The sequence below is a fragment of the Sorex fumeus genome, unplaced genomic scaffold (genome assembly GCF_029834395.1).
Source record: "Sorex fumeus unplaced genomic scaffold, SorFum_2.1 ptg000095l, whole genome shotgun sequence".
NCBI classification, from domain to species: Eukaryota; Metazoa; Chordata; class Mammalia; order Eulipotyphla; family Soricidae; genus Sorex; species Sorex fumeus.
In genome coordinates, this window is record NW_026606152.1 from 13,558,708 (window position 1) to 13,630,796 (window position 72,089).

A 72,089-nucleotide genomic window follows, 5' to 3' on the forward strand; every position below is an offset into this window, starting at 1 on the left:
ATGGAACCCAGGTCAGCTGCATGCAAGGCCAAGCACTCTCCCTGCTGTACTATCTCTCCAGCCCAGCTTTTGGGTGGGACACCTTCTTGGGGTGTCCATTCATGCCTTAGGGGTACTACTTGAGGGCTGTGACTGATAGCTTCTTTTTGATTTGGGGCCATAACCAGCAATGCTCAGGGCTTACTCCTGGCAGTGCTCAGGGATCAGTAAATATGGAAAGAAAATATGAGAAGAAACTATGGGAAAAAGCAAGATAACAGATAAAAACAATAAAATGGAAAAACATATATTTTAATAACTTTATTAAATATTAATGGTCTGGATCGATTATAAGGTATTAAGTGGCAAAACAGATCAATAGCTGCCAAGCAAAAGGTTGGAAAATAACCCAACAAAGTAAAAGGTAACTTTAAAAAGGCAGGTGCATCTGTACTTATCTTAGACAACATGGACTTCCAGCTGAAAAAACTAATGAGGGGACCAGAGAGAAAGCTCATCAAGTTGGAATGCATGTTTTGCATGCAGGAGGTCTGCGTTCAATCTCTGGCACCATAAATAATCCCCTGAGCAACATCAGGAGTAACCACTGAGAACTACCGAGTATGAACCAAAAACCAAAATTAAAAAGAAAAAAGTAATGAAATGGAGCAGACATTATATAATGATTAAGGGCAAACAAAATTTAACACTTAGGTGAACCAAATGAAGAAGCAGTGACGTACATTAAGCAATTATTAGAAGAATGATATTGACTATAATGTAGAAATGGGAGGGGTGTTTAACACCCACTTAAACAACATATAGGTCATGTAAACATAGTATAAGAAAAGAACCACCTAAAATAATCAACTAGAACAAAAGGCTTAATTGACAAAATATTTAATCCCAAAATAGCTAAACTGACTTCTTCAGGTACACATGGAACTTTCTTTTTTTTCTTTTCTTTTCTTTTTGGGTCACACCCAGAAATGCTCAGGGATTACTCCTGGCTCTGCACTCAGGAATTACTCTTGGCAGTGCTGGGGGTACCATATGGAATGCTGGGGATTAAACCTGGGTCAGCTACATGCAAGGCAAACACCCACCTATTGCTCTGGCCCACATGGAACTTAAGACAGAGCAAATGCTGGGACACAAAGAAAGTGTCAATGAACTTATGAAGACTGAAATCATACTTAATATTTTTCTAATCAGAATGTGATATAATTAGAACTACAAAAAGGAAATTTAAAAAAAAACACAAACATACAGAAACTGAAAAATATGAATAAAACCTAAAACTGTATATCTAGGTTTTTAAAGAAAAAAATTAAAACCGTAAAAGAATCAGAAATGAAAAAGGAAAAACTGTAAGATATTACAGAAATACAAATAAGAGACTATTTTATATTAACAAATAAGAGGCTACCATAAACAACTATTATATAACAAATTCAATAACCCAGAAAAAATTACAATTTTAAAGACAACATACAAAGAGTGAAACAAGAATAGAAAACCTAAATCAACCAATCTCAAGTACAGAAATTGAAATATTAATGAAAACCTTTTCCCCAAACAAGTCTTAGACCAGATGGCTCTACCAGCTTTTCACCAAATTTTACCAAACTTTTGAAGACCTTTTAAGCCCATTTCCCTCATAAACTTCTAAAAATCAAAAAAGGAACACTTCCAAATACATTTTATGAAGCCAATATTTTTCTGATACTAAATTCAGGCAAAGTCATCATTTAAAAAAAGAAAACTATGGACCATTATCTCTGCTAAACATAGACACAAAATTCTCAGTAAGAAACTATCAAGGCAAATTCAACAATGCAACAAAAGGACTGTGCATAATAACCACCATGAGGGGATTCTCCTGGACACACAAGGCTGGTTAACACAGGTCAATAATACACTAGCTAAAAAAGACAAAACCATCAGCATGCTGTGTCCAACAAACATCACCACTGAGAATGTGGGCACCAGTGTGTGAGATCTCAAGAGCAATGATGTGGTAAAAGATATGAAAACAGGTCCTACATTTTATTAATCAAGAAATTAATGCCTACCGAACTTAAACGGAGACAACAAAAGAGCTAAACTTGGCTGGTAATAGTGGAAGTCACAGATAAAGAACACAAAGCTTTAAAGGCTTTGCAAATGGCTGACCTTTCAGCAACCTGAGAATGCCAACTAGAAATTTTTCAGTATTCTATCTTGACCCTCTGCCGTCCACCACCAAAAAGAAAAAAGAAAGAAAGAAAGAAAATTAGTTGCACACCTATAATAGCTTTCAAAATCCAAACCCTAGTAAGGATGTGAAGCAGCAGGAACCCTCTCTCACCACTGCTTCTAAGACAGTCTGGCAGTTTCTCAGAAAATTTAGGATATTCCCACCCTACAACCCAGCAATCTTCATGCTTCCTGTTATTTACTTAAGGGAGCTAACAACTGATTTACCCAGAAACCTGGGCATGAATGTTTGTGACGGTCATTACTTGCATGCCACCTAGATATACTTTATAAGATGGAGGGTGGGCCAAGCGACAGCACAGGAATCAGAAGCACATAAGCACATACTTTGTACATGCAAGACCCCAGTTAGATCCCTGGCAAAGTATAGCTTCTTGAGCACCACCAGATGTAGTCCTGATGACCCCCTCTAGGACCTCCAGATGAGGCCTTGGTAGTCCCCAAACTGCCAAGCCTTAGCTAAGCAGCACCGCATCCCTAAATCCTAGAACTGAATTGTCTTGGCCCAGTTCGCCAAGTAGACTAAGTTCGCAAGTATCTCAGGAAGCGGCCCCAGGACCATCTAAGCACTGTTTTGTTAGAGACACTGCCCGCCAACAAAGGACAAACTGTGGTCCACCTAGAGAACAGAACATCATTCACTACTAAAATGAAATGAAAGATAACAAAATGTCCAAAGGCAACAAAAATGAAGTACACGAGAAGCCGTCTTCAGTAAGGAGCTTGGCACTTGTGGAGTTAGGGAGGGGATAGGATAGGGCAAAGAATGCCGCGACAATGGTGGAGGGAAGTGATCACAGGAGCAGGGAAGTCCTGAAAACTGATGTGTTAAGCACCAACCCCTTTCAGTAACAGTACTACAAGCCACAGTTTCTAAAATATGTGCCTGTTACAGAGGCAGGCTGTGGGGTGTGAGGGGAACTGAGGACATTGGTGGAGGGACATAAACACTAGTGAACAGATTAGCGCTAGAACATTGCCTGAAACACAACCATGAACCCTGGTTCAATCCCAGCACTGCACACGGCACCCCAAGCATCATCTGAGCACAGAATCAGAAGCACAGACCTAGAGCACTGCAGCTGTAGCCCAGAGAGTCCAATACCCAGACCACCAAAGTTGGAGGGTGGGGTGAGAATGAGCTGTCCTTCTATGGAAAAGAACATAGAAGAACCTTAAATGCATATTTCTAAGTGAAAGAAGTCAACTGAAAAACTTTATGCTGTATTTAACACCAACTGTATGACATTCAGATGATCCAGAGATCATCACACTCAGCTCCTGGGAGAGAACAAGACAGAGTCTCCTACCCTATGCCTGACTGTCTCCACCAGGGCCCAACAGCTGAAGACCACCGAGGCCCAGCCAAGGCCATGCTGGGAGCACTCTCCACACACTTGGATGAGCCTCACGCATAAAAGAACTGACAGAGGAACCCAGGTGTGTGGGACCGGGGCTGAGATCTCCAAGCCTGTACAGTTTGGGACTGGACCTGCCAGTAACTAGACAGTTACACCCACCAACTGCCGTGTAACTCCAACAACGGCCAGGATCCAGAGATTATCACACTCAGCTCCCGGAAGCGCGCGGCCGCATTCGCGGCCTCGCGATATCTTATCATCTCATTCCTAATTCGGTCAAACTGGCAGGCTACCAAATGTAACATGCCCACACGGCAGAGTCTGGCAAACTCCCCGTGGTATACCCAATATGCCAAATACCAGTAACAATGATGGGTCTCATTCTCCTAACCCTGAAAAAGCCTTGAATATGGCACTTTAAAAAAAAAAATCTCAGGGCTAGGACGAAGAAGACATTACTGGCACCTGCTCGAGGCAATCGACGAACAACAGGGTGGTCGTGATCGTGATCGTGATCGTATGACATTCTGGAGATGGCCAACTGCACAGAGAGCACAACGACCAGTGGTTGACAGGGGGTGGGGAAAAGGAGGAAGTGGAAGGTATAAATAGGAAGAGAAGGGAACAATAAAAAAAAAAAGCATGAAAACACTCTATACTAAAGAAAAGTCATATGTCCACACCACTAAATATGCAAACCACCAATGGTCCACCCTAAGACCAACAATGTACTCTAGTGAATATAATGTGTCAGTACAGGTTTGCTCTTCAAGCCTGTGTTGTCCCTTAAGTACAAATCTCACTTGTTTGTCTCTATGTCTCTTCGCTTGCTTTCTCTTTCACGTTCCTGTTCTCTAGAACCCAGGTTCCTTTTCTCCCACTAGACCCCCCTCCACACCCACCTCCCTTCTTCTTGTGACTGTCCTTCCCCTCCTCCCCTGGGCCATCTTTCTAAGTAAATTTTGGAACTGGAGTGACAGAACAGCAGGTAGGGCATTTGTTTGCACACAGCTTTCCCAGCTTTGATCCCCACATCCCATAGGGTCCCCTGAGCACCACCAGGAGTAACTCCTAACAGCAGAGCCAGGAGGAACCCCTGCACACTGCTGGGTGTGGCCCCAAAACCAAAATAAAACAAAATGACTATCTTGCATCACACACACACACACACACACACACACACATACACAGTCAATACAAGTTCATCGAATGCAACAAATGTATCACTCTAGTAGAGTATGTTGATAATGGGGAATGGGGGATAAGGGGGGGAAATTCCAGAACTTCTTCTTAATTTTACGGTGAACCTAAAACTACTCTTCTAAAAGTCCTTTTGAAAGAAGTTACTCTGGCAATGCCCACCCTACCCTGTTTCCCTATCAAATAAAAAGAATTTATGCTCTCTGGTTTGTCTTGATTTGAGGGCCACACCTGGTGGTGCTCAGAGGCTACACTATACTATGCTCTGGGGTTGCTCCAAGAGTGCTCAGGGAATAATGCAGTATCAAAGATTGGGGCCTACAGAACACAAACAATGCATTATAACTCTTTGGGCCCCAAGAATTTACAACACAGTCTTCCTACCATCCTCTGATCTACCTCTAAACTAACCAATCTGTTCAGAAATCTCCCAAAGAGAAAAATTATACTCTTTACTGCCAATGATTTTCCTCCTCATATTTATATCCATATTTATATCCAAAATGTCTTTGGAAACACATTTTCCCTTAAATCCAGATACTCATGAGACCCTGCCTTCCATCAACAAGTTGGTGAGGAAGAATAAAATAATTATCATAAACACAGTGACACGAATGAGAGGAAAGTTTAACATTATCAACTCTATCTGCTAAAACTAGAAACTCTCTAGGCCTATTCTATAATTTTGGAAACAGTTTTTGTCTATCAGTTATCAACTCCATCTTTTGGACGTTGCATTGCATAGTATACCTTATATTATAAGGAGTATTGTGCAGTACTATTTGCCTCGGTAAGGGGAAAAAAACTCACAACTTTATAGTTTTTTTTTAAAAAAAGATTCAACATAGAACATGAACATTTAATTACTTTAAGTGATATATGAAATAATTTACATGCTATACATTCCCAAACACACCAAATGTAAATCCAATTTTACAAGACATATACACAATGGTTTTTTTTGTTTTGTTTTCTGCCAACATACACCCTGTAGGTCACTTAGTATGTTAACTATTCTCAGTCCAAGTGGGTGCATCCAAGCATACAAATTGATGCGCAAATATATGCTGCAGATGGAAGAGTAATAAAGCGAATGGTGGAATTTAAGTCATCTGCCATTGGAGATTATGAAACCACAATCAGTATCTGCATCAAGTAACAAGGCACAAAAGTTTTCCTTGTGATCACAAAGACTGCTTCCTGTCCCAGTTCCTAAATATGGGAAAAGACTTGGTTAAATTACAAACTATATTTTATATTGCATTTCTGGTACTGTCTGTAAAGGAGTAATTTTCTTATTATATTATGTATTAGTGAAAAACATGGGAAAAATGAAAAGGATTATACAGGCTCTCATACAATAGTTTTTCTCCATTTGAAAGATATTTATCTTCAAAACTAATACAACAGATGTAGGTTAAATAAAGAGAAGCAAGAAGGGAACCTATTATAGATTCCTTAATATTCTTGAGTTGTAACTCAGGCGACCTATGTAACTGAAGTTTTCTGTTTTAAAAGTGACACTGTTACCTCTGTCTCTTGCTTTTTTTTGGTTTGTTTGTAATTTAAAGATATGAACTGGTACAAAGAATAAAAAGTTTCAGTAATGTGGTAAAAATGAAACTCTTTCCAGCATTTAAATTGCTTTCACTAAACAATAACTTTGAAATTACAATATTCATAATTTTCCTTTTTTGTTGTTCCTGTATTAACAAAGAAGAAATTTACCATATAGAAATGACTGCTTTAAAATTCATGCAACCAAGTGAAATCTAAACAATCTGTACTTCCCCCTTCTTTCAACCCCAAAAATGTTGGGTAAACAAAGATATTCTAGGAATAGCAACTCACTGAGAGACAAAGCAGTTTTAAAAATACCTATGTACATACTGTTCATTGTTTCCGACACCAGATTCAGTATTAACTCTTTAAATTTACCAGTTACCAAAGAAAGTGAACCACAAAGAATCAATGGAATGCAGTAATCCATACATAAAAAACTCAACTGTGCTTACACATATTCAAGAAAGCAACCATGTAAGTAAATAATAACCAAATATAGCACTAATGGTAATCAGAATAAAACTTCAACAATTTTGAATTTAAAAACTGGGATTGGCAGAATAAGAGCTTAACAAGAATGCTTCTGTGACTGTTATGTAAGAATATTAAAGCATGCAACTTCTATATAATGAGAATGCTTCATGAATCAAACAAAGCTGAACAAAAGAAAATAACATTTAAAATTCGTACTCCAGGCTATAAAACTTAAGAGTAAACAAGAAACTGGGATTTTAAGGCTTTCTTAAAAATGTATTTTATAGCACTTGAACATTAAACATCACTCACTGAAAAGTAAAATATGTAAAGTAGTTATAGCTACAAACTCAAAAGTACATACCATGTCAGTCTCTTAGGAACAACTTTGTGTAGTTTGTTTTCTGAAAATTACTTTGCTCCTAAGAAAGGCAATTCCTGTTTTGCTGTAATAAACATATAAATCAGACCAACTTCAATTCACTATGTACAGTGAAATCTGTTATGGGTACACTCACCAACATCACTTACTTCTTATAGAACTGGAAGTCATTTTTTGACTTATTTCTTTCACAAGTACAGGTGTTATCTGTTCTTCAATTATCTAACCTACTGTAACTCTAAGGTCACTGTTAGATGAATTCCTTTTGGTCATGCACACAGATCAGATCACCCTCATAATCCATTTATTGCATTACAATCAGTTCAGAAAATACGAATCTAACAAGTCATTCTCGCCACACCATACTCTAAGCTGACCACAGCAGGTTCTGATTTGGAAAATTCTTCTGCATATTCGCTATAACGGTTATCTGCAGGACTGCTGCCCTCTATAGTTCGGAGAGCATCACTCACAGGCAGCAGGGTTTGCTCCTTAAAACACAGGGATGTTTTGAGGGTAGGTGATTCAGGACGAACTGAACTCAACAATTCCTTGGTAAGAACTTCATCTGTTCGCTTATTTTTATGTTGTTTGATTTTCTAGGACAAATCAAAATTTGAGAAAAATTACTAATCGCACATACTAGGTAAGTTCAAGTATATTAGATAAAAAAAATAATAATATGCTTTGGTGATGTTCTCTTTATGAACAATGGAAATTTAATCTTAAAAAAAAACCAACAAACTCCTAGCACAAACTGAATGTGTTCAAGAATCTTAATTGTTTACAACTTTGCAAGGAAAACTGGTTATGTTTTTATACTTAAGTACAGCCTATCAGTAAAGACTACCTGGAAAAGATAAATCTTAGAATGAAAGAAATGCTATGAGCCATTAGCCCTGAAATAACATTTTTTAAAAAATGTTTTATTACTGAATCACCGTGAGGTACAGTTACAGACTTAGAAACTTTTGTGCTTGTGTATCAGTCATACAATGATCAAGTACCATCCCTCCACCAGTGCCAATTTTCCACCACCAATGGTCCCAGCATCCCTCCCACCACCCCCACCCCGTCCCCTCCACCCCACCCTGCCTCTGTGGCAGGGCATTCCCTTTTGCTCTCTCTCTCCTTTTGGGTGTTGTGGTTTGCAATAAAGGTATTAAGTGGCCATCATGATCAGTCTATAGTCTGCTTCCTGAAATAACTTTTGAACGTAACAAATACACACTTCACTAAAGGTTTTAATCCGTAAGACACTTTCTTACAGGATTTCCCTACAAAGGTTCATTACGTAAACATCAGATAAGTTTTTTTGTTCTATAAAGATGATTTTCAAGTGTTCTGTGGCAAATTATCAGTGTTCTCCAAAGCCTTGCACAGATGCCCCTTCTTCTACCACCTACATCCTGAGTTCGCCTCTCTTCAGACAGATCCCCTGCCCTACACTCCAGTCATCACGGCTTCCTTGAGAGATGACAAAGAAGCACACTTGCCTAAGAGACTGACTAAGTAGCCTTACTCTGTAACATTTGTAGAGGAGTTTTAAAATATAGTACTTAATTATCTGTCTTGCTTATATATGAAGGCAAAGAAAAATTATAGGATGGTCTTTTGGTGGAGAGAAATTTCTTAAACAAGACAGCCAAAAAGGCAAAAACCACAAAGGGGGTCTAGTATAGCGGGTAGGACATTTGCCTTGAAAAAACCACAAAGGTTGATCAGTTTGGCTATACTGACATTCAGTCATATAGAAATAACTATCATAAAGTGGATACATCAAGAATAGTCTACAATGGCCACTTGTGATACAGATATAATTAACAAAGAACTAGTGTCTGGTATATAAAGAACTCTTAAAAATTGATATGAAGTGTGCTCGCTTCGGCAGCACATATACTAAAATTGGAACGATACAGAGAAGATTAGCATGGCCCCTGCGCAAGGATGACACGCAAATTCGTGAAGCGTTCCATATTTTTAGAAGATCGTGATGAAGCCAAGAGGGGTAACATAAGAATTATTGGAGTCCCAGAGGTACAGGATGAAAACCTTGATGAAGAAGAAACTGTCAAAGACATCATTGCTACAACGTTTCCAGAGCTGAAGAAAACTTGTGACCACATTCAGGAGGCCCAAAGGGTACCAGCTAGAAGAAATCCGAATAAAAATATCCCAAGACACATTCTGATCAAAATGACCAAAACCTTAGACAGAGACAAAATTCTGAAAGCAGCAAGATCGAAGAAAGAAATCTCTTACAAAGGAGCATCCTTAAAATTCACAGCTGATTTTTCTGATGAAACCCTCATGGCCCGAAAACAGTGGTGGGACATAGTGAAAAAACTCAATGAAATAAATGCCTCTCCAAAAATACTTTACCCAGCGAGACTCTCATTCATAATAGAAGGAACAACACACAGTTTCACAGACAAACAACAGCTCAGGAACTTCATAGACTCAAAACCATGGTTACAAGAACAACTAAATGGCTACTTTAAGGCAAGAAAGGCCCCTCAAATACACCAAATTTTAACAGAACAATGGGACAAAATCCCATAACAATAATCTCTCTCAATGTCAATGGGCTAAACGCACCAATTAAAAGACATAGAGTGGCAGGATGGATTAGAAAATTGAACCCAACATTCTGCTGCCTGCAAGAAACGCATCTCAATAGTCAAAGCAAACACAGACTCAGAGTCAAAGGCTGGAAAACAATCCTACAGGCAAACAGCTCCCATAAAAAAGCTGGGGTAGCCATCCTTATATCAGACCACATCGATTTCAGAGTGAGGAAGGTCATAAGAGACAGTGAAGGCCATTTCTTATTGATCAAAGGATCTGTACAACAGGAAGAACTTACAATAATAAATGTATATGCACCTAATGAGAGACCAGCAAAGTACTTAAAACAACTACTCATAGATTTGGAAAAAGACATCAATAGCAACACAATACTAGTGGGAGACTTCAACACTGCTTTGTCACCTCTTGATAGATCAACCAGACTCAAGCTTAGCAAGGACATACTTCATTTGAGGGAAACAATGGAAGAAAGGGACTTAGTAGATATATATAGGACACTTCATCCACAAAAAGCTGAATACACATTCTTCTCAAGCGTACATGGAACATTCTCCAAGATAGACCACATGCTGAGCCACAAAACATGCCTCCATAAAATTAAGAAGATAGAGATTGTATCAACAATCTTCTCAGACCATGATGCGCTGAAATTAGAAGTAAATCACACACAAAAACAGAAAACTAAATCAAACACCTGGAAATTAAACAGTGCACTATTGAACAACGAGTGGATTAGACAGGAAATCAAAGAGGAAATCAAAAGATTCCTAGAAACGAATGAAAATGAGAACACGAGTTACCAAAACTTATGGGACACAGCAAAGGCTGTGTTAAGAGAAAAGTTTATAGCTCTACAAGCATTCCTCAGGAAGGAGGAGCGAGCACACATAAGTAACCTAACCTCACAGCTTAAGAGCTTGGAGAAGGACCAAAAAAAGGAGCACAACCCGAACAGGAGAAAGGAAATAATAAAACTCAGAGCAGAGATTAACGAGATGGAAACCCAAAAAACAATCCGAAAGATCAATGAAACCAAAAGCTGGTTCTTTGAGAAAATTAACAAGATCGATAAGCCTCTAGCAAAACTCACAAAGAAAGGGAGAGAGAAAACCCTAATAAACCGAATCAGAAATGAAAAGGGGGTCATTACAACAGAAACCACAGAAATTCAGAGGATCCTCAGGGAGTACTTTGAGAAGCTTTATGCCACGGAACATCAAAACCTCGGGGAAATGGATAAATTCCTAGACTCCTACAGACTCCCAAGGCTGAACCAAGAAGACCTGGAATACCTGAACAGACCTATCACCATCAAGGAAATTGAAATGGTAATAAAAAGTCTCCCCAAGCACAAAAGTCCTGGCCCGGATGGATTCACTAGTGAATTCTTCCAAATCTTTAAAGAGGACTTACTCCCAATGCTCTTTAAGCTTTTCCACGAAATTGAAATATCAAAAACACTTCCAAACAGTTTCTACGAAGCAAATATCACACTGATACCAAAAGCAGACAGAGATACCACAAAGAAAGAGAATTACAGGCCGATATCCCTAATGAACACAGATGCAAAGATTCTCAACAAACTACTAGCAAATAGAATCCAACTACTCATCAAAAAGATCAGACACCATGACCAAGTAGGATTCATCCCAGGGATGCAAGGATGGTTTAACATTCGAAAATCAATCAACATAATCCATCATATCAACAAAAGAAAAGATAAAAAGCATATGATTATATCAATAGATGCAGAGAAAGCATTTGACAAGATCCAGCACCCCTTTATGATGAAAACCCTAGCCAAAATGGGTATAGAGGGGACCTTACTCAACATAATTAAAGCCATCTACCACAAGCCTACAGCAAGCAACATCCTCAATGGGGAAAAACTGAGAGCCTTCCCTCTAAGATCAGGGACGAGACAGGGATGCCCACCCTCTCCACTTCTGTTCAATATAGTACTGGAAGTACTTGCAATAGCGATTAGGCAAGAAAAAGATATTAAGGGCATTCAGGTAGGAAAGGAAGAAATCAAGCTCTCACTATTCGCAGATGATATGATACTCTACTTAGAGAACCCAATAACCTCCACCAAAAAACTCTTAGAAACAATAGACTCGTATAGTAAAGTTGCAGGTTATAAAATCAATACCCAAAAGTCCATGGCTTTCCTATACGCAAACAGTGAGAGAGAAGAAAGCAACATGAAAAAAACAATCCCGTTCACAATTGTGCCCCAGAAAATCAAGTACCTAGGAATCAGCTTAACTAAGGAAGTAAAGGACCTGTACAAAGAAAACTACAAAACGCTACTTCAGGAAATAAAAGAGGACATGAGGAAATGGAAAGATATCCCCTGCTCATGGGTCGGGAGACTTAACATTGTCAAAATGGCAATACTACCAAAAGCACTGTACAAATTCAATGCAATCCCTATAAGGATACCCATGACATTCTTCAAAGAAATGGAGCAAACACTCCTGAAATTTATATGGAACAATAAGCCCCCACGAATAGCTAAAGCAATTCTTGGGAAAAAGAAAATGGGAGGAATCAACCTCCCTAACTTCAAACTGTACTACAAAGCAGTAATAATTAAAATAGCATGGTACTGGAACAAAGGCAGAACTGCAGACCAATGGAACAGGGTTGAATACACTGACATCTCCCCTCAATCATATGATCATCTAATCTTTGATAAAGGTGCAAGTAATGTGAAGTGGAGTAAGGAAAGCCTCTTTAATAAATTGTGTTGGCATAATTGGACGGCTACATGCAAAAAAATAGGCTCAGAACTCTGCCTAACACCATGTACAAAAGTAAGATCAAAATGGATTAAAGACCTCAACGTCAGACCAGAAACCATAAGGTACATTGAAGATAAAGTTGGCAAAACCCTCCATGATATTGAAGCTAACGGTATCTTCAAAGATGCCACGCCACTGGCCAAGCAAGTGAAAACAGAGATAGATAAATGGGACTATCTTAAACTAAGAAGCTTCTGCACCTCCAAAGAAACAGTGACCAAAATACAGAGACAGTCTACAGAATGGGAAAGGATATTCGCCGAATACACATCTGACAAGGGGTTGATATCCAGGATATACAAAATACTGGTTAAACTCCACAAGAAGAAAACATCCAACCCCATCCAAAAATGGGGCAATGAAATGAACAGAAACTTTCTCAAAGAAGAAATCCGAATGGCAAAAAAGCACATGAAAAAATGCTCTACATCATTAATCATCAGGGAGATGCAGATCAAAACCACAATGAGATACCATCTCACACCTCAGAGACTGGCCCACATTCAAAAGAACAAAAGCAACCGATGCTGGCGTGGATGTGGCGAGAAAGGGACACTCCTTCACTGTTGGTGGGAATGTCCACTGGTTCAGCCCTTCTGGAAAACAGTATGGACGATTCTCAAAAAATTAGAAATTGAGCTCCCATTTGACCCAGCAATACCACTCCTGGGAATATATCCCAGAGAGGCAAAAATGTATAGTCGAAGTGACATCTGCACTTGTTTGTTCATTGCAGCACTCTTTACAATAGCCAGAAACTGGAAGAAACCTGAATGCCCAAGAACAGATGACTGGTTAAAGAAACTTTGGTACATCTACACAATGGAGTACTATGTAGCTCTTAGAAAAGATGAAGTCATGAAATTTACATACAAGTGGTACAATATGGAAAGTATCATGCTAAGCAAAATGAGTCAGAAAGAGAGGGATAGACATAGAAAGATTGCATTCATCTGGGGGATATAAAGTAACAAAGTATGAGATTAATACCCAAGAATAGCTGAGATCAGCACCAGGAGGATTACTCCATAACTTAGAGGCCAGCCGGGTATCCTAGAGGAAAGGGCAGCTCAGATAGAGAAGGGAGCACCAAATAAAGGATGTTTGGAGGATCCTCCCAGGAGGGGAGATGCTTGTCGAAAGTAGACTATGGACTGAACATGTTTGCCACTCAATGCCTCTTTTGCAGACCACAACACCAAAACGGAGAGAGAGAACACAGGGGATTGCCCTGCCACAGAGGCAGGGGGGTTGGGGGGATGGGGGTGGGAGGGATATTATCCATGGTGGTGAAAAACGGGCACTGGTGGAGGGATGGGTATCTGATCATTGTTTAATTGAAACCCAAGCACAAAAAATTGTAAATCTACAACTGTAAAAAAATAAATAAATAAATAAATTAAAAAAAAAATTGATACGAAGTAAGCAAATACAGCAACAGAAAATGTGCAGAGGTTTAAACAAGTTATTCACAAGCCAGAGAATAGTACAGGAATTAAAGCACTTTCCTTGCACAGAGCTGACCACGGTTTCACCCCAAGCACCATCTATGGTGTGCTGAGCTCCACCAGGAGTGACCGAGGAGCATAAACTCAGGAGTAAATCCTAAGCATGAGTGTGTGTGGTCTCAAAGCCAAACAAAAACAAAAACTAAAAACAGAAAAACAAAAAACAGGTCAGGGCCAGAGCAATAGTACAGCCTGTAAGGCACTGGATTGCACACGGCTGACCCAGATTTGATCTCTGGCATCCCATATGATCCCGAGCAACACTGAGAGTGATTCCTAAGTGTGGAGCCAGGAATAACTCCTGTGCACCACTGGTATGGCCCCAAACCAAAAAATCAAAAAACAAAAAACCCAGATCATTCACAGAAAAATCAAAACTAAATGGCAAAAATACTTACGAACACTGGGCTGGAGCGATAGCACAGTGGAAGGGCATTTGCCTTGCAAGCGGCCAACATGGCAGACCCGAGTTCAATTCCTCCACCCCTCTCGGAGAGCCTGGCAAGCTACCGAGAGTATCTTGCCCGCACGGCAAAGCCTGGCAAGCTACCCATGAGATATTCGATATGCCAAACACAGTAACAACAAGTCTCACAATGGAGACGTTACTGGGCCCGCTCGAGCAAACTGATGAACAATGGGAGGACCGTGACAGTGACTTACGATCAGTAAAAAGTAACTTCAATTTTTATGATGGAAATCCAAAACTGGAAAATTCAAATTTTCAGCAGCAACTGAAGGGCCAGAGAGGGAGTACAGCAGTTACAGTGCTTGCTTTGCATGTGGCCAACCTGAGTTCAATCCCCAGCATCCCATATGATCCCCTGAAAACCGCCAGGAATGATCCTTGAGTGCAGAGACAGGAATAAGCCCTAAGCTGAGCTCAGGATTTCTATGAAACTTCTCTAGATTTGATTTACACTGACAACACAAGGAAATAAACTGACCTGATATTATAAACATATTACATTAGATACTATAGAATACTTACAGTTTCTAAGTCTTCAATATCTTTCTCAAACTCTTTATTTTGCTCATTCATGTCCATAATGATATTAAATACAGACTGCCTAGGGTGCAATGTTCGATCAAATTGGTGGTACATATTTCTCCAAAACCTTTATGACAAAAACAAGTTTCAATAAATTGTGTTTAAAAAAATACAATATAAATCAAGTTCTTCGGGGCTATAGCAATAGCACAGCGAGCAGGGTGTTTGCCTTGCACACGGCCAACCCAGGTTCGATTCCCAGCATCCCATACGGTCCCCCGAGTAACACCAGGAGTAATTCCTGAGTGCATGAGCCAGGAGTTAACCCCTGTGCAATGCCGGGTGTGACCCAAAAAGCCAATAATAATAATAATAATAATAATAATAATAATTCAAGTTCTTTAAACAATGCCAACTTACTTAAAGTTGAAAGATACTGTATTTGGCTCCAACACTGCAAATTTCTGCGATTTAGAATTGTAAAGGGGATTTATGTACTTCCTTTGGTCAGTCAAAAGAAATGGCCACAAAGAATAAGTCTTCTCCTTTAACCTGAACATAATGAAAAATCATAAAGTTCTTTCTCTGGTGTTAAATACCATTCTACTATAACAAGTTTAACAAGGACACTGAAATTTCAGTTTTTTTCTTCTATTCAGTCTAACCTCACCTTGTTGCTGACAATGTACTATATTAGATTTTCTTTTTCTCATTCATAATCACGGAACCAAAAAAACCATGTCTCTTGAACACAACACAGGCATACAATTTTCTCATCATCATACAATTTAAGAGGTAACTTTTGGGACCGGGAGAGAGTACAGTGAGCAGGATGTTTGCCTCACATGTGGCCAACGCAAGTTCAAACCCCGGCATCCCAAATGGTCTCGGGAACCGACCAGGAGTTGATTCCTGAGTGCAGAGCCAGGAGTTGGCCCTGAGCAACTCCAGGAGTGCCCGCACTCCGCTGTCCCCACAAAATGACTGTTTTACCTAACACAGTTTCATAAATTTGGTCTCCATGACATAACCACACACAAGTATATAGAATAAGTTACTAATGTGTCTCTGTTAGTTCTTATTCTGTTGGCCCTACCCCCAGCAATGGTGGTAGGTATAAGATATATGAACAAATTCAAGTATTAATGGTGAAAAAAAGAATTATCAAAAATCAGGACATTATTCAAGAGTGAAAAATGTCCATTACATTGCAACTCTAAGAATAAAGGGTAGAATGGTTTTTTTGATAGTTTATCTAACAAATAAAATTAAAAGGACAGGCTATATAAGGAGGAAGATGGAGAATTTGTTCATATCCCCATGGAAATTCCCCCAAAATTGCTTATATGTATGTTCCTAGAAGAAAAAAAAATAGGAATTATCTGTTTTTATTATCACATTCCTATTTTTAAGAATGTTTAGCCTTGAGAAGAATGTTTAGCTCTGAGAAGAATATTTATTCCTAAAATAGCTCCAAATCATATGACAAACTACAAATTACTATAGCACAGAACTAGAATTCTAATTTTTTTTTGGTTTGTTCATCTCTGTTCCATTATATTATTCACTTGCTAGTTATTCCCTTCACACAGCTTTCGATTTTTCACATGCTTTCAGTTTTGTCCCAAAAATACAAGCATGTGGCTGTTCAAATCACACCAGATTTAGCTGCTCTTAATAAGTAAATCTGGATCGTCAAGAATCTACAACTCTTCTTCATTGATTACCACAAAAAATCTGAACTCAGAAGTCCAACCTGGAAAGGAGGAAAAAAAATTATACACACACACACAAGAATTCCAGATCTCCTACATGTCAAAATTAAATTAAAAAAAAACAAAACAAAACAAAACAATTCCAGGCTTTAAAGTCTGGTTAGACAACAACTCTACAGTGCCCAGAGGTGGAGACACATGGCAGTGGCACAGGAAGATTTCATCTCTCCAAAGAATTGTCTGTTCAGAACCATGAGAGGGAGGGGGGCTGCATTTTACTTTGAAGTTTGCAATCCTGTATCTTTTACCATGCTCTCAAACTTAATGACCACTATTTCCTAGAAAACTAGAGACAACTGCTCTGTTCTAAATACATATGTTCAGAAGGGCATGGGGTGGAGAGGGGGTTTCTAGCTTTCTGGTAATGTTTCTCTTTCTGCTGACTGGTTACAAAGTTTTGGTTAAGCTTTAAGATTCATTGAGCTTCAACTTAAATGTACTTTTCTGTAGGTATGCTCTATTTCAAAATTTTAAATGCAATGTTATGATTAATCATAATATGAGAGGGATCTTCTGAGGGCATTTAGCTTCAGAAATACTAATATAAAGTTTAGTTCTATTTCATATCATCAGGATGCTCTATTCAGCTAACTTGATTTTTGTTAGACCATGGCTGAACAAAAGCTAAAAAAAAAGAAAAAGAACCCATTTTAATGAAACCATCTTACTTGAGTTCTTCTCTTTCCTTCTGACAATTTCCAAGAAAGTTTCCAAATTGGCAAGAATGAATATGTTCATGGATCTGAAGAAGAAATGCCTCGTTGAATTCAAAGGCTTGTGGAAACTGTTCAGTCAAATGCCACACACATTCCAAGAACTGAGTAAACACTGGTGAGATTTCCTTTGGGTCACCATCCAACTGGCCACACCTAACCCCCCAGAAAATATAAGCTTTTAAAACTGCCACTGAAAGAAATTCATTGTGCAGGTACTGACAAATTTAAACACATATACCATCTCTCCCCATCCCCTCAGATAAAACCTAATTATCCAAAAAAACTAAACAATTTATACAAATAAATTTTTCAGAGTCTATATAAATTTTATAGGGTCTAAGTATAAATTTTGAAAGGTCTTTATAATTAGCAAAATCCAGATAGAAATGAAGGTGGCAAATAGCAGAGAAATTAACAGAGGTTTAAGAACTGAAAGAAGTTACAAAACATTTTGGTTGGGGGGGGCTGGGGCGATAGTACAGAGGGTAAGGCATTTCCCTTGAAATTGGCCGACCTGGATTTGATACCCATCCTCCCATATGGTCCCCTGAGCACCACCAGGGGTAATTTCTGAGTGCATGAGCCAGGAGTAACTCCTGTGTGACCCAGAAAGAAAAAAAATTTTTTTGTTTTTTTCTGTTTTCATCAGTCACCATACAAAAATGGTTAACATTCTCATGAGCCATCAGAAAATGAACTTTACCAACCTTATAAAAAATATGAAGATATTGTTACTCACCTCTCTGAAAATTTGTGTCCAAAAGAGATCCAATCCTTTTCTATTAAAACCTTAAAAAGAAAAAGTATAAAATAATTATACAACTTACAATCTTTTTATAAAGGATTAAATCCTATTATCTTAAAAATGATATTTATACTTCAGATTTAAGGCTGCAGATTAAACAAAACATTTCTTTTAATTATAACCCAAAGACAAGACCCTGGATTAGAGGTGAGTTTAAAGAAGTGAAAATGGGGACAGGGGACTCACAGGTCTATCCCTGGCACCACATGCTCCCTGAGCATAGTCACAGGAGTCCAGGAGACCCCCAAATGTCTCCAGGATGGCTCTGGTGAGCCTGGCACCCTAGTTCCCAAGAAGCACTGCATAGCTGACCTAGAACTGAATGCCAGGCCTGGCTGGCCATTCCATTGGAAGCAGCTCCCTGGACTTCTGAGTCCTATTTGGGAGGCCTCCAAATAGGACCAAAGGACAAAATGGGTGGGAAACCCCAAGAGATGGTGTAACAGGCACAGTAACCTGGGTTCGATCCCCGACACCACATATGGTCCTCTGAGCACTGCCAGGAATGATCCCTCAGCACAGAGGCAGGAGTAAGCCCAGAACTGACCCAGATGCAGCCCCAAAAAACAATAGAAGAAAGAGGGAAAGCGTGAAAGTGATACATAAAAGAAAATAACAGGGCCAGGGAGATGGCTCACAGGGCTAGAGCACATGCTTTGCAAGTGGGCGGCTTGGGTTTGGTCCCTGACACTGCAACTTGCCTGGAACAACCATGAGCCATGAGTAAGGTGCAGAGTCCAGGTGGGGCTCGACAAAAATGTTTTTAAGTTTTTCTTAAGGGACTACAGCTATGACAAATGGTTGTATTTATTACAATTTAACTTTTAAAAAAAGAAGCTATAAAGTACTAATTTGTATTTCTTAAGTATAATGATAATCTAAATATATAAAAAGGGCTAGACAGGGGCCAGGGTGACAATACAGTGGATAGGATACTTGCCTTGCATGTGATTGATTGGGGTTTTAATCCCTGGAGCCCCATATAGTCCCAGGTGCCCTTCCAGGAGTAATCCTTGACTGCAGAGCCAAGAGTAAGCTGTGGGCACCACTGGGTATTGGCCCGAAAGCGGCAGGAAGGAAGAAAGGAAGGGAGAAAAGGAGAGAGGGAGGGAGGGAAGGAGGGAGGGAGGCAGACAGGCAGGCAGGCAGGCAGGCAGACAGGCAAAGCTATGGACAAAGTGGGGAGGGGAAGGGAGGGGAAAGAAACAGACTAGAGAAATGAAAAACAAAATGCTTCCAACTGATAACTCTAGTATGGCTATTTCAATCTTTTGGGTTATTTGGAGTTTTTGTTTGGGTTTTTGTCACACACAGCAAAGAGCATGGCTTACTTCTGGCTTGGTGTTCAAGGATCACTCTTAGCAGGGCTTGGAGGGACCATATGTGGTGCTAGGGTCAAACCCGGGTTGGCTGCATGCAAGGCAACCTTATCCACTATATCATTATTCTGGCCTTCTTCTGGCTTATTTACTACACATTAAATAATTTAAAAAGGACCTATTCAAACTTTATATTCAAATGTTAATAACTAACTTCTTATAGAAACTGTCTAAACATATTTTAATATTTATAAATTTCATCAAATACCAAATACATTCTTCTCAAAGCGAAATTACTACTTTTCTTTCTCTGACTTGGGAAGTGGGAAGGGCACTTGCCTTGTATACAGCCAACTGGGGTTCAATCCCCAACACTCAATATGGTATCCCGATTCCCACTGAGTGATCTCTGAGCTCAAAACCAAGAGTAAGCCTTGAGCACTGCTCAGGGTGTTCAGCGTGTTCCACCCTCCCTCCCCCACCCAAAAAAACCTGACTTGGTCCTAAATTATATCTATGATTCTCTAGCAGAACATACAATATGATGCCCAAGAATGCAGCTTCTGAATCAATCACATGGCTTCCACATCTAGATGACTTCTGGACAAGTGATTTTCTGGCTGGAGCTTCCCAATTTATTTTGGGTCCTCTGCCACTCTTTGCATGCCCAGATCTAAAATTTAATTTATCTTTCACATAATTAAACTTATTCATGTGCTCATCTCAGTGAGAAGCAGAAAAGTATCATCCATCCCAGTGACTCAGGCTGGAGCCTGGAATGCTCAGACAGGACACTAGAGGAGAACTTCCTTTTACGCCACACCCAATCTGTGTACATTTTTCAGATGTCAGCTTTATAACTTCCTATAGCTGAAAAGATCAAAATTATCTCTTAAATCAACAAATGGGCCCTGGAAGATGATAATGTCTCTTATTTGGAACCATTTGTCTCATCAAATAAATCCTTACCATGAATCCTTTGATTGTCCTGTAGTAGGAATCCAGTAAGAGAGACCCAAGGGAACAAACCTGGGAAGTCCTATCCCAACCATCAGAACAATGTACCAACACGCTTGCATTTTCAACCATTATTGCCTAAAAAGAAAGATCATATTACTTACAATATAGGATACATTTTAAGTCAATCAAAAAATTCTACTGGTGTCCAAAAAAACGGCTTAAGCACAAAGCTAAGACCTCAGACCCAGGCGGTGGTTCTAAGGCTATCCGCTTAATCACCTATGCTGCTGCACACACCAAAGTGGTCCTGACAGGCCCATGGTCTGGGAGGCTGGCATGGGGAGATTAATTTTTAAATTAAAACAAATTAACTTCTACTTGAGCCAGAAAGATAGCTCCATGGTTTGAGTATAAGGCTTTACATGCAGGGGACCCCACTTCTATCCCCAGCATTGCACAGGCCCTGTACAAATAAAAATAAAGTTCTACTTACTCAAAAACCATCATCCTACTAAGGATATTACATAACAAAGAGGAATGAGTGCAATGGCAATGTGTCAGAAGGCATTTTCAAAAAAGAAAAAGGAAAAAGACCACGCCAATATAAAACTAAGAGAATGAGAAAGAAAGCTTATTTGAAATTTGAAAATTTCTTTTACTATCCCTAAACTAAGTCTCTTCCTTCCCACCCATTATAAGCCCTAAACCAACTCCAGCAAGAATTACTTTGGCTAAGAAGATTGCAGCATCCATAACAGCTTTGATATGACGAAGCCATCCTGAGTTCTCCAAACCAGAGTAGAAATCATTGACAGAAAGTCCCTTGGTACCATTGACTAGAAAATGAAGGGGGAGAGAAATCGTTTAGTTAGAATGGGGCTAGTTTCACTTTTGTACAAGGGCAAATGAACTGGGGAGAGAAAAGGACAACAGGCAAGATTTCTTATACATAAGAATATGCTGTTAAAAATTCAGTAAGAGATATTTGGATACATTTTCCATCACATTTGGATACATTTTTTCCTTTGTTTCTATTAAAAAATGCCCGAAGGGCTGAGAGGACTCTAGGACTCAGAATGTACATATTTTGCATGCAGAAGATTTGGGTCTGATGCTGGGAGCTACACAGTCCACCCCTACATCCCTGTCCCAGCACCTTCAGAGCAACCCAAACTCCAACCACTAAGCCATTAAGCCAAGTGTAGCCTTCAAATCCTGCTGGGTGTGACCCCATTTTCCCCACACCCCGCCCCCAAATGCAGCACAAATATTTTTAAGGAAAATCTTCAGTGCAAGTGTTTAGTTCAAAATGGTCGTTCAGGGCTAGAGAGATGACCAATGGCTTGGAGCACATGCACTTCATGCTGAAGACCTCATTCAATCAGCCCCCAAGTACTGAGCCACCAACAGCTCTGAGCACTGTTGAATGAACCCTAAATAACCACCTTAACACCAAAAAAAAAAAAAAAGAAAGAAAGAAAATTGACATTTTCAGTGCCAATAAACAAAATCTTAGTTGTAATTTAAAATTTTATATTTAGCATTATATTTCTAGTGGGCAAAGATGTCTACTAGACTAAGCAATAATCATACCTTCCAACAATTTCTGAAGGCTGGACCTCATGACATGAATATTTTCAATTCCAACAAACTGAAATCTAATATTGGAATAGTTATCTTCATTTTCATAGCCTTTACCAGCAGCTCTGTTGGCCATTGCATTCAGCTAAAATGTAATTTTAGAAATTTAGTGACAAATTACTTTTAGCTTAAAGAATATCAAAATGCCATGAAAACACTAAAGTATATTTTAGCCATAAGAGAGTTCAACACTAAATATGCTGAATTTTTGAAGTAAAAATGTTATTATAAGTCGTATATCATAATAATAAAATAATAAAGTTTATCATAAAATGACAAAATGATTTTACTACATGAAAGACAAAAGTTCCCACAAATAACTCAGAAAACAAAATTCAATTGTTTTAATCATTCCAAGTCAGTATTTCAAAATGAACAGCTTTGTAACTGCATCTAAGTGACTTGATTAAAAAAAATTATACACACACACACACACACACACACACACGTATATATGCCTCTAGAGAGAAAACAGACTGCTCAATTAACTCATAGTCTGGTTTTCATATGAAATGGTATCAGATGTTCACTGAGAATTTGGCATGCTTAATCACTTAATCACTTAATCCCCGTTATTCATCGATTTATTCGAGCGGGTGCCAGTAATGTCTCCATTCATCCCGGTTGCGTGCTAGCGTAGCCCAATGGTATCTGTTCGTTTTAGGAACATGTAGAGCCTCAAACCGATCATTTAGGGTCTTGACGAAGAAGTCTGGCCATCTTATAGGTGGGCGTCCACGTGATCTTTTGATGTCTCGTGGAATCCAATCAGTAATGGCTCTAGTCCAGCGGTTGTCTGTAAACCTCATTACATGTCCAGCCCATCTGATTTTTGATGTCTTGGCAAATGAGACAGCGTCCCTGATTCTTGAGCGTTGACGAAGATCAGAACTCCGGATTCTATCTCTCATTTGAGTGAATCGTGATATTCCAAGCATAGTTCTTTCGATTCCTCTTTGAGAGACCCAAATGGTGTTCTCATCCTGTTTTCGTAGGGTCCAGGTCTCTGAGGCATATGTTAATGCGGGAAGAATAGTGGAATCAAAGAGATGTGCTCGTAGCTGGAGGTTCTTTGTCCTTTTAGTTATTTCTTCAATGCTCTTGAAGGCATTCCAAGCCGCTCTCTTCCTCCTGCGTAACTCAGGTGCCAGGTCATTCATCATGTTGATTTCTCCACCTAAGTATATATAACTGTTGCATTCGGAGATGGTGGTTCCGTTGAGAGCGAATGGAGCGTCAGGAACAAGGCTGTTTCTCATAAACATTGTCTTCTTAAGATTCAGCTGTAGTCCGACCTTTCCACACTCACGGTCAAAGTCCGCAAGCATTTGTGCCGCTTGGCTGATGTTTGGTGTTATTAGAACGATGTCATCAGCAAAGCGGAGGTGGTGTAGTTGCCGACCATCTATCTTCACTCCCATGTTTTCCCATTCTAGTCGTCGCATGATGTTCTCGAGGGTGGCACTGAAGAGTTTTGGTGAAATGGTATCACCCTGCCGAACCCCTCTCTTGATATGGATGATTACTTCTTTGTAGAATGGTGAGATCTTGGTAGTGAATCCGCAATAGAGCTCACGAAGGATCCTGATGTATTGAGTTTGTACGCCCTGATTGGCTAGGGCTTCCATGACCGCTTCCGTCTCAACAGAATCAAAGGCCTTCTTTAAATCAATGAACGTTAGACAGAGCGGCATCTGGAACTCCCGAGATACCTCAATGAGCTTGGTTATTGTGTGGATATGGTCAATGGTACTGAATCCTTTTCGGAATCCAGCTTGTTCACATGGTTGTCCTTCATCTAGTGTTCTGCTAATCCTATTCAGGATGACTCGAGTGAATAGTTTGTAGATGACAGACAATAGGCAGATTGGGCGATAGTTGCCAATGTCGTGGATGTCTCCTTTCTTGTATGGTAGTACAGTCTTGCTGGTTTTCCATTGGGATGGAACCTTGCATTCAGACAGGTAGCGTGTGAAGAGTCGAGCTAATGTATTGATGAGTACTGATGGTAAGTTCTTCAGGTGTTCAGGTCTGATCTTGTCTGGGCCAGGTGCTTTTTGTTTCTTTACCGACGAGATGGCATGTTGGATTTCGGAAGGGAGAACATTGGGAACGACATATCCATCATGTGGTATGTGGTATGTGGGCAAGTGGATGTGGCTATTACAGAGATCTGAGTAGAAGTCATGAATAATCTTCTCCATTGCCCTTCTGGAAGATGTGATAGATCCATCATGATGTCGGAGGGCAGTCATCTTGGTTTTGTAGTTGGTGAAGGACAGGCGGGCATTACGAATGTTTTTCCCGGCTTCCGCTGCATCTACCAGTACTGCTGCTCTCCTGTTTTTGAGGTCATCCTTGATGGCTTTTCTGCACTGTTTTGCCAGTTCGGACGTTTGCTTGTGGTTGCCTGAGGCACGTGCCATGCCACGTTGGCGAATAAGTTCAAGAGTGTTCGAAGAAAGACGGTTTTTTGTGGTTATCTCTCTCTTGGCATTCCTTGCACAATCATGGAGGTGCTGAATCATTCAATCGTATTCCTCATCAATGTTGCCAATGACGGCATCTTCCCATGTTGCTGCAACAGAGCCAAAGAGTTCCCAGTTGGTGGTTGTTCTGGGAGTCTTCTTCTTAAACCTTGCATTCTTTTCTCCTCGTTCTGCGAGGTAGAATTTTGCACGAAGAAGACGGTGGTCTGATCCCGTTTGGAATTTTGGGACAACAGCAACATCGGTTAGGCAAAACCGTCGATTGAATATGATGTGGTCTATTTCATTGTGGAACCGTCCATCGGGAGACTCCCATGTCCAACGTTTAGATTCAGCCTTTTGGAATTGTGAGTTACCATGGAAGGTTTTGGTTGACATGATGAACTCAGACAGTCTGTCACCCTGTTCGTTCCATTCCAGGCCATGGGTTCCGATGTGGAGTTCATCAACTGATCTTCTTGGTCCTATCTTGGCATTAAAATCACCGACAATGATCTTGTAGAAAGTGTGATCTTCTTTATAGAATTTCTCCAGCTCCATGTAGAATTTCTCAGTTTCTTTTTCACCATAACTGGATGTTGGTGCATAGACAACAAAGATAGAAACTGCCGGTAGTGAGCCACATTTATTCAAGTGTAATCGTCCGATTCGGGTTGTTAGGCATTCAAATGAATCAATGCTTGTGACTAAGTTTGTGTTGACAAGGATACCGACACCACCGACGCCTCTTTTATCACATGTTCCAAGGAACAGTTCTTCTCCAGTGTCGAAAACAGCATGATGGGATTGATGTCTTCTCGTTTCGGTCAGACCAATGATGTCGTACTTGATCTTTCGTGCTTGTACCATAAGGTCTTCAATGGATGCAGCAGATGCCAGCGTACGAGCATTAAAAGTACAGACAATCATTTTTGTTTTTCTGTGTTTTGGCAGCCCATGTCTGCCTTGGTGTTTTATCAGCTTCTCCTTCCATATCCTTCTCGACTCTGCATAATCAGGGTTAGGGAAATGAGATCCATTTATTACTGGATTTGGCATATCAATTTGGTCTATTTGGCATAGACCACGGATAGCTTGCCAGGCTCTGCCGTGTGGGTTGGATATTTAAGGATATTTAAGGTATCCTGAAAATTTAGAGAAAATTAAATAAATCGTCGCGCGGCCGCAAATGCGGCCGCACGCTCCCGGAAGCTTGTTGTGATAATCTTTGGATCCTGGCCTTTGTTGGGGTTACACGGCAGTTGGAGGGTGTAACTGTCTAGCTACTGACAGGTCCAGTCCCAAACCGTGCAGGCTTAGAGATCTCAGTCCCGGGTCCCACACACCTGGGTTCCTCTGCCAGTTCGGTTATGTCTGAGGCTTATCCAAGTGTGTGGAGAGTGGCTCCAGTAAGGCCTTGGTTGGGGCCTGGAAGTCTTCAGCTGTTGGGCCCTGGCAAGGATAGTCAGACACAGGGTAGGAGACTCTGCCTTGTGCTCTCCCGGGAGCTTGTTGTGATAATCTTTGGATAATCTTTAGCATGCTTAATTCTTTCAAATTAAGATTTCAGATAGTACGGGCAGAAGTGATAGCACAGCAGGTAGGGCATTTGCCTTGCATGCGGCCAACCCAGGTTCGATTCCTCCCTCTCTTTGGAGAACCCAGCAAGCTACCGAGAGTATCCTGCCAGCATAGCAGAGCCTGGCAAGCTCCCCTGGGGCATACTCGATATGCCAAAAACAGTAACAACAAGTCTCACAATGGAGACGTTACTGGTGCCCGCTCGAGCAAATCAATGAACAACAGGAGGACAGTGCTACAGTGCTACAATATTATAATACTCTTCTGAATTTGGAAGAAGGAGCACCTAATTTGAAATGGCAGCTTTCTATTGGTTGAGAACCAGATTCATAAGTGCAATGAACTTCTCTTTACTGATCACTGGTTTTATTCAGTACCTATGATGACTAAAAAAGGTTAGATATTTAAAATATTCCTAAAATAATTCTATGTGAGCTGATGTTTAATTTGTAATCGACAAAAGATACACTTCCTGTCAATTACACAAATAAAAGATATTATGTCCAGAGAAACAAATCATCCTCAAATCTCTTGTATTACCTCTCAGAAAGCCTTGTATCACAGCAGCTTATTATAATAGGTATATTATCTAATATTACCTGAAATTATTTCTAACCAAAACACTCATTCATATAAGTAAATTTTTTCTTACAAGAGATATTATCAGAACTCCTGACTTATAAGTATTTTTTAACAAAATATATTACTAATCTATTAATTTCTAAATTTAATACTTAATTTAGTCAAACTAATCTGGTTTTCTACATCTTTTGTGAAACTGTATAGATAAGAACTACTTTTAAAACAGCTATTGTTCCTTGCAATAAAGCTGCCTAAAATTGTGTTCAATATTGCTCACTCGCTTTTCCTCATTGCTTTCTCTTATTTTCTCCTCATTCCAGATTTTTGAAGAAATCCTCACTATAATTCTGCCAAAGTCCTTTTGTGTAGCCCACCAGCTCTGCATGCGATGCTATAATAAAAATTAAAAGTAATATCAGCTTTAATAACTTTGAGGATTTAATTACTTTAGTTTTAGGATCCTATATGATCTGATTGTTTACATGTGTAATAGAGAGCTAAAAGGGATTCTGACATTTGTCTCAATGATAAAATTTGTATCATCTTATATCAGTTGCGTATTATGTTAATTATATTATAAATGTCTAACAGGACAACTCTTTCCTTTAATTATCAATATTAATGCTTCCTAAGTTAACTGTTTTTCTCTTTTTTTGTAATCAAATTATGGTCTTAACAAAAAGCATTTTGCCAATAAAAAATTCTATCAACGACTGTATAAATCTATCACTTTTCAAAATACTAGTATTTTCCCACAATTAACCAAAAACTTACCTGTTAACCAATATAAAATTCAGCTTTCTTAAATTTATATCTGTATATATTTCAAAAGACATAAAAAACATTATACATCACTATATAAATTACTGGCAAATTGGTATTCTAATTTGGTATGCCTGATTAAAAAAAAAAATCAGGGAAATGCTGGGAGTCCTGGGGCTACCCCACTTTTAAAGATGCTCAGAACTCAGTGACCACCAGGGCCACTTCTGGGGGGGGGAGGCGGGGTGAAATGAGGCATCAAATACTGGAGATCATGTGAACTCAGAGCCTTGAACATGCTAGGCATATGCTCTTACCTCTTGAGCTATCTCCCCAGTCCTAAATTCATACATATCTTTTAAATTATTTCCTTAGCATTATTAGCCTCAGTTAATTTAAAACACGGATTTAACATATTTTAAATACAAACTGATCAATTCTAAACAACTAAAGAAAGAAGATAAGCAACAAACCCAACCGTCTTCGAGACACATACTTTGGGCCTGGTATCCACAACATACATGTAACGATTGACCGGATTGGCTTTACTAATGGCTTGAAGCAAATGTTCGTCCTCCAGGCACCTGGCACTGAATCCTGACAGTGGCTGACTACATCGACAAATGGCAGCCTAAAGAGATGAAACACAGATAATCCAAAAATATCTAAAACATGTCTCAATAAAGATTTAAATTGAAAGAAAAAAACTTAAGGTCAGATCTCCAATTTGTTCACTAGTGGCTGAAAAATGAGGAGGCATAAACTTCAAAATCCCATTTGAATTAAATACTATCTCAGTATCTTCATGCTATTAAATCTAAGTGTCTCCTTATTTTAGGTAAGGAAAGGTTGTAGGCCCTAAAAAACAATTCCAGTTAATGAGGAAATATACTGGAGTAAAGGAAGATGCCTGGATCACCCTTGACCCCAGTGTTCAGAGAGGAGAAAGACAGAGAAGGAAAAAAAAACACGAAGGGGAGAAGAGAACAGGAAGGAATGGATGAACAGGGGTTAGGGCTTCAGTTATCCTGGTGATGCAGGTGAGTGGTATGGCCATATAGCTAAAACACAGACTCAACAACACTGAAAACATGAGACCTCAACTGCAACCACTGGAACTTTGTAATGTGCCTGGAGGTGGGGGATGGAGAGGGGGGCGGGGGCGGGGAAGGAACACGGGAACACTGGTGGAGGGAAGTTGACAATAAGGTAGTGAGATTGGTATTGAAATAGTGTATGCCAAAAACTCAACTGCCAATAACATTGTAAACCACTGTTCTTTAAATTTTAAAAATTAAAGAAACAATTTCAGTTTATTTTCTACTAGCAGGCTAATGTTGAGATGCATTCTGTACTCCATTTATATTATGTTTTCAGTAGGCTGAGGTCTTGGTTTCATTTCCAGCAATGCAGGGCCTTCTAGCATCACCAGGTGTAGCCTCCCAAAAAAATAAATATGCAACTCAAGTTTAGGCAAAGGTTTGTAAATGAATAAAAAGCAGTATTTTCTCCATTAATTAAGCAACATTTTACTTTTCAAAGACTTTCAGACCTGATTAGAAAGAAGTTGTCTTTATATAAAATCGGTCATAAAAAAAAAAACTTCAGTTCAAATAGGAGTTAAGAAATAATGTAACAGGGGGCTGGAGAGATAGCACAGCGGGTAGGGCATGTGCCTTGCAAGCAGCCAACCTCAGTTCGATTCCCAGCATCCTATATGGTCCCCTGAGCACTGCCAGGAGTAACTCCTGAGTGCAGAGCCAGGAGTAATCCCTGTGCATCGCCAGGTGTGACCCAAAAAGCAAAAAAAAAAGAAATAATGTAACAGGGCCAGAGCAATAGTCCCCCGGGTAAGGCGCTTGCATTGCATATGTCCAACCCAGGCTGATACCTAGCATCCTATATTGCCATAAGATACACCAACACCACCAGGAGTAATCCCTGAGTATAGAGCCAGGAGTAGAGCTTGAGTACCACTGGATGTGGCCCAAAAAATAATGATAGTAATTTTAAAATAATCAAAAAGGAAAAAAATCCATGAGATAAGAAATTGAGTTAAATATTTCCTATTATTTAAAGTCTTTTAAAAATAATTAAAAGATATACATCTATATACTTTTTCTCCTTTTCATGCATACTAACTCCTACTTAACCCTACGAAATATGCCAACCATATTATCATTAAAGAAAAAAATATACATATAAATCTACACATTCACACATTTTAAATTTATACAGTTAATAAAACTATAAATTTAATACAAATAGAAGGTAAGAATTACCTCATGGGGGGGAGAAAAAAGCAAAAAAGCATTCAATTCTTTCAGACCTACTTTTTTGTTTGTTTGTTTGTTTTGCTTTTTGGGTCACATACATCAATGCTCAGGGGTTACTCTTGGCGGTGCTTGAGGAACAATATGGGGTGCTGGGGATTAAACCTGGGTCAGCCACATGCAAGGCAAATGTCCTACCTGCGGTACCTCCAGCCCCCAGACCTACTTTCTGATTTGTTAAGCTGGGGCTGCATGTCTGATTTTTCAGCACATCTTCAAAATGAGTAATGTATATAAATGGGTACATCACACAGAGGCAATAATCAGTCATATCTTTATGACTCTGTTATAAAAAGTGGATTAGAAACTTTAATATTTACTTTCTAGCACAGCGGGTAGGGCGTTCGCCTTACAAGCGGCCAACATGGCCGACCCGAGTTCGATTCCTCCGCCCCTCTCGGAGAGCCCGGCAAGCTACCAAGAGTATTGGATATGCCAGACACAGTAACAACAAAGTCTCCAATGGAGACATTACTGGGCCCGCTCGAGCAAATCGACGATCAACGGGAGGGCCTTTACCTTTACCTTTACCTTTGGGTAACTTCCAAAATTCAGTTTGAATTATGTGTATGGAAAGTCATTATTAACAGTATCGTAAATTACATAACCACTATCAATAAAAAGTACTTAAAAATTTCAGCTACACTTTTAATAAATTTATAGACGTACAAAATATATAAAATCAAAAAGTCGAAGAGAATAAAAAACAAAATACAAATAAAGATGCCAATAAAATTGGGGCTGATGCAAGCCGACTGACAATAAATAACTTACCAGAGTAAAGAAAGCAGCCAAGGGGTTAGAGAAACAGCAAGTAGGACTTTTGCCTTGCACTTGGCTGACCCAGGTTGGATCCCCGGCATCCCATATGGGTCCCCGAACAGCACAATGAGTAATTCCTTAGTACAGTCAGAAATAACCCCTGAGTATCACTAGGTGTAGTCCAAAACCAAAATAAAAAAAGGAAGCGGCCAAGCCGAGCTGATGAAATCTATAAGCAGCAGCAACAAAATTCCAAAAGGACTCAGCTTTTGATGCCTGAAAGTCTCATTGGGTAAAGCTTAAAACAGGAGAACAGGATGGAACTGATATCTACAGAGAACTGGGTACGTATACCTGTGACTATTTAATATTTAAGGCTCTCAAGTGTTAAAGACAAAGTTTAAGGTAAGGTAAAGGTAAAGGCCCTCCCGTTGATCGTCGATTTGCTCGAGCGGGCCCAGTAACGTCTCCATTGGAGACTTTGTTGTTACTGTGTTTGGCATATCGAATACTCTCAGTAGCTTGCCGGGCTCTCCGAGAGGCGCAGAGGAATCGAACTCGGGTCGGCCATGTTGGCCGCTTGTAAGGCGAACGCCCTACCGCTGTGCTATCGCTCCAGCCCACAAAGACAAAGTTTACTTTTTTATAAAGATTAGCCTGAAGACTGACCAATAAGGCACAGTTATGTGAGGGGATGAAGTCCCTAAAGAACTGGAGACCTTTGTAAGTCTACAACTGTACCTCATGGTGTTTCACTAATAAAAATTAATAAAAAAAAAAAAAAAAAGAACTGGAGACTTAAGTAAAGTCTATATTTTAAAAAATGTGCAATATTCACTTCCCTCTTCCCACATTTGAACACTGGTCAGAATCACTACAACACATACTAGGACGAAAGTTGTAAGAAAAAGAATCCAAAAAACACAGATCACTTGTATACACAGACTAAACTGTATTGTAGTGCCTCACTTGGAAATATGAGAGAGAGGCTAGCCAAGAATCAGATATTTTTGAAAGGCACATGAAACAAAAATAAACACACAACAAACTCTAAAGCAAACAGAACACTGTGTAGTTTTCTACAACTTGTTTGTAGTTTTTGATATGGGTAGTTAAGCAACACAGTGATTCTTTTTTATAATTCCCATCATCAAAAAACCAAGTTACAACATTGAGAATAGAAAACTATTTAAAAAGAAAATCTACCAGAAAATAAAGGCTCTTGTATCTAAAAAACAACATACTGAAAAAAGGATCCAAGAGATGGATCAGAGATAAAAGACTGAGAAAATATTCCAAAAAATAAAAGAGATGGGAAATAGGAATCAACACTAAGGAAATGGAGATTTATACTAGGATGTCCAGGAATCAACTCACACACACAAGTACAAAGACAAGAAGAAATCAGCAAATAGTAGAGATACGATTTCTCAAACCTGAATTTCCAGATAGAATTGAAAACAACACATCAAAACACATCACTGAGGGAAAAAAAATGGAGGGGGAGCCACACCTAATGATACTCAGGGGTTACTCCAGGCTCTGCACTCAGGAATTACTCCTCAAATTGCTTGGTGAATCTTATGGGATGCAAAGGACGGAACCTGGATCAGCCACATGCAAGCCACACCCATCCACTGTACTATCACTCTGGTCCTCACTGAGACATTTTTAAAAAGCAGGAAAGACTATAAAAAGTTTCGTAAAGGAAAGAAATTCAGTTTCACAAAGGACTGGAAGTTAAAACTTATTCAACTCAGTGATTAGCTTTGAGGTACAGAAAAAGAGATTTGCTCTAATGCCAGCACTTGCTTTGCATGCAGCTGACCTGGGTTGAATTCCCTGCAACCTCTAAAATCCCCAGGTACTGTAAGGAGTGATCCCTAAGCACAGGTTTAGAAGTAAGCCCTGAGCACCACTGTGCCTGGCTGAAAAAAAGAAAAATTCAAAAATGTCAAAAAATGAAAAGTCAACACTTCTCTATCAGCAATATCACTCTAATGACCACAATGTAAAAATGAGAGTCCTTTTGGAAACTTCAACCTGAATATGAGTTATTCACTTGTAAAAATTAAAAGAAACACTTCCTACCTCCTTTTCTTGATGGTAATAGGAAAGAACTGGGAATCTTCCCTTGCTCCGGAACTTGGAACTACCCACAATTATTGGTTTGCTTGCGATTCGGGGAACATAGAGTTCTCTGGGGTAAGTTTCACAAATCTGTAAACCATGAGGTTAAAAACAATTTTTAAAACTTTAATTCAAGAACATATCAAATGTAAAATATACAGGGATACATAGCTACTCTGGTACTAACACTTTCACAATTCTGTCAAAGTTGGTAAGATACCTTGTATTCTCTGTTGGCATCAGACAACTGCCAGTTGGAATTTGGTACTCCCATCCTCTTATACTCCTCAGAAAGGTCAATGAGTTGCCAACCTTGTATTCGTTCTGAATCATTTTGTTTAGGATTATAAGAGAATGCATACAGATCTTCATATTTTGCTATAGTAAACAAAATACACAAATATTAAAATGTGATTATAGCACTTAATACAATACAAATAAAAAACCGTAAAAGCATAATACAAAGTTTTCAATTTTATCCCTCCATTTTTCCTTTACAAATTTCAGATAGCTAATATTTGAAGTTAAGTATTTTCTCAATTTTTTAATGTAAACAATTATATCTAAAGACAATAAGTTATACTTATAATATTAAGTTCTCTAATGACTTTCTTTTCTGAAAAGCAAAATTTTAAATACACCATCCATTCACCACTTTTCCTAAATGAGATGTTGAATAGTAAAATAAAGCTACATAAAATAAAAATAACAATAAAAATAAAACATAAAGAAAAAATATGAAAATGCATTATTTACCCCTACAAGTCAGGTGGTGTCAACCAAAAATGGCAATAGTTATGCAGAATTCCATAGAGCATTCATTTCTGAAAAGCCCCCTGAAGTCACAGAAGCATCTCATTATCTCTATTCTGTTTTGACTTGTTCATTTATGGGCTACACCCCACTCCCACTCGTGCTACTCCTGGCCCTATCATCAGGGGGTGATTCCTAGTATTGCCAGGAGACCCTGCAGTACTGGGGTTGAACCCAGATCTCCTGCAAGGACAAGAGCTCAATCCTTGGAGCTGTCTCCAGCCTTTGCCACCTTTAAACCATCTAGCTTACCTTGTAATGGTGGGACAGATGTGTTAGAAATGGCTTCATGAGTCAGAGTGAACAAAACCCTGCTTACAGAATGTAATTCAAGTCATGCTAGGATAGTAACCTTCCAGATCCCTAAGGAATAGTGTAAAACTCCTCTTTAGAGTCTCCATGCCTTCTCCTTCTCAATCTTACCTGTATTAAACTGGGTACATTTTCTTTTCCCTCAACTCATCTCCTTTATGTTTCACTCTTACTGATTAAATATATTCATCCAACAGTTACTAGAGAGGCCTGGCCTTCCTTAACATTTTGTTTAATAGTATTAATTTCCAAGTCATTCCCCTAGGTTGTGGGATTCTCATTAAAAAAAAGTACAATCAACAAACTTTAAAAACATTAACATAAAGACTAGTGAGTGGTAAAATGTATACTTTGTGTGTCTAAGTCCCAGGCATCATAAAGAAAAAAAAAACCCATTTCTATAGACCTCTATTGTTATGGATTTTATTTATGTTTGTTTTAGCATTAACAACAGAGGGAAAGTGGAGGAAATGACTACGCGTGAAGATGATTGAGAGGGAGTGAAAAGAATAACATTATTTTTAAAAGCAGAATATAAGGGACTAAAGAGATTTCACTGGGTAGGGTGCTTGTGTTGCATGCATTGCATGTGGCTGACCCAGGTTCAATTCCTAGATCACCCTATATGGTCCCCTCCCAGCCCACCAGGAGTGATGCCTGAGTGCAGAGAGCCCTGAGCACCACCAAGTATGACCCCAAAACAAAACAAACACCAAAAAGTAGAATATAAAATAGCATTATTGATCAAAAAATATCTTAGATAATTTATCTCAAAATGAAGCTCTGGTCTCTAAGAACAATACCTTGTTTTGACAGTTGTAGTAAAGAGTTGTAAATATCATGGCAATCTCTTTCTCTGGGAACAATGAAATGCACAATCCTGAAGTTCTTGCACTGAATCACAAGTGGGCATCCAGAAGTAGTCAAAGCCAGTTTCTCTACTGAAGCAATATGGTGATGCAATATCTATAATATGAAAAACACAAACATGTGACTATCACAAAAAGTACTAGTCTATTCTTTTCCAGAGTGTATAAAATCTGTATGTTCTAAACCACATACACAAAAAGCAATCTACTCCTGCTATTTCCCTCTGCTCAAATCTCATTTTGAGTCCTACATTACAAATCCACACACTCAGAGTTGCTCCTAAAACCTGAGATGCTACACTAGATCTTTATTTTCCCCTCTAATACCATTTCTAACCATTGCTTAAAATTCATTGTAGCACTGAGGCACTGTCCTCCCGTTGTTCACTGATTTGCTCGAGCGAGCACCAGTAATGTCTCCATTGTGAGACTTGTTGTTACTGTTTCTGGCATATCGAATACACCACGGGGAGCTTGCGGGAGGGATACTCGCCGTAGCTTACTGGGCTCTCCGAGAGGGACGAAGGAGTCAACTCGGGTCGGCCGCGTGGAAGGCAAATGCCCTATTCACTGTGCTATTCTTAAATGCCTTTCCAAACAAGTTAGACCTCCCATTTTATTACACATCATCTTATGCTTTTCTTCATGACACTTAGTACCTGAGCAATACATTTTGTGGCAAATATTTATTTCTCCAGCAAGATATTGAGAACTTCTCAAGTACTACTACAGCTAAGTTGATCATCATATAATTCCAGCAATATATGAAGAATCATAACCCTCTTCAAATATAAATTTTATTCATAAAATAAATTCTATGTAATATTCAAAATTAAAATTTGATCAAGGCTTGCTCTACAAGCCTATGTTCTCCCTTGAACACATATCTCACTTACTTGTCTTGTTTCTTTCTTTGTTTATGTCCTCTCCAGAGAAGTCTTTGGTTTTCTCTATAACATCTGACTTCTTTCTCTCCCCTCACATCTTTCTAAATAAATGTTAATAAAATCTGCCTTGCTTCTTAAAAAAATAGAACTTGATCAAACCAGAAATATGCGCATCTTCAGATATCACAATAAATATTTACTGAATTAATAAATAGAAAACCTTACAATAAATTCAATACTTGGCTGGCATTTTATTTTATTTTATTAATTTTTATTAGTGAGACACCATGAGGTACAGTTGTAGACTTACTAATTTTTGTGCTTGAGTTTCAATTATACTATGATCAAATATCCATCCCTCCAATAGTGCCCATTTCCCAGCACCACGGATCCCAGTATCCCTCCCACCCCCCCAACCCCCCCATCCCACCCTGCCTCTGTGGCAGGGCATTCCCTTTTGTTCTCTCCTATTGGGTGTTGTGGTTTGCAAAAGAAGCAATGGGTGGCAATCATGTTTGGTCTATAGTCTACTTTCATTGGCTGGCATTTTAAATATATAATTCTCATCTAAAACTCTCAATATGGAGAAGGACAGAGGTAGAATGATTGCACTCATTTGTGGGATATGAAAAAACAAAATATGAGATGAATACCCAAGAACAGTAGAATCAGGGGCCACAAGGACTAGTCCATGGATGGAAACTTTCCACAAGTGGGTGGTGGGGGTGGGCAGTTAGGATAGAGAAGGGACCACCACCATGATAATGATAGTTGAAAATAATCCCTCCACGCAATACCTGAGTGCTGAAAGTATGTAAAGGAATATACATGGAGAGAGAGCAAGAGAGAGACAGAGATGAAAAGTGTCTAAGTGGCTGCCATAGAGGCAGGCTGGGGGGCAGGGGGTAGGAGAGAAACTGAAGACACTGGTGGTGGGAAATGTACTCTGGTAAATGGTTTTGGAACATTGTATGTCAAATTCAATAATGAACAACTCTGTAACTGTGTATCTCATGGCAATTCAATGATGATGATGATGATGATGATGATGATGATGATAAATAAAAGCTTAGTACTATTTGCTATTCTTATATGATTTCCTGTCTTTTTAAAAAATTTTGTTTTTTTGGGCCATACCCGGTGGTGTTCAGGTCTTACTCCATGACTCTGCACTCAGGGGTCACTCCAGGCAAGACCTGGGGGAAACCATGATGCTAGGGATCAAATTCAGGCAGGTTACATCCAAGTGCCCTACCTGCTATACTATCTCTCCAGCCCCATGATTTTCTTTCTCAATACCACTCCTTTATAAAATAAAACACAACAATAGACCAAGTCCATACAAAGGTATCATAAAGAGTTCAGCAGAAGGTCTACCTTACCCAGGTTTCTTTCTGATGAGAGTCTATAAATAATAGATGTGTAGCTGTAAGATACAGTGTTCCTGTTAGTGACTTATTGCTGGTACTGAATCGGTCAAGTAATTTCACTTGCTCAACCTGAAAAAGAAAAAGATATTCTCATTTCAAAAGTGTTACAAAAGGTTTTCAGTTTGCCCAAGGTTTAAACATACTTCAACATACTATTTTTCCTTCCCTTTGCTCAAAAACATGAGTTTTTTTAAAATGCTGAGTATTAAATTTCATATTTAATGCTGAGTATTAAATTTCGCTCGAGCAAATTTCATATAACTTCAGAAAATATATAAACTACAAATAGTACACATACAATTTACAACACAAACGTTACCAGGATAGGGGCCAGAGCAATAGCACAGCAAATACAGTGTTTGCCTTGCACACAGTTCACTTGGTTCAATCCTTGGCATTCCATATAGTGCCCTGAGCACCACCAAGAGAGATTCTTGAGTGCAGAGCCAGGAGTAACCTCTGAGCATCACCTCTGAGCATCACCAGGTGTGGCCCAAAAAAAAACAAAACAATATTTTTTTTTTTTTTTTTTTTTTTTGCTTTTTGGGTCACATCTGGCGATGCATATGGGTTACTACTGGTTCTGCATTCAGGAGTTACTCCTGGCTGTGCTCAGGGGACCATATGGGAAGCTGGGAATCAAACCCGGGTTGGCCACATGCAAGGTAAAAGCCCTACCCGCTGTGTTATTGCTCCAGCCCCCCAAAACAAATTTTTAAAAAAACAGTTACCAGGAAAATTAAATCAGGAAATGGCTCCAAACTTAGTCTCTATATTTTCTCTATATACTCTCTATATTTTCTTCACCACTCCGCCCAGGACAATATTTTATGTCCAGTTCTATTTGTAATCAATGATTCTCCTTTTATGATATGGTCTCTTTTGTTCAGTTTAATAGCTAAGCATTCTACAAGCCTCACTGTCTCCTAACAGAAACCCTTTCTCAGGAAAATCAATTAGTTACTTAAGGTTTTAAATGCTTTTCTTCCCAATTCTAAATTCTCTGTGGAGATTACTGACATGCTGCTTTGGCCACCACTAGTGGATTAGACAAGAAAATCATGCACATTTATTACTAGTGGCCCACATTCATGTGCTATTGTCTCTGGAGAGTAGGGCTGAGAGTTGGTCAAGAATGTGTAGGAAACTACTGCTTTGAGAAAACAGTATTGATAGTGGGGAAAGGTAAAATAAATAAGACCAGAAGGTGGCTCTGCAGTGGCAGAATGCATTCCTTGCATATGTGAGCCCCTAGCATGGGCTTGGGGGGTTGGGAGATGACCTATAACTACAATCCACAACTTTAGCAGCAGTCTACAAAGAGTTCTTCAAATTGGATTTTTTCTCTGAAAACAAATAGCAAACCTTTATCTCACTGATTATATACTCCCCCACACCCCATAAACCTTTTCTCTTACTACACTTGGAGGAAAGTTCCCATTATAAAAATGTGATTTCAAAGTAAACAATAACTAACATTTTAGGGGGAAGCGGATAAGGACTCCCAAGCAATGCTGAGGAGGATCAAGGGGCCACCTCCAGAGATGCCCAGCTAGGTAATCTCATGAAGTTAAACCCAGAGCTCAGTGCTGGGCCCAGTGACAGGTGCTCAGCCCAGCAGTGCTGCTGGGGGTGACCAGAGCCACTGCATTGTTGGAGGGGGCGGGGGGTGGGGGGGGGGGGAAATGCATGCAGTGCTGGGTATCAAACTCAAGCATGCAAGGCATGTGCTCCAATCCTCTGATCTCTCCCATCCCAATCATTAGAAACATCCCCAAAGAAACTGACTTCAAGAGAAATCATTTTTGCTTAGAATAGCACCTTGTCAAATAAGTTGAATGTAAAATTAAAACATGCTTATGATTTTAAAAACTTGATCATTGCATGACCAAGATTTAAACCAGAAAGCTTAGTAACTTTTCCCACAGCGATTCAATAAATATAAGAAGAAAAATGAATAAATAAAATTATGAAAAAAAACCAGTAAGGTGGAGTTCATGCCCAATTTAATCAGCTAATCAGCTGAATAAATAGCAGTACTCCTACATTAAAAAAATGCTACATGAACTTCTTAATCGATGAAATTTAATTTTTTTTTATTTTGCTCCATTTAAAATAAAAATGTTTTATATTTTATTTTAAGCACTATGGTTCACACAGCTGTTATGGTAGGTTTGCAAGCATCAAACATTCCAGGAGCACACTCTCACCAAAGTGCTGACTTCCCTCTCCACCACTGTCCAAGTGTCCACCCCCTCTGCTCAGCATGGGAAACTTCCTACTGAAAACCAGTTCATAGTTTCTGTTGTCCTTGTGCAGGTTTAAAATTTCCTATTATACAAGGGGGCTATGGTACCGCCAGCAGGACAATTTGTACCTGTGAGGCGAGTGCATCAGCAGCCTGATGGTGCCTTCAGACTTCCAGATATCCCAAAATTGCTGCTGTGCCTTTGGCCAGACCCCAAAAACTTGGGGCAAAGTTTAACAAGAAAGTAAATGGTCAAAAGTTCAGAATGTGGGAGCCATACCCACAAACCACCTCTGGCTCAGCTATATAACTGGAGGCATGGACTCTCTGATTCCTGATTCAACTGCTTAACAGCCATGATCCAGAGACTCAGAAACAAATCTCAAAACCCAACGGTTTTTGGCAGAAATGCATCCAGTCCCTGCAGTAGGCTACCAGTGCTGGGCCACCGCTGGTGGGAATAGGTTTCGTGCCTTGGCCTCTTCCCCCTGGTGGCCGCCATCTGCCAGAGGCCACTGAACGGTCAGGTTTGGGCCCATAGAGACGAGACACACGGGACCTCACGGGATGGGGGTGGAGCCAGCCCTTTACTCCCCACCCCAAGGAGACCCCAAGTCACCGCCCACGAACAGCCTCTCTGGCTCCTGATCAAGCAGCTTAATGGCCACGATCCCAGAGACTCAGGAACAAATCTCGGAACCCAGCAGGTTTTGGCAAGAAATCCCTACGGATTTAATTGTTAAAATTTCAGAATTTCAAAATCGCGTGGCCACTACTGCAGCCATGCAACATCATATGTTATTCATAAACAGCAATAGAAAGCAAATTGTCTACTGTTGCCTTTTCGGCAGATCTGAGTGTTGGGGTAAAATCCCAAATAATAATGGTGAATGTGGTGTCAAAATGTTGAATGTAATCAAAGTATAGAGAGTAATTTGGAAATCATCTGCCCCACAGGTAGAGGGAGGGTGTGGGATGGGGGTATACTGGAGATTTTGGTGGTGGATAATGGGCACTGGTGAAGGTACAGGTGTTTCATTGTATGACCGAGACAAACCCAAAAGCTTTGTAACTGCTCTCACGGTAATTCAATAAATAAAATTATAAAAAATGGGGAAAAAAAGTAAGGTGGAGTTCATGCATAATTCAATCAGCCTAATCAGTGACTGAATAAATAGCAGTACCCCTACATTAAAAATAATAATAATAAATAAACTTCTTACTATACGAGAGAGGACATTCTGTGTCTGTCTCTCTCCTTTAGTGTCACTTTAGTGTCTCTCTCACTAAAGTGTCTTAGTTCTTCTTGTGCTCAAAAGCCTATAGTAATAATTTCTTTTACAAGGCACAAAGTTCTCTAAACAATTCTCTACACACAAACTTTTCTACATTCAAAGTAAATTATTCGCCTTTAACTCTCTCTGCCTATTCTTCCTCACTATTAGTCTTTAGAGTTCCATTCTCTATAGCACTCTTGTCCATTATCACTGTTTTAACCAAAATGTTAATTACTTACAAAACTGTAAGCTTAGCACTAACTTCCAGAGTTCACACTGCTATAGACACAATATATATATTAGCGGCACCATCAAGCGTAGAGCAGTGGCCCATGCAGTGACTTGTCCACTGTGGGATGCTGTCTGCCAAACACCGTGTGACCTGGGACTCAGCACAGGTGTTTGACCTGGCACAGACCCTATTCAATGGGATCTTGCTCTGCCAGCAGTTCAACAACCTCCGGGCATACTCCATCCACCTCAAGGAGATCAACCTGAGGCCGCAGATGCCCCAAGGCTTGCCTGGAAACACAGGCAGGTGCCTATTGTCAGTGTACAAATTGTCACAGCAGGCCAGTCACCAGGAGCTTACATTCGGTAGACTGGGAACACCTGCACGGGCAATTAGAAATCACCCCAAAAGCCTCCATCTCCCCCCTAGAGAGCCTGGCAAGCTACCTAGGGTATCCAGCCCACACGGCAGAACCTGGCAAGCGACCTGGGATGTGCCAAATATGCCAACAACAGCAGATAAAATGGGTCTCATTTCCCTAACCCTGAAGGAGTCTCCAGCTGAATTGGGAAGAACGAGAGGGCTTGTACTAAACAGACAGTGTGCACGTCAATGGGCAAGAAGGCGCCCTGAAAACAGATGGCCACCAAGGTGGCCTGCAAGAGCCCATCAGCCACAGGTAGCATGAAGAAGCCACGCAGCTACTGGCCTGACACCATGGCACTATGTGAGATCCGCCAGCTGCCATTCCAGCGGCTGGTGCACGAGATTTCACAGGACTTCAAGACCGACCTGAGCTCCCAGAGCTCAGCCCTCATGGCGCTGCAGGAGGTGAGCGAGGCCTACCTGGTGGGGCTCTTCGAGGACATCAACCTCTGCACATTCCCTACCAAGCGTGTCACCATTATGCCCAAGGACATCCAGATGGCATGCCACATCCTCAAAGAGAGCATAAAGTTTACGATGCTAAAATCTCAGGGCTAGGACAAATGGAGATGCTACTGGTGCCCGCTAGAGTAACTGACGATTAACAGGATGACAGTGATGACAGTGATGATCCCCAAAGCAAATGATATTTCAAGATACAGTACCATATCTCGATTAAGAGCTTGCTAGTAGGAAGTTACAAAGACCTAATTGACTTGGCTTTCCCTGATAATAAAGTGATGATGAGCACTTTTTTCATGTGCATATTGGCGATTCCTTTGTATTCCTCACAGAAGTGTCTGTTCATTTCCTCTCCCTGTTTTTTGATAGGGTTTTGGATTTTATCTTGGATATTAGCCCTTCATCTAATGTGTTGAGAATATTTTCTCCCATTCACTTGGGTGTCTTTGTCTTAGCCCATGTTTCTTTTACCCTGCAGGAATGTTTTTAGTTTGATATACTCCTATTTACTTTTGCTGCTTTTCCATTTGCCAGTGAAAGTATATCATTAAGGACATGTTTATCATCTAATTATCAATGTATTTTCTGCATTCTGGTCTGATCTCTAAGTCTCTGATCCACTTTGAATTGACTGATCTAGCTGGTTTCACAGGTGGTTATCCAGATTTCCCAGCAGCACTTGTTGTAGAGAAAAACTTATTTCACTTAATCTACAAGCGATAGCACAGAGGTAGGGCGTTTGCCTTACAAGCGGCCAACATGGCCGACCCGAGTTCGATTCCTCCGCCCCTCTCGGAGAGCCTGGCAAGCTACCGAGAGTATTCAATATGCCAGACACAGTAACAACAAAGTCTCCAATGGAGACGTTACTGGGCCCGCTCGAGCAAATCGACGATCAACGGGAGGGCCTTTACCTTTTACTTCACTCCTTGGTCCAAAATTAATTGACTATAGATCTGAGAGTTTGTCTTTTGGTACTCAATTCTATCAAGTTAGGTAAGGAGATACCTCCAATTTCTTATTTCTCAGAATGGCTACTTGAGGTGTTTTATGGCTATTTGGGGTATTTTATGGCTAGTGAGGGTGTTTCATAATTTAATATGAACAATTTTATTACTGATTGTTCTACGTTCCTGAAGAACGGTATCAGAATTTGGATGGAAACTGTGTTGAGTCTCCAATCAATAAACATGGAGTATTTTTCTATTTCCTAAGATTTTCAAGAAAGGTGAAGTTCTGCATCCCTACCCCATCAACCAATGAGGATAAAGTCACTCTTGCTCTACAACTATATAATACTTAGTTCTCACTGTCCATCAAAATTGGAAATTCAAAGCTAAAAATACTCAATATTTTAAGCTTATTTCTTGATCTTCCCACCACCAATTTCTACATCCAAAATTACCTTAATGGTCCAGGTGTTTTGGAAAACAATATGGGCATTTCTTAGAAAACTAGAAATTGAGCTTCCATGTGACTCAGCAATACCATTTCTGGGAATATACTCTGGGGGTGCAAAAAAGCACAGTAGAAATGACATCTGCACCTGTATGGTCCTTGCAGCACTGTTCATAATAGCCAGAATCTGGAAACAACCCGAGTGCCTGAGAACAGACAACCGGTTAAAGAAACTCTGGTACGTCTAAACTATGGAATACTATGCAGCTGTTAAGAAAGGTGAAGTCATGAAATTTGCTTATAAGTGGGTGGTCATGAAGAGTATCATGCTAAGTGAAATGAGTCAGAACGAGAGGGACAGATATAGAAGGACTGCACTCATTTGTGTAATATAAAATAATATGAGGCAGACACCCAAAGACAGTAGACACAAGGGCCAGGAAGATTGCTCCACAGTTGGAAGCCTGCCTCATGAGCTGGTGGAGAAGGAAGCTGGCATAGATAAGGGATCACTAAGTCAATGATGGTTGGAGGGATTGTTCAAAATGGGTGATGTGTGCTGAAAGTTAGATAAAGGATAGCCTCTCGGTAACTATATTGCAAACCATAATACCCAAAAGTAAAGAGTGTATGGGGGAAACTGTCTGCCGTAGAGGCAGGGGGAGGATTTGGATGGCGGTGGGGAATACTGGAGACATTGGTGTTGGAAAATGTGCACTGGTGGAGGGATGGGTGTTCAATCATTGTATGACTGAAACTCAAATATGAAAGCTTTGTAACTGCATCTCATGGTAATTCAATTAAAAAAGAATTCCTTAAAATTTCCTTTGTTAATCTTGAATTTTGGTTGTCTACATACAAGTTTCACAACCTATTGATGTGAATCATCTTCAAAACTTTGCAAATGTATAACTCCCAAACCCCAATTCATAACTGGTCAATAATCTCAGGAAATAAAGACCCAGAGTCTGTATTTTTATGAGGCTCATCAGGCTATTTCAACGCAAATCATAGACCATCTAACTTCCAATCAATTCTTCTTACTCAGCCCACAATGGACTAAATTTCCCTTTTATCTTTTTTTTTTTTAATTTTATTGACTCACTGTGAGATAGTTACAAGCTTTCATGTTTGGGTTACAATCACACAGTGATCAAACACCCATCCCTCCACCAGTGCACATTCCCCACCACCAATATCCCCGGTATACCCCACCTTTCCCACCCTCCCCCTGCCTCCATGACCGAAAATATTCCCCATACTCTCTCTCTACTTTGGGGCATTATGGTTTACAATGCAGATACTGAGAGGTTATCATGTTTGGTCCATTATCTACTTTCAGTACACATCTCTCATCCTGACCGATTCCTCCGACCATCATTTTCTTAATGATCCCTTCTCTATTCCAGCTGTCTTCTCCCCTTTGCAGATGAGGCAGGCTTCCAGCTATGGAGCAATCTTCCTGACCCGTGTATTTACTACCCTTAGGTGTTAGCCTCATTTCTTTAACCAGGATTTCCCTTTTATCTTTATGCTCTTTCCCAAACATTTAATTCCCAACATGTCTAGTCCTCCCATTTTCAGAGTTTCTTCAACTGTGCACACCCACAAACATGAACCATAGTTCTGAAAAACAGCACATAAATCTATATTACAAAAGTAACAGTTTACTAATTCACTGAACCTAAACTTAATATCTATCAATTGAAGGCTAATTTGTCTGGATATCATTTTCTTTATAAAGTAAGGACAATAATCTCTCCACCAATGGTTGCAGTAGGTTGAACATCAGGTACTTTACCCCAAATTTGTCTGAAAAATAAGCAATAAATATTCAAATATATTTTTTAAAAATCCACTATTGTCACTAAATTGATGGGAGAAGATAAACCCTGTAAGCCCTCTGTATTAACCTATCACCCAGTTAAATTCAAATAGAGAAGATTTGGAATAAACTGGTAGCAGGATAACTAGACGAGAAAAATGAAATAATCTAGGGTGCCTGGTAGAGATCTGATAAGGGCCTGGACTAAGCTGCAATACACAAGATAAAGAGGAAGCCTGTGGTTGGGCAATAAAATTTATGTGGGAAGGAAGAAACAAAGAGAGCTTCTCAGATTCTAGTTAGGCTGGTAGCATTCACTTAACATACCTAGATAGCATAAATGGAAAAGGAAATGTCAATCTGCAAGCAAAGAGACTCCATCCTGCTCAGGAGGTAGTAGGCTGAGTGAAGCAAGTCAGGAGAGGGACTCTCATATGTGGAACATATAGAATCGTAGTAGGGGTATAACAAATGCCCAAAGGCAACAGAGAACTGGTCTTCAGTTAGAAGCTTACCATAGGGGAGGGATATGTGTCTGTGTGTGTGTGGGGGGGGGGGGGGGGGAGGGAATGCGGGGAGAGGTGACAGACTGGAATTATGGTGGTGGGTGTGGTGAGGGATTATTTTATTCATGAAACCTTATCATTATCAGTATTGTAAACCATGATGCCTAAAATAATTTTTTTAACCATAGTGCCTAAAATAAAACTTTTTTTTAATCTAACCTTTTTTAAGCCTCCTTTTAAAAAAGAAAAAATGAATCCCTGTGAGATACAGTTACAGATTTGCAAACTTTTGTGCTTACGTTTCAGTCATATAATGATTGTGTACCCATTCCTCCATAAGTGTCCATTCTCTACCACCAATGTTCCCAGTATCCCCCGCCCCCATCCCACCACTGTGGCAGGCACATTCCCTTTTACTCTCTCTCCTTTAGGGTGTTGTGGTTTGCAATGCAGGTATTAATGGGCCATCATGTTTGGTCTATAGTCTACTTTCAGCATGCATCTCTCTTTCCAAGCAGGCCCTTCAAGCATCCTTTACTTGGTGGTCCCTTCTCTATCTGAGCTGCCTTTTCACCAAGCATGTGAGGCCGACTACCAAGCTGTGAAGCAATCCTCCTGGTCCTTATCTCTACTATCCTTGGGTGTTAGTTTTCCATTCTGTTACTTTATATTCCACAAATGAATGCAGTCCTTCTATGTCTGTCCCTCTCTTTTGGACTCATTTCATGTAGCAGGATACTCTCCATGTTAATCCACTTATACGCAAATTTCATGACTTCCTCTTTTCTAACAGTTGCACAGTACTCCCATCTGATAAGGGGCTGATATCAAGGATATACAAGGCACTGGTTGAATTCTACAAGGAAACATCCAACCCCTTCAGAAAATGGGGCAATGAAATGAACAGAAACTTTCTCAAAGAAATCCGAATGAAAAAAAGGCACATGAAAAAAAATGCTCTTCATCACTAATTATCAGGGAGATGCAGATCAAAACAACAATGAGATATCATTTCACACCACAGAGACTAACACACACTCCAAAGAACAAAAGCAACCAGTACTGGCACGGATGTGGGGAGAAAGGGACTCTCCTTCACCACTGGTAGGAATGCCGATTGGTTCAGCCCTTTTGGAAAACAGTATGGATGCTTCTCAAAAAATTAGAAACTGGGCTCCCATTTGACCCAGCAATACGACTTCTGGGAACATATCCTGGAGATGAAAAAAAAGTATAATAGAAATGACATCTGCACGTGTATGTTCATTGCAGCACTGTTTACAATAGCCAGGATCTGAAAAAAATCCAAGTGCCCAAGAACAGATGAGTGGTTAAAGAAACTTTGGTACAAATAAAACTTTTTAAATGAGAGAATCCACATTGGTAAAGAGAAGTTGACACTGGTGGTATGACTGGTGCTGGAACATTTTATGTCTAAAACTCAACTATGAATAACTTTATAATCATGGTGCTTTAATATAAATAGAGCATGAAAGAGTATCCCTCTTGACTACATAATAAATTGAGGTTACTTATAACCTTGGTAAATGCAAAATTATATTCACATCAAGATAATACACTTAAAAATCATTACACTGCAACATCACAATCTCTATATGAAAGTAACAAGTAATAAAATTTGGAATTATTCAAATATCTGAAAACTAAAATTCTGGGGGTAAACAAAGAATTTCTGAAAAAATACATGAATTATTCTATTCTTTGCTACAAATCCTAGTTTCAAAACAAATGGAATCCAATCTTTTTCTTTGCTAAAATCATAAAATAAAAAGTACAAGTCACAGGCAGACAGTTTCTAAACTCCAATTGCTGGTTTTTATTTTCCCTTTCACCAAGGAACTGAAAGTACTTTACAGATTTTCCTACTGTTCTTCCTAGAAATGTTTTAAGATAGACATTTAGAAAGCAATTATAACTCTTTCAGGTCACTTGCACTGAGGCACTATAGAAACAGTGTTAGCAGTCTTTAATTATATAAGTATTACCATGGACAAAAAGGAAAATGGGAAAATATTGTAGAAAGAATAAACAAAGACAAAGGAGCCTAAGGATTGAGGGTTTGGTAATGGTGTTAAAGATGCCACTGAGGAAAAAATAAATAAATAAATAAATAAATATGCCAATGCCAGCACATTACTTTAAAGATCAGTTGCCGCCAACTGAGGGCTCAAACCAAAATGAACCCTAACAGTGTATATTGGAAATGTGAATGTCAGTGAATAAAAAAGCTGAAAATGAAAAAAAATAAAATAAAAAACCATGGTATCACAAATACAGCCACTTTACCCACAGAAAAAAGTAGCTCTGGAACAAAAAGGGACCAATGGCCTGTCTCAAAGTTCCCTGACCAACTTGCTGTAGAACTAGATGCCAACAAGCTATCAAAGCAGACCATGTACTATTCTTGCTGCTCTAGTACAGGATGCTCCTACCTCTAATCGGACATCCATCTGGGGAGTCTCAGAAACATGACTCCACCCTAAATAGCACTGATATCTAGTAAAGAATTAGCTAGCAATAAAGAATACATCGAATTGCCTTCATGAAGTCAAAAGAAGAGATTTGGGGGCCAAGGAGACTAGCTCAAAGTCTCATGCCTGAGACCCCAAGTTAAATCCCCAGAACAGCACAGCCCACAGCACTATTGCCCCAAACTGTACCACCAGACTGAATTTCAACAGAAGTGGTTCAGGTCCTAAGCGCTTCTAGGAAATTTCAAAAAAAAACAATTTTTTTTCATTTAATTTTTAAAGCACAGGGATTTTCAATCTGTTAGTGATCTCTTATCGAAGGGCTTAATGGCCCCTGGGTGAAACCCAACAACTTCCACACTCTTTCCTCTAAGTATACCTTTTTGTAGCCAGTTCTGCTTTCGGGCAGGGATTGGGGTTCAGGATGGAAACATCCAAAATATGGTGATGGGAAGGTGTAACGGTGGTGGGATTGGTGTTTGAATATTAAATGCAATGAAATATTGTGAACTTCTTTATAAAATTAAAAAAAATTTAAAAAAGCACAGGGATTTTAATCAACTCTTTGGTTCATATGCCCCAGTTCCTTACAACACTGTGTGGCTGTAGTATAGTCACTATGAAAGAGACCATAAATCCAATGTGCACTTTTTAAGTGCTTTGGTTTTGTGATCCTTTAAAAACAGCTGATATTCAGTGAGTGGTATCCCATTCCAGAGAAAGAAAAAATTTTAACAGTAGCCTTAAAGGTTCTGTGCCCATCTTGAGTTTCTATGCTCTTTCCCTCTCTTTCATTAGGCTTTAGCCATCCTGGTTCTTGTTAGTTTTTAACAACCAGACAAACCCAACAACAAACATTTTAACTGTTGCTGTTCCCTCTCTTGGGGTTTCCCACCCTTATCAGTGAAAATGGCTTCTCTCTTACTCTTTCCATCTTGCACTTTGTAACCAAGTGCTGATTCTCTTATAGGCACTTCTCAGACTTTCCTACTTAAACACTAGCTCCCCAGACAGCTCTCCTCCTGACACTCGCACCCATTTACCATCACCTACCACATTACACACATTTGACTTTTAATTGTGTTTATTGTGATGACTTCTATAGCTAGGGGAACAAAGTGTCATAAAGGCAGGGCCTTTTATCTGATTATTCACCACCATTTGCCCAGTACCTAGAACAGTGTGCCTGATTCACGGAACAAGGAGACACGGAAGAGCAGGGGCAGAGGAGCAAGCAGGGACTAAATTGAAAAAGGAAAGACTTTTCCTCTGAACGGTGGTTTCACTCTTCCCATATTATCCCAGAAACCCTCCCGCTCTTCTCTTCCACTACTTGCCCACTTTTAAGTACTCCCAGGGGTCGTACATTCTCTCTCTTCCCTACAGATCTCTAAAATCACACACACACACACAAACACACACACACACCTCATTTGAAAAAAAAACATTACCTAAAAATACACATCTCCAAAAGATATTTCTCTAAATCAGACATTTTGCATTTCTCCGCGACCTACTAGACAAAATTCTGCCACCTTAGTTCCTCTCCTCCCCTTCTCTCTATTCACACAGGCCTACCTCACAGGAACTAGAGAAATTAGCTCAACACATGCCAGTACTGCATGGTCCCTCAAACATTGCCAAGTGGCCAGGTGGGTGACCTCTGAGCAGAGAGCTAAGAACAGTCTCTAAGTACTACCAGGTGTGGCAAAAATAAGCCAAACCAAAAAAACTTGATACTCTCTGAGGCAGGAGAGTGCAATAGCGGAGGGTGGGATTAGCATTAGAAACACCTGGTTCACGTTCCCAGCTCCACATCTTGCATAGTACAGCTGGATTTTCAATCAGAACAAATAATTTTAATTTCTGCAAGTTTCAGTTTTCTCAGTTGCACAATGGAATAATATTAGTGATCGTCAAAATAGCACTTTACATGGGGAAAAATATTCAAGTATACTTCAAAATCAGTACTGGCCCTCATTTCTGTGTAAATTAAAACACCAGTTTCTCTTATTCTTGGGTTTTTTTTTTTTCAGAGTTAGAGAGTTGGAAAAGTTTATTGGAAAGTAGAATAGACAGGAAAAGGAGCTCCTCATGTAGGGAGAAACTTAATATAGGACCAAGTTTAGTTTCTCCTTATTCTTTTTTTTTTTTCTTTTTGGGTCACGCCCAGCAATGCACAGGAGTTACTCCTGGCAGTGCTCAGGGGACCATATGAGATGCTGGGAATCGAACCCAGGTCGCCGAGTGCAAGGCAATACCCTCTGTGCTATTTCTCCAGCCCCTCTCCTTATTCTTATTCCATCCTTAGTATTGCATGTCCTTCTCTTTATAACATATCTATATGAATAAAATATGATTTCATTCTAATGACAAAACACTAAGAACTGAGAAAAAATTCTGAAATAACACAATTTGAGCTCTGGTGAGGTCAGATTTTCATGGGAATTCCATTTATGACAAATTCTAGAACAAAGTCTTTCAAAACAGGAAAACACTCTTCCATCTCATTCTGTAAAGTTCCATTCATAAATAACAGTCACAGCACTATATGATGTCAGCCAAAGAACTGGAGCCTGGCAGGGAGAGGAGAAAGACTACCTCAGTCAGCCTCTCTGTCATTGTTTCTTGGCAAAACCATTTCATGATGGTAAAATTAAGAGTTCAAACTGATTTAGAAAAAGTTACCATGCTTCATTACTTTGTAAGTATTCTTTCAGAAATTCAAATTCTGACTTGACATGTGTAGTAAATCAAATGTGACCAAAACATAACCCCTCGTGAGTTTTAGAAGTATAAACTCATTTAATTATCTGATAAATCTCTCCCAGCAAGCAATTTTTATTTTATTTTATTGAATCACTGTGAGATAGTTACAAGCTTTCATGTTTGGGTTCACTGTCACTGTCACTGTCCTCCCGTTGTTCATCGATTTGCTCGAGTGAGTCCAGTAGCGTCTTCATTGTGACACTTGTTACTGTGTTTGGCATATCGAATACATAATGGGCAACTAGACAGGCTTTGCCATGCGGGCAAGATACTCTCGGTAGCTTGGCGGGCTCTCCAAGAGGGGCGAAGGAACCGAACTCTGGTCGGTCCAGCCAGCCGTGTGCAAGGCAAATGCCCTACCCGCTGTGCTATCGCTAGAGCCAATCACACAATGATCAAACACCCATCCCTCCACCAGTGACATCCCCCCTACCAATTTCCCCAGTATACACCCCCTTCGCCCACCTCTCCCTGCTTCCATGGCAGACAATATTCCCCATACTCTCTACTTTTGGGCATTATGGTTTGCAAGCAATTTTTAAAATAAATATAAACCACACACACACAAAAAAGTACTATCATTTTATTCAGTTCAAGAAGTTTGAAGGGGAGAATTATAAATTTTTAGTAGTGAGAAAGATATTTTAGCGATAAATAGCACTGCACTGTCGCACTGTCCTCCCGCTGTTCATCGCTTTGCTCGAGCAGGCACCAGTAATGTCTCCATTGTGAGACTTGTTACTGTTCTTGGCATATCGAATATGTCACAGATAGCTTGCCAGGCTTTACCGTGTAGGCAGGATACTCTCAGTAGCTTGCCGGGCTATCCAAGAGAGGTGGAGGAACCCGGGTCAGCAGCATGCAAGGCAAACACCCTACCCGCTGTGCTATCGCTCCAGCCCAGCCATAAATATAAAACATAATAATGTCTTAATCTGAAGCAATAAAGCAAATTTGATAAAATAATGAGTTTGTAAGCACATGTTTTACTATACTACCATCATTAAATTATTTAATTTTTAATAAGGTTGTCTTTAACAATTTTCTCACAGAAGTTCTGAAAATCTAACAATTTCCACATAAGAACCTCTGTGTTTCTTGAGTCTTAATTTAAGGGTCTTATGGTGGTTTGTGGGTTTTATTTTATTTTGGTTTGGGGGCCACATCTGTCCATGCTCAAAGCTTACTGCTGGCTCTGTGCTCAGGAATCACTTCAGACAATGCTCAGGGGATGATATGTGAGGCGAGGAATTAAACCCAGGCTATCCACTTGCAAAGCATGCACCGTATGCTGCACTATCTCTCCACCCAGCTGAAATTCTTGATTTAACTGACTAAACTATCTAGACTTCAAAGAGGTTAAACAAGACCAAAGTGGTAGTAGCACAGGATATAGGGCACTTACACAGCCAACCCTGATTCAATTACGGTCACTGCACAAGGTTCCCCCTAGCAATACCACAATCATTCCTGAGAACTGAGCTAGGAAAAGTCCCTGGACAATTTCCACTCAAAAACGAAGTAAAAGGGCCAGTACATCGGGTAGGGTGTTTGCCTCGCACGCAACCAACCTGGGTTTGATCTCGGGAATCCTGTATGGTCCCCGGAGCACTGCCAGGAGTAATTTCTAAGTGCAGAAACAAGAGTGAGCCCTGAGCATTGCCAGCTGTGGCCCAAAAACAAACCAAAAAAAAAAAAAAAGAGGTAAATGCTGGACCAGGCAGTATGGCAGTTAAGACGCTTGCAGTATAACATTACAGGATCCTCCTCCTACCCCCATGCAAAAAAAAAAAAAAAAACCCTAAGTAAATAAGAGGTAAATATGCTCAAGAGATTTGATTTAGTTCTGAAATACAATTATATTTGCGGTAAGTAAGTCCATCGAAAGTGGAAACAAAAAATTGGCTGTGTTAAAAAATGGTATTGTGTTTTGGTGTGTGTGGGGGTGCAGTGAGGGGAGGAAGCAGTGGTGAATCATTCCCAACAGTGCTGCTGGAGCCACTTCCAACACTGCTCTTGGGGCTTACTCCGGGAACCACATAACACAGTGCAAAGCATGTGCTCAGCCCATTCAACTATCTCCTCTACCCTTCAAATCAATATTTTAGGAACAAGTTATAATTTGGAAAGATGCTACAGTTGTCAGGATGTATTACAGGATCCAAGTATAACAATGAACGGTACCTGGCACATAACACACACCTAGAGTATTTCTACTTCTACTCCACATACACCCACTTATTCTAGAGTTGTGATGGTGCAGAAATTCAACTTTGCTCACAGAGTTTGCTCTTGCGCCCCCCCCATCCCCCGCGCCCCCTTAAAACAATCATGAAAGTGCCTCGCTAAACCACCAGCATCAACCCACTGTGAAAAGACTGCACCGTCATCTTCAAGGAACCAAGTCACAAGTGAGTAACTCACAGCCTTGCGCTCACATTCAGGGAGCAGGGGTGAGCGAGGGCCCCAGAGCCCCACACTCGCTGCCTGAGGTCTGGATGCTGAACCCGGATCCCTTATGCTACTTTTTTTTGCTTTTTTTGCTTTTTGGGGGTCACACCCGGTGATCCTCTACACTGATGAATCACTCCTGGCTGTGCTCGGGGCGCCATATGGGATACTGGGAATCGAACCTGGGTTGGATGCGTGCAAGGCAAATGCCCTGCCCGCTGTGCTATCACTCCAGCCCCATCCCTATCCCTTATGCTACTTCTTCCTAAGCACGAGAAAGGTGGGGTTCGGGGTGACCTTCACTGCCTGCCGCACTGCGCCCCCCTGCACCCTTCCCCCACCCCAGCTCTCCACACCCACCTATTTCCCTTCCAGAAGAGGATTGCTAGGGGCCGGAGCAACAGTGCAGCGCTTGCCTTGCAGCTGGCCGACCTGCGTTCAATTCCCAGCACCCTACCTGGTTCCGGGAGCCTGCCAGGAGTGATTCCTGGGTGCAGGGCCACAGAACGGCCCCTGAGCATCACCGGGTGTGGACCCCAAAGCGGAGGTGGGGGGGGGGGGGGGACGTTGACTACAGAGGTCGCTTTCGGCATCTTCGACAGCTTGTCCCTAAGAACAGCCTCTGATCTAAAGGGAAACCCACTTCCACCCTAAAAAGGTGGGCGGCGGACTGTGACAGCTATCAGGCCCCCGGGCCGTGCGGGGTGGCGGCCCAATCCCACGGCGTTCTGGGCTTTCCCATGTTTCCTGCCCTCGGAACCGAAGGCCGATGACGCTGCACGGCGCCGGCTAACACGTCCTTCAAGTTCCCAGACTCGCTCGGGAGGCAGGAAAAAAACACCCGGTCTCAAAACAAACGTGTTCCGGGCACCCAATCATCACTCGGCCGGGGCTGGGGACCGCGAGCGGGAGGGGGCCGCGCCCCTTTCCACCCGCGGCGACACGCCCCTCCCCGCCCCGGGGCTCCGGCACCGAACCGGCACCGGACGCCCAGAGCGCCTGCTCGGGCCGCCAACACCCGGGCCTGGAAGTTGGGCGGACGGCGACGGCTCCACCCTCGGCCCCCGTCAGCACCGACCGCCGGCGACCCGCGACAGTGGGACGGGGGGCGGGGGGCCCAGGAGGCGCCCCGACAGCGCCGCCCCACGACCTTGGGGGACCCTCTCCAACCAAGAACTCTCCGGTCCAGGGGCCCGGAACCGCCGGAGCTGTAAAGCAGCGCCCGAAGCCGAAGCGCCGGGAGGGCCAAGACGGATCTCCCAAGGCGCCCCCGACCACGAGAGCGACACCCCCCGGGTAGAGGCGGCGACCGCGCCGCCCCCCGCCGGGCCGGGGCGCCGCCACCCACAGGCCGAGCGGGCGGCGTCGCCTCCCGCCCCGCTCGCCCACCCCAGCCCGCGCCCGGAGCGAGCGGCCCGCGCCCCGCTACCTTGGTGGTGCGGATGTGCTCCATCCCGAAGACGTCAGCAGCCAGCCGGCCCTCTTCACCGGCGGTCCGTGGAGCGCGGGGTCCCGGGCGGCGACAGCGACCCAGAGCCAGTGCCAACTCCCTCCACCGGCCGGCGCGGCAGTCCGTCAGGCCAAGCCCCACCAGCGTCCACCGCGCAGGCGCAGCCGGGCCAGCACCGTCTCCTAGAAACACTTCCGCAAACCAGGCGGCCACCGAGGGGCCGCGGGGGCTGGCGGGGCAGAGCGTCGACCGGCAGAGGGAGAGACGCGTCTAAGTTCTCCGGAGCAGCCACCAGTTCCACAGCGCCCCCAGCTGGCAGAGGGATCAGAGGCTCGGCTAGCGCTGAGAAAAGGGGATGTGAGACTAGAAGAGATCAGATCACATCTGCCCTGCAGGTTTAGTACATTTCTCCTTCTGGTTTTTTTTTTTTGGGGGGGGGGAGCGGGAGGGCTAGGGAGATAGCGGAGTGTGTGTCACCGCCGGGCGTGATCAGGACTTACTCCTGGCTCTGTGCCGAGGGATCACTTCTGGCGGAGCTTGGGTACCATATCTGGTGCTGGGATAGAACCTGCAGGCAAGAACCTATAGAACGTATAAGGCAAGAGCGCTACGCAGTGTACTACGTTTCTGGCCTTGACAACCTCCTAAACGGATTCTGAGAACCTCATGCTGTGAAAGGAATTTGACGGGAGGTGTACAGGATCTCGCTCAAGTCCGATACCCTGCCTCTACTCAGGTCTATTACAGGAATCACCATATATAGTTAGTATAGTCTTATTGGCAACAATCAACATCTCAAATACGATCATTTATGTAAAATGGGGTGTGTCTATGCAGTATTTGCACCAGTATCCATGCGGAAGAATGCTGGTAGAGATTAACAACACAGTAAATGCTGAACAAACTGAAAAATCAACCTTTCTTAGATCTGAAAGAGAACTGAAATCACAGGGCAGACCACTGATGAGAGGAGATGGAGGGGTACAGTGAGATGGAGGGGGTCAGAGCAAGAGAGAGGCACAGAAGATGAATAAAAGCTTGCAAAAAGTCACAACTTATGGAACACAAACTTAGAAGCAACAACCTTCGAAGAACCCAATGGAAGAGCTCATTTGGCGCAGTATATCATGTCTTATATCCAGGATAAATTGTGAGACACTAAATGGCAAAAAATAGTTTGAAGAGACAAAACAAACTTCAAAGTCAGACTCAGATACAGCAGCAATAATGTAAGTATGCTCAGACTGGAAATTTAAGTCATCTGTAATTGATGTGCTAAGGGTCCTAATGGATAAAGTAGGACGCAAACAAGACTTGCCACTGGGCATTATAAGCAGAGATGAAAATCCTCATAAAGAACAAGAGAACGGAGCTGGAGAAATATCTTCATGGGCTGATCCCAAGTTCCCCCCAAGCACAGGAGTGATTCCTCAGCACAGAGGCAGAAGTAGTCTCTAAGCACTTATGGGGGTGGAACAAAATAACAACCACCAAAGAACCAAAAGTTCTGGAGTGAAGCACTGCAACAGAACTGAAGACCTCTCCAGGGGATTTGATTGAGAAAACTGGCTGGACTGAGCAGAGTCTCCCAACTTAAGGATATCCCAGTAGAGACTTCCAAGGCTGAAAACTAAAAAGAAAAAGAGCAGACAGCTACAAAAGGTGAAACACATACTATAGAAGCAGTTGAAGAAGAAAAACAAAAGGACACCTTTGACCATATCTGGAGATGGATTTTGGTTATTATAGCAAAGTTCTGCTCGAGGCCAGGAACATTGCTGACCATCATACAACACACCACACACACAAACACATATATACACAAGCACACACATAAACATACACAAGAACACACATAAGCCCTTACACATATACAAGCATACACATAAGCACATGACCTATAAAGCTCACACTCACAAATAGACACACCAGAAACACACATACACACACTCTCACAAACATGCACACACATATGCACATACAAGATACACATGAAGACATAGACACGTAGCATCTATGAAACACACCCTCAGATACACAGACACATACTGGGCACACACATACACACACCACAAATAAAAGTTTTGCCCAAGGAGTCAATTGTGTGACATGGAGAACCCCTGTAGTACATTCCAAGCGTTCTCTACTATGCACTCACTTTTGTCTTTAGAAAAGCTTATTTTGTAGGGTTTTAGGCATACCAGTGATGCTCAGGGGTTACTCCTGGTTCTACACTCAGAAATCACTCTTGACAAGCTCAGGGGACCATAAGGGATGCTTGGGTTTAAACCTCAGGTTGGCCACATCAAGGCAAGTGCTCCACCTGCTGCACTTTTTCTCAGACCCAGTGTTTCTGGTTTTTAATTCATTTATTATTTTTTTAATGTAGACAAAAGCCACAACTGTTGATACAATACTAGAGTTGAAATTGATTGAATAACAAAGCTCAAATAGTAAAATCAATAATTTTGAAAATCAATTTTAGTGTGAAAATTATTATATCTCACCACAGGATTGTTAAGTCCTAGTCTAAGAATTTACTAAGCTGTTGTTTCTAGTTGAGCCTTCTGTATTATTGGTTTTATTTGTTGAGTTCAGTTGATGTCTATGTTACTTTCCCATTGAGTTTGGTGTACTCCTACTGGAATTTCAGTGTAGAGGAATTTGGAGGTATCACGTGGCTTCATATGTGGTCACATGGTCCAGAGACTTCAGGATCTTTGGTCTGGGCCAATAAGTAAACATGTTGGCTACTGTTGGAGGTGAGCATGGCTGCCAGGGCTTCTGAAAGCAGAGGGAGGTTGCCAACCCCAATTGCAAGAAGACCCCAGGGTTCTCAACCTAGACACAGAGATCCCTGAAATTTTTCACAGTTTGGTATCTACAGACAGTTTCATGAAATGGTGAAGTTGAGCCCTAGGCATGACTGCAGCAGTGGCTTGTGGGTGTAGCTGCTGGGCTTCATCAAGGATGGGACTCTCCCTGGCCCCCTCCTGAGGGCGTTCTAGAGTTTTCAGCCAGGATAACCAGTGTGTCCTTGAATTTTAGTTGTTTTGCATCTCCTCAGAGACTTAGTTGTGAGTCAGTTGAGCCGGGCTAGTGGGAGTCACTCAACATGGCAACTGCTGTGGGAAGTGGACCAAAGGAACTGTTACTACTACTATTACTACTACTACTACTACTACTACTACTACTACTATTCAGCTATGAGAAAAGATGAACCCTTGCAGTTTGCTGCTACATGAATGGAATTGGAGGGAAGATTGCAGGAAAAAATGACTGAAAAGGAAGAGAATGAATACAGAATGACCTTTATATGTGGAGTTAAGAAATATAGTAAAGGAATTAATAAAACAGTGAATAGTAACAGAACTGGGGATAGGGCGGGGGGGCGGTCAGTCTACAGAATTGGGATTGCTAAAGGAGTGGGAGATGAGAGGGGACCTAGAGGCAGTGGTGGAGGCTCACTGACAATCTGCTGGTGGATGTGGTGTAGCAATACTTTCTGTTGACACCAACTATTAAAGGTACTGTAAACCTTGGTGCCGAAATAGAAAGTGAAGCAATTTGAAAAATAAAAATGTACTGACAAAGACTTCAGGCCACAGTATTGTCCATTGGAGACTGTACAGTGGAGCCTTCACAATCTCTAGTCACCCTTACCCTCATTGTTACTTCCATATTTTAAAAAACCCTGCAAGGCTGGGTAGCTAGTACAGAGGGCAGGCTACTTGCTTGCATGCAGCTGATCTGCATTAAGTCCCCAACACAGGGTATGGTTCTCCTCACACACACTAAGTACCTCCTGAGTGCATCAGGAGGTGAGCCCTTAACCCAGCTGAGTGTGGCCCAACCTCTGCCTCATGTTTAAAAAGAACTCTACCAATGATATTTGGTAGAGTGCTTTTTAAATCACTCTCCACCATATTTCTACATGTGGTGTATACTCATTTTGTGTTCCTCAGTTGTGCATACTCACCACTATTCCTCTGAGAATGTAATAGTTTTCAAAAAAAAAAACTAGAATATGAGTAAGCTATTATATAAATTGTTGGGCACAAAACCCTGACATCTCTTTCTAAACTTCTCCCTAGCCTGTGCTGGTGGACCTCTTTTCTACCTTATGTTGTGTTGATGACAGTAAAGTCTGTCTTATCGGTTTTTCCTCTACTTTTTTAGAGGAAAACGTGGATGGGAAACCAGTGATTGTTTGGCTAGGTATAGAAATCTTAATTAATTTTTTTCAGGGTTGAGGAGAGAGCTAAAAGACTGGAACACAGACATGATCTCTATAGTACATGGTCTTATTAATATAGCCACAACTGACCCCAGCACTGAACCACATGTAGCCCCTAACCACCTCTGGGTGTTGCCTAAAAACAATTTAAACTTTTTCTTTTGAGGCCAGGGGAGCTAGTCTAAGTAGAAGAGTAGATATGTAACCTGTGCAATGCCTTGAGCCAATCCCAGGCACTGTATGCAATATCCTCACCACCCCTTCCAGCACCATCACTGCCAGGTTCGGGCCTCCTGGACCATAAGCAACATGTATGGTGTCTATTTTAAAAATCATCTTGATTTTTCAAAAGCTCCCAGAAAGCATGTTCTGATTTCCAATGCACCTTTTCAGAAATTTGATTGTATCCACGGGCCAGAGATATAACCCAGTGATAGAGCAATTAATTGCCTTGCACGTGTGAGGCTCTGGCTTGAAAAAAAATGAAGGAAGGAAGGAAGGAAGGAAGGAAGAAAGGAAGGAAGGAAGGAAGGAAGAAAAGAAAGAAGGAAGGTGTCCAATGGCATTCAGATTTTACCCCAGTCCTTAGATTTACCATCAAGGATCTCATGTTTCTTCTATTGAAAATGACATTGAAATCCACATCTAGGCACTATACTATTTAATGCAGAGCTGCTAGCATATTTATAGAACATCAAGGGGGTTGAGGTAAGGACATAGGTGTGATTGATCATTTACATATGGAAATTTACATCGATAATTTACATAGATAGAGCATAGGAAATTCTCTTTGGGGAGATTAAAGTGAGGAGATACTCAGTCTCCTGGGGGCATCTATATTGCTTTATATTTTTCACTCTAGTTGTATATGTTATCAATACTTGCAATTGTTTGGATAAAAACAGTAAGAGACAAAGATCCCAACTTGTAGTTCTCTGGGCTCTGAGAGCAAGCGAGTCTTTTACCGTAAATCCCAGACTTAATCCTCAGGCCAGTTCAGCTTGTCCTTCTCCATGAGGGTCCTGTCTCTTAAGTCATAACAGCTTACATCAAGACCATGCATTTATGTTTTCTTGACTATCCCATTTTGGTGCCGGGGTAGCTTTCCCACTAGCCCCAGGTTAATCCCAGTCCCACAGTGGACCTCCCTTTTGGGATTTTAGGAAGTACAGCAACTGAAGCCTCAGCTAAGTAATTATGATGCATGCCTAGGAGTGGATATATTTCAGAGTCAATCAACTTCCAAATATTAGGAGCATAGCTTTAATGGTCTTTCTGTGTTTAAGCAAAGAACATTGCTCTATAGTCACTGTCACTGTCATCCTGTTGTTCCCAACTTTGTTGTTCAATGTGTTGTGTATCAAACCTATGGCCTTTTCACAAAGTAACTAAGAGCTCTATCTGATCCACATTCCTGGACTTGGATCCAAGCTCTTTAGAGAATCGATAAATGTAATCAGATCAAATATTTTCTTCTGTGCCGATTCATAATTTATGTAAACAGGATACTAAATACAATTACAGTTTCCGTGAAGGGATTCACTGAAATGTTCAAGCTAATCTGAGAGAAGATAGTTAAGAAGAGAGCTATTCCTTAGTTTTAATTGGACTTTTAGTTACCATATACCAATTTAATTACTGACCAGAAGAAAAAGAAGTTTAAAGAGAATAGAGTGAAGGTCAGTGTATTCTCTTTCTGTAAAGTTATACAGATACTTTACGGAGTATGAGTTTTGAGCAAAGGAAGCTTAAGAGAAGTGGTTGTCATTCAGCCAAGATGTTGATGCATCCATAAAACTTACTGGGATGTGCCAACTTCAAGACTAAAAGCAATGTTTCTGGCAGGAAGCCCTGACATCAGCCCTGAGGCTATTTTGATGGGATCTATTAAATATACTTGATCAAGGTCTTCTGAAGACCTTGGTTTTTTTTCTGCTCCAAGTTCTTATCAAACTGTGCTCCAGGAGTTATGTATTTCTTCTGACTTATTGAAAAATAATTGACAAATGCCACCCTGTGAATTTAAGTCATTAATTCATGACTGTTTGGGTTACATAAATTTTGAAATGATAATCACAATAGGTGCAATGAAATGAAGAAAAGAAAATGGAGGAACTGTCTTTGAGATAAAAACTTTTAAGATTTATCTTCTTAGCTTTCTTAAGTATTATGCGGTCAGCTATAGTCATCATATTGTACATTACACCCTTAATAATTGATTATCTTATAACTGAAAGTTTGCTCCTTTACACTACCTTCCTCCAATTTATCATCTCTCAACCCTCTGTCTCTGGTAACTAGAATTCTAATCTCTTTTTTGGTGAATTTTGGGTTCATGTTGCTTGGATTCCTTTAGAGGAATTCCTCTTTTGCTTTAGAATCCACTTATAAATAAGGTCATCAAGGAATTAACATTGATTTTTTTCCATTTAGCATAAAATTTTCAAGGTTTATCCATGTTGTCACAAGTGCTAGTACTTTCCCAAAAGTCACGTGAAGAAATTCTCTGCATCACAAATCATCAGGGAGATGCAAGTCAAAACAACGATGAATTATCATCTCACACCACAGAGACTGGCATACATCATATCCAGGTTTGCTAACGTGTAAAACTGCATAAATTTCATGCCGAGCCGATCAAATCAGGTTTTCAGGAGATTCTTGTTTTCGTCACTGTGGATTTAAGAATATGTTAGCTCCTGGGGCTGGAGAGATAGTACAGCGGGTAGGGCATTTGCCTTGCATGCGGCCGACCCGGGTTCGATTCCCAGCATCCCATATGGTCCCCTGAGCACCGCAAGGAGTAACTCCTGAGTGCAGAGCCAGGTGTGACCCAAAAAGCAAAAAAAAAAAAAAAAAGTTGGCTCCTAATCAATTTTTCTGCATCCTAAATGTGTAACCTGTATTCTGAGTTCCTCAGATAAGTAAACTTTAATGATTTACCCAAATGGTATCTGTGTTTGGTCTTTCAGTCATCTGGAACTGCTACTCAAATCGGTCAACCCAGAAGCCCCCTGTTCTCTCTTCTGTGTGACCACTTCAGTGAACACTGGGCTTTTAAGGAGTAAGAGGACAGCTTTCTTTTTTTTCTCCCCAGCCACTTTGAAGCCTACTTTCCTTCTATCTTCTCAGTAAGAGTCTGTGCTATTATTGAGAAGTTCCACTCACTCGGGTTTTAGGAGAATCACATTTTAGGAGTTAAAAGCACTGTAGCACTGTCATCCCATTGTTCGTCGATTTGCTCGAGCGGGCACCAGTAAGGTCTCATTGGGAGACCTGTTGTTACTGTTTTTGGCATATCAAATGCATCATGGAGAGCTTGCCAGGCTCTGCCGTGCAGATGGGATACTCTCAGTAGCTTGCCAGGTTCTCTGAGAGAGATGGAGGAATCAAACCCGGGTCGGCCGTGTGCAAGGCAAATGCCCTACCCGCTGTGCTATCACTCCAGCCCAGGAGTTAAAAAATCAAGTCAGGGGCTGGAGCGATAGCACAGTGGGTAGGACATTTGCCTTGCTCGCGGCCGACCTGAGTTCGATTCCCAGCATCCCATATGGTCCCCTGAGCACCACAAGGAGTAATTCCTGACTGCAGAGCCAGGAATAACCCCTGTGCATTGCCGGGTGTGACCCAAAAAGCAAAAAAGAAAAAAAAATCAAGTCAAATGTAAGTGCAAATTTGTCTTAAAAACAGTTCAGAACCTCTCCTCTTTCACTCTCTCCCCATCAGACTGATAACAGGAGTGAGGGGACGGTTGGAAAGCATCTGTTTTCACAAGCTTTTCCCACTTTCTCCTCACTTGCTTGAAAGCTTCTGCTTTTTGGTTCGACCACAATCAGGTCTGACTTGACTAGTCCTGTGACAATCTGGTATTGCTGATCTTTGTCTGGCAGATGCTTGGTTGTGCCATCTTTCTCCCTTAAGGTACTAAGTCAATTATTTGACCCTTAACCCAGTCTCTGGAATGTCCAGATCTTCTCAATTAACTAATGTGTGAGTGATCCCTTCCAATTTATTTCTTTTGAGAGAATTCTTGTTTTCTGATCCACAAAAGACCTGGATTTTTTCTCTTCCTAAATTTCCTTGAAACTTCTCAGTAACTGTAAAGTAGCTCAGTCTTTCAACTTCTTCCTCTCATGTATACATACTTTTGCTTAAGCTACTATGAGCAACCATCACTTGATCACTTGACATCCGGTTACTCATCAATTTGCTCGAGCGGCTACATCACTAATCATCAGAGAGATGCAGATCAAAACCACAATGAGATATCATTTCACACCACAGAGACTGGCCCACATCCACAAGAACAAAAGCAACAGGTGCTGGCACGGATGTGGCGAGAAAGGGACCCTCCTTCACTGCTGGTGGGAATGCTGGCTGGTCCAACCCTTTTGGAAAACAGTATGGACAATTCTCAAAAAACTAGAATTTGATCTCCCATTTGACCCAGCTATAGCACTCCTGGGAATATATCCCGGAGAGGCAAAAAGGTAGAGTCAAAGTGACATCTGCAATTGTTTGTTCATTGCAGCACTCTTTACAATAGCCAGAATCTGGAAAAAACCTGAGTGCCCAAGAACAGATGACTGGTTAAAGAAACTTTGGTACATCTACACAATGGAGTACTATGTAGCTGTTAGAAAAGATGAAGTCATGAAATTCACATACAAGGTACTACATGGAAAGTATCATGTTAAGCGAAATGAGTCAGAAAGAGCGGGATAGACACAGAAAGATTGCATTCATCTGAGGAACATAAAGCAACAAAACGGGAGACTAACACCCAGGAATGACTGAGATTAGTACCAGGAATTTTGCTCCATGACTTGAAGGCCAGCCACATGTGCTAGGTGAAAAGGAAGCTCAGTTAAAGAAGAGAGCACCAAATAAAGGGTGTTGTGAAGACCCTCCCAGGATGCTAAAGGTAGTCTATAGACCAAACATGATTGCCACTCAATGCCTCTCTTGCAAAACACAGAAGAGAGAGAGAACAAGGGGGAATGCCCTGCCACAGCGGCAGGGTGGGGTGGGGGGATGGGGGGTGGGAGGGATGCTAGTACCCGTGGTGGGAGAGGATGGGCACTGGTGGAGGGATGGGTACTTGATCATTGTATAACTGAAACCCAAGCACAAAAATTTATAAGTCTATAACTGTACCTCATGGTGTTTCACTAATAAAAAAAAATGACAATAAATAGATAAATAAAAATAAAAACAAGAAAATAATTTTTTTAAAAAATAAAAAAGAACATAGTAATTATGTTTTAGGGTAATGTCACTGTCCTCCCATTGTTCACTGATTTGCTCGAGCGGGCCCAGTAACGTCTCCATCGTGAGATTTGTTACTGTGTTTGGCATATTGAATACATCATGGGTAGCTTGCCAGGCTTTGCCCTGCGGGCGAGATATTCTTGGTAGCTTGCTGGGCTCTCCGAGAGGGGCAAAGGATTCGAACTCGGGTCGGCCATGTTGGCTGCGTGCAAGGCAAACTCCCTACCCGCTGTGCTATGGCTTCAGCCCATGTTTTAGGGTAATTTAAGTTTAATATAGCAGCTTAATTGTCATAAAACATTTGGCAAATAATAAAAAATGAGACCAGATCATAGACGATAGGGTGGGGCATGAAATTTTCTATTGAGTACAGTCTGCCTAAACTTTACAAATGAGTCATGTAAATAAATTAGGAGGTTAAAAAAATTATATTGAGAAGGGAGGAGAAGGGAAATGAAGAGATGGAAAATAATCCTCAAAAGTGGTTTAAATAGAGGCACAGTAGTCAGAAAGGAGTCTATGAAGCAATGAGCAAGGGGCGGTAGATCATGAAAATTACTTATAAAGGTAGTCTAGGGAAAAGAAGCAGAAGGATATCAAGGCTGCATGTGAAAAGTAACATCACATTATGAGATTCTTCCTTCCCCAGTAACTGCTCTTTTTTTTTTTCACTTTTGAATCACCGTGACATACAGTTACATGATTTACTTTCAGTCATGCAATGATCGAACACCCATCCCTCCAGCAGTGCGATTTGCTTTCAGTCATACAATGATCAAACACCATCCCTCTTCCAGTGCACATTTTTCACCACTAATGTCCTCAGTTTCCCTCCCGCTAGCCCCATCTCATCCCAACCCTTGCCTCTCTCGCAGGCACCTTCCTTCTTACTCTTTCTCTACTTTGGGGCATCATGGTTTGCAATATAGATACTGAGATGCCATCATGTTTCCCCAATAACTCTTGAAATCACCAGAATAATACACTGAAAAAAAAGTCACCAAACTTTCACATCAGCCACGAAACTAGAGAAGACTATATCCATATGCCATAAATGTCCAAAGTAATTATCAATCAAAAATAGATAAAATTATGCAGTGGAATGGCACAATTAGCAATAGAAATATACCTAACTCTGAATGCCCTGCCACAGAGGTAGGGTGGGATGGGGGGTTGGGGGGTGGGAGGGATACTGGGATCCATGGTGGTGGAAAATGGGCACTGGTGTAGGGATGGGTACTTGATCATTGTATAATTGAAAACCAAGCACAAAAATTTGTAAGTCTACAACTGTACCTCATGGTGTTTCACTAATAAATTTTTTTAAAAAATTGCTCGAGCGGGCACCAGTAACATCTCCATTCGTCCCCACTACACATGCTAGTGTAGCCCAATGGCGTCTGCTTGCTCCAGGAACACGAAGAGCCTCAAACCAATTGTTCAGGGTCTTGACGAAGAAGTCTGACTATCTCATAGGTGGGCAGCCATGCAATCTTTTGATGTCCTGTGGAATCCAGTCGGTAATGGCTCTAGTTCAGCAGTCCTCTCCAAATCGCATTATGTGTCCAACCCATCTGATTTTTGATGCCTTGGCAAACGAGACAGCGTCCCTGATTCTTGATTGTCAATGGAGGGCAGAACTCCGGGTTTTTTCTCCTACTTGAATGAAGCGTGATACTCCAAGCATAGCTCTTTTGATTCCTCTTTGGGATACCCGAATAGCGTTCTCATCCTGTTTTCATAGGGCCCAGGTCTCTGAGGCATATGTTCATGCAGGAAGAAGAGTGGAATCAAAGAGATGTGCCCGGAACCAGAGGTTCTTCATCCTCTTAGCTATTTCTTTGACACCCTTGAAGGCATTCCTAGCCGCTCTCTTCCTCCTGCGCAACTCAGGTCATTCGTCGTGTTGACTTTTTGACCTAGCTACACGTAACGGTTGCATTTGGAGATATTCGTTCCATTGAGAGTGAATGGAACGTCAGGAATGAGACCGTTTCTCATAAACATTGTCTTTGTGAGATTCAGTTGTAGTTCGACCTTTCCACACTCATGGCCAAAAGTCAGCCAGCATTTGTGCCACTTGGCTAATGTTTGGTGTTATTAGAACAATGTCATCAGTGAAGTGGAGGTGGTGTAGTTGCTGACTGACCTCCTATCTTCACTCCCATTCCTTCCCATTCCAGTCGTCGCATGATGTTCTTGAGGGTGGCACTGAAGTGTTTCAGTGAAATAGTATCACTTTGCTGAACCCCTCTCTTGACATGGATGCTCACTTCCTTGTAGAATGGTGAGATCCTGGTAGTGAATCTGTAATACAGCTCACGGAGTGTCCTGATGTATTGAGTTTGAACACCCTGTTTGGCTAGAGCTTTGATGACCGCTTCAGTCTCAACAGAATCAAAGGCCTTCTGTAAATCAATGAACATTAGACCGAGTGGCATCTTGAACTCCTGAGAAAGCTCAATGAGCTTGATTATCATGTGGATGTGGTCGATTGTGCTGAATCCTTTTCGGAACCCGGTTTGCTCACATGGTTGTTCTTCATCTAGTGTTCTGCTAATCTTATTCAGGATGACTCGAGTGAACAGCTTATAGGTGACAGACAATAGCCAGACTGGGCGATAGTTGCTAATGTTGTGGATGTCTTCCTTATTGTACAGTAGTATAGTCCTGCTGTTTTTCCATTGGGACAGAACCTTGCATTTAAACAGGTAGCGTGTGAAGAGCTGAGCCAGTGTATTGATGAGTACTGACAGCAGGTTCTTCAGGTGTTTGGGTCTGACCTTGTCTGGGCTGTGTGCTGTTCGCTTTTTTACCGATGAAATGGCGTGTCGGATTTTGGAAGGGAGAACATTGGGAATGACATATCCATCCTGCGGAATTTGGTATGTGGGCAGGTAGACATGGCTATTAAAGAGATCTGAGTAGAAGTCATGAATAATCTTCTCCATTGCCCTCCTGGAAGATGTGATAGATCCATCAGGATGTTGGAGGGCAATCATCTTGGTCTTGTAGTTGGCAAAGGACAGGCGGGCATTGCGAATGCTTTTCCCGGCTTCTTCCACATCTGCCAGCACTGCCGCTCTTCTCTCATTGAAAAAGATAACTGTCTTCAAAAACTCTTGAGGTCATTTGCCAACATGGCTTGGCGCAAGCCTCAGGCAACCGCAAGTAAACATCCGAGCTTGCAAAGCAGTGCAGAGATGCGATCAAGGAAGACCTCAAATGAGCAAACATAGCAACAAAAATAAGCCACAACCAAGTTGTGGTACTATTGATCAGAACTAAAAAAATTGGAGTCCTTTTTGGGGGGGGTGGGATTGGGCAGGTAGGGCATGCACTTCACTCTGCTTAGGGCTTACTTCTGGCTCCGTGCTCAGGGATCAATTGTGATGGGCTTGGACGACTATATGGGGTGCTGGGGCTCAATGTATTGACTTTAAAAAATGAAATTCTCACCTCTCTCCTTTACATCTGATCTGTTTCAGTTACCTAAGCTGGGATATGTCATTGTTGGTCTGAAGCTGGGATATGCCGTTGTTGGTCTGGCTAGTGTACCACCATGAGCAAAATGTGAATTTTATAAGCAAAGGGAAAAGAATGGGTGAAACTGGTGTCAACTAGATGATCCCCTCATTTATTCCCAGTTTGATTGTCAAGTTTCTTCTCTTGATCATGTCTTTTATCCACCACCATTACCAAAACATGAAAGTAACTTTTGCATGTCTCATACCCCAGGATCACCAATTCGAAGGGCATACTTTCAAAAGAAATGACACTTTGAATTAAATCTATTTAGCTTCCTGAAGCGTTATCTATATTACTTTCATTTGTTAAAAGTTACCTTGAATCACAGTGAGATACACAGTTAAAAATAACTTCTCTAGGAAACTTGAGAGGATCAAACATTACAGATTCATTTTAATAGACTTGAGAGACAGAGATAGGACAAAAAAACCTGAGACTTTGCATGCAAAACACCTGGGTTTGATGGGAATTGAGCACTGGCAGGAGTGACCCACCTCCCTTACCAGTACTGAGAGAGGAGTAGTCCATGAATACCACTGGGTGTGGCCCCCAAATAATACATAAGTACACTCCAGTCCTTTAAGCCATCTCTCTGGCCTTTTTTTGGGGGGGGGGGGCTGGCATCTTCCCAAGTGGAGATCAACACTCAGGGGATCACTACAAGTATTCTAAGTCTATCGGGCAGGCATTTAAGACAGTTTAAAGGATATGCTGCTGTTTGGACACTCTGGTATGAGAGATTGATTTGGATAATCCAAGCTTTGTGGTTCTCAGGGATCTCCAGGCTATACCCAGAAAGATTCTATGAGGCTGAGGGACCATGTGAAGGACCATGTTGGTGCCACATAGCTAACTGGGGTCTGCCCCATGCAAAGCATGTGCTTTAATTCCTTTATTATCTCTCTGGGTCCTATTAAAAAATGTTAATGCAAATTCAAACTAGAAGGGCTTTTGGGGGGTGGGGTGGGTGAGAAGCACACCCTACTGTACTCAGGACTTACTCCTGGCTCCGTGCTCAGAGATAACCCCAGGCAGTACTAGGTGCCAATGATTCAACCTGAAGTAGGTCACAATGAAGGCAAGTCTGTACTATCTCTCTGTATCCAAACTAGAATTGTTTGACACAGCCTTCTGCCTTTCAGATGATTGAGTTTATGATTTAATAATTCCACCCTACAGCCAGTAGAACAACAAACCTTCTTGGTAAGAGTACCATAATGCTCAAAGTAAAGTGTCTTGTTATTGAATTTTAAATGAGTCATTTGCTTCATTCTTGGGAAGCAGTAATTCACATAGAACGGACACATCCATGCAGTTCTTTTAATGTCAAAAAGAAATGCTTTGGAATATGCTTCTTAATAGGCAGTGTCATTCTTACCATGTAGGAAACCAAACCCCACTGCTCCATCATCAACTGGGCTGAAAAGGCTTTAGGGTTAACTAGAAAAGAAAATTTCAAGCCTTATATCTCACTGTCAAGTGTATAATTCACCAGTCCCCGCCCCCTCAAATATTATAGAAATTATTTTATGAATACCACTTCTGTAGAACAGAAAGATGCAAAGGCTTTCTGTAACTTTTTCATAATGGGTAAACAGAAAACATATGTGATGGAAAAAGATCTTTAAGATCCTTGGAGCAGCTAGACTGTGGTTTCCTGGGTGTACAATATCCCCACGGTCACTATACTGTGATGTAATGGAAGGTTCTTTATGTTTATTCACTTACAGAAGATCGATTTCCAGGGGTGCAGGTGGGGTGGGGTGCAGAATGATTATTTTTCTGAAAAGAGAGTGGTAGGCTAAATAAGTCTGGGAACCTCTGAGCTTGGAGGCATACGGTAGATGGTAATAGTGTTCAGTTTCCACCTCTGCACTGTTCCTCTTTGTGGAAAGTTAGCATCATTGCAGTGTAACTTAATCTATAAGACAAAAATACTGTACTAAGATTTTTGTTGTTAAAGGAATAATTTGCACGCCAATTTGAATGGCTCCCCCAAACCTTTTTTTGTTCTGTGTCACATTTCACTGTTGCTTTCCTTTAAAAGTTAATGAGTATTTATTATGGTGCCAGTGACTGAACTCAGAACCTTGAAGATTCAAGACACTTACTCATCACCAAGCCACATTCCTGGCCTAAATTTTTTTTAAATCTGTTGCAGACTTAAGGTGGTATATGAGAAGATAGTTCTTACATACCTCACACCCCCTGTCCTCTATTATGAACATCTCACAGGTGTATGAACTTTCTCAAAGCTCAGTGCTCAGGGTCTCTTGGCTGTGGACATGGAGACACAAAGCCAGGTGGAGAAAACCAACCCTAACCTCCTGCTGGCAATGCATATGCTCCAGCTGGCTCAGCTATCTCTCTGTGTTTTTCAAGTTTTCGGGGAAAAATACTCAATGGAATAAAAAGACAAAGGCATTGTTTCCTATCTTCTTACAAAAATAAACAGAAAGTGGACATCAAAACATGGAAGTCATGTAATTTCTCCCCCCAGGCCTTCAATTTGTATCTTCTTTTTCTAGCCTAAGTTACCGTAGATTTTTTCTATCCCAGTCATCTTACCCACCATCATAGAGCCATCATCTATAATAGCACTCTTAGATCATTGATATATTCAAGCCACATTATTTAACTTTTTCTAATAGAATCACTACCTTTTCTTTATAATATGGTTCAAATTTGTCCCTTTTCTTTTTTATCTCATCATTCCCATTGTGACCTCCACAGTGTGTTTCATCATTTCCCTTGTGACCTCCATAGAGTGTTCCTGTTTTAGTGCCACGCTCGGCTGTGTTCAGGGCCACCTGGTTGCACTCTGGGATCACTCCTAGTGGTGTTCAGGGGACCATATGGGGTTCCTTGAATCGAAGTTTGGTAGGGGATGTTGCATGCAAGGTAAGTAGTTTAGACTCTGTTCTTTCTAAATCCCTCCAAAATATTTTATTAATTTTTTGGTAAAGAAGATATTTTATTTAAATAATGTGGTTACAAAGTTGCTCATAATACAGGCTTTAGGGCTTTGGATGTCTGAACACCAATACCACCACCAAAGTGACCTTCCCTCCATCACTGTTCCCACTTATCCAACAGTTCTCCAAGCCTGCCCCCTTAGCAGGGCACACAGTCATTTATTTTATATTGCTTGTTGCAACTAACTGGTTAAAGGAATTATCAAAAATACTTCAGCAAAAGAAAATATATAAAAATTGTTACATCTCATGGGGGGGGGGAAATTAAGTCCTTTTCTAAAAACTTAGTAAACTGCTTGTTGCTAATTCTGCCTTCAGTGTTACTGCTTTTGTTAAGTTGTTAGTTGCCTTCTCTGCTACTTTCCCATGTAATTTGGTGTGCTCTTACCAGACTCTCAGTACTGGTGAATTTCGAGGTGTTCTGTGAGGTCCAGACTTTTTAGGATCTATAATCTGGGCCCATGAGTTGAAAAGACACAGTAGTTCTCAGTGTGACAGTGGGAGTGCCTGACATTTTTCGGATTTGGAGTCTTTGAGAGATTATTAGTGACCTCCATATTATTTTAATTGTTAGTTACATAAAAACAGGTGATTGATGCATTACTCTTCTCAGTTTGCTGTAACAAAACATTGCTGAAAAGTGGCTTAAAGCATACATTTATGTTGCAGTCCTTGAAGGCTTAGAAGTTCAAGAACAAAGAGGTCTTGCTGGCTCCTGGGTCCCAGGGCCAATGGCCTGACAATCTTGGCTTGCAGAAATCTATCTTTGGGCTAAATTTGTAAATAGGAGAGAGTTCCAGTTGTCTGGGTAACGAAACCCAGCTGAGAAGGCCCAAACCTAGGTTTGGGAAGTAAAACCGGTAGCTACTGGTATCAGGACAGCATCTCAGAGCGGTGGGGAGGAGGGTTTTCAATGAACGAACTGGGAATGGGGCCAGCTGGTGGCCTGGTCCAGGAACCGAGGCAGAAGATACTGCATTCTAAAGGACTTGTGCTCTGTGCGACCTCAAAAAGACTGGCCAGAGGATACCAGGGCCAAAGCTGCTGGACCTTTGATCAAGACAAGTGTGTTGCTGAAAACTGTGTTCTGGGAGAGTCAATCTGATCGTTGCTAACGGGCTGATTACTGAAATAAAGCGCAGGTAGAAAGCCTGTGTGCGGGAATAACGTGCCTAATGTGAAAATCAGGATAGGTATTGGCCCGGCTCATAGGCTCATACGCACCCTCACCCGAAAGCCGCTCCTCATCGTTCCTGCATACCCCGGTGCTCCTTGTATTTGAGG

General features: G+C 41.0%; 1 protein-coding gene and 1 non-coding gene across 2 annotated transcripts; one reads left to right on the top strand and one right to left on the bottom strand.

Moving 5' to 3' along the window:
• Positions 1–5,751: 5,751 nt before the first annotated feature.
• MTMR6 (myotubularin related protein 6) lies at positions 5,752–54,879 on the bottom strand. The gene is made up of 14 exons (XM_056132929.1): positions 54,774–54,879; positions 37,211–37,327; positions 34,876–35,038; positions 33,168–33,325; positions 32,909–33,037; positions 28,219–28,353; positions 22,282–22,414; positions 21,415–21,524; positions 20,698–20,823; positions 18,344–18,393; positions 17,557–17,757; positions 15,534–15,665; positions 15,114–15,240; positions 5,752–7,817 (listed from the first exon to the last, which is right to left on the bottom strand). Exons 1-14 carry the CDS (start codon positions 54,795–54,797, stop codon positions 7,557–7,559), a joined length of 1,866 nt encoding a protein of 621 aa, XP_055988904.1. The 5' UTR covers positions 54,798–54,879; the 3' UTR covers positions 5,752–7,556.
• On the top strand, positions 9,094–9,200 carry LOC130040994 (U6 spliceosomal RNA). Its single transcript, XR_008795032.1, has one exon. It is a non-coding gene; the product is annotated as a U6 spliceosomal RNA (small nuclear RNA).
• Positions 54,880–72,089: the final 17,210 nt, after the last annotated feature.

Excerpts from the sequence above, each read along its gene's own strand:
- MTMR6 (XM_056132929.1), bottom strand. The coding sequence starts at position 54,797 with ATGGAGCACATCCGCACCACCAAG. Across the intron at positions 35,039-37,210 it reads CTCATCAGAAAGAAACCTGG|ATATTGCATCACCATATTGC; the intron begins GTAAGGTAGACC and ends TTCATATTATAG. Across the intron at positions 15,241-15,533 it reads ACAGTATCTTTCAACTTTAA|GTTTTGGAGAAATATGTACC; the intron begins GTAAGTTGGCAT and ends TTTGTCATAAAG.